General features: G+C 39.5%; 2 protein-coding genes and 1 pseudogene across 2 annotated transcripts; 1 reads left to right on the top strand and 2 right to left on the bottom strand.

Annotated features, from left to right (window-relative positions):
- The window catches only part of LOC117959022, a 1,851-nt pseudogene extending 1,646 nt beyond the window's left edge, over positions 1-205 (bottom strand).
- A 2,286-nt stretch (positions 206-2,491) lies between these two features.
- On the bottom strand, positions 2,492-8,771 carry txnl1 (thioredoxin-like 1). Its single transcript, XM_034895873.1, has 8 exons — positions 8,499-8,771; positions 7,308-7,404; positions 6,806-6,979; positions 6,290-6,412; positions 5,617-5,686; positions 4,516-4,688; positions 2,875-2,979; positions 2,492-2,776 (listed from the first exon to the last, which is right to left on the bottom strand). Exons 1-8 carry the CDS (start codon positions 8,594-8,596, stop codon positions 2,747-2,749), a joined length of 870 nt encoding a protein of 289 aa, XP_034751764.1. The 5' UTR covers positions 8,597-8,771; the 3' UTR covers positions 2,492-2,746.
- Positions 8,772-15,118: 6,347 nt separating this feature from the next.
- Positions 15,119-65,537, top strand: atp8b1 (ATPase phospholipid transporting 8B1). Its single transcript, XM_034895854.1, has 30 exons — positions 15,119-15,274; positions 30,902-31,084; positions 32,702-32,799; positions 37,154-37,267; positions 37,363-37,461; positions 37,966-38,027; positions 39,610-39,682; positions 40,487-40,557; positions 41,100-41,182; positions 42,755-42,913; positions 43,440-43,528; positions 45,841-46,031; positions 48,711-48,795; positions 49,465-49,588; positions 50,339-50,382; positions 51,137-51,293; positions 51,936-52,124; positions 52,651-52,763; positions 52,906-53,070; positions 53,897-54,008; positions 54,957-55,032; positions 56,501-56,633; positions 56,755-56,883; positions 56,995-57,151; positions 57,243-57,466; positions 58,358-58,441; positions 59,019-59,264; positions 60,726-60,864; positions 61,465-61,595; positions 63,973-65,537. The coding sequence occupies exons 2-30, from the start codon at positions 30,919-30,921 to the stop codon at positions 64,204-64,206; spliced, it is 3,747 nt and encodes a 1,248-aa protein (XP_034751745.1). The 5' UTR covers positions 15,119-15,274; positions 30,902-30,918; the 3' UTR covers positions 64,207-65,537.
- The last annotated feature ends 6,552 nt before the right edge of the window (positions 65,538-72,089 follow it).

The following is a 72,089-nucleotide window of genomic DNA, read 5'->3' as shown; positions in this document are numbered from 1 at the left end:
TTTCCTTCTGATCCTCTTCATCCCAGTGGCTTTTAATACAGCCCATACAGTAGTTATGCCCACAGGGAATAGTCGCTGGGTCCTTCAGTAGGTCCAGACAGATCGAACAGCAGAGTTTTTCCGGGTCCATCTGAATTCCTCGCTGCGCCATTTCAACTCTCAGAGACCGCAAATGTCAACTAGCAGCTGATTTTCTTCATACGCAATACTGGTTAGCTCACGTTGGTTACACCCATATGTACACTGGCAGATAGTGATGGGTGGAAATGAACAAACAAATATTTTTGAACGAGTCTTTTACGTATTGTCCACGGCAGGTTAATGCTTCTCAGGTGGTAATTTTTCCGACTTCTGTGTGTTATAGAACTTTGGGTTTAGGTTTACGATGGCTGCTTCAAGCATTTTAGCTGTGTTGTAGAAAACTGACTTGGTTTAAAAGCTTTGATTCATTTCCGTGAATCAATTTAAAAGAACCAATTCTTTGAAAAGAGTCAGTCCGCCCATCACTGCTGGCAGATCAGTGGGGAGTGGAGGGGGCGGGGCGGCAGGAAATGTGGACTGAGGGGATTGGCTGTGTTCGAGGAGTAAGGGCTAGAGATTCATTCCAGGAAGAGGAATGGCAGCGTGTTTATAGCCCCAGTCATGCAGTGATATCAGGAAGGAGACCATGTTCATGCTCTCAGTGATCACAATTCAAACTAATGTGATCCACTCACCCATATCTGATCAACAGTGTAGAACAGTGTAGTAGTTGGTACTGTTACGACATGTTTTGAAATATGTGGATCTTTTTTGAAAGGTTTCAGTTTACAGTCTAGTTGATGACCTATCTTATGAAGTTCTCTAAGAGAGCATTTTTTTCATGACAGCAATATTGATCTTAATTGCCGTCAGAGGAAGCAGCGATGTGCACTCGAGATTGAGACTCCTTTGGGATCCTTCGTGGCCGGATAGGATGTTGTGAGTAAAAGTGATCCAACGACCACATAGAGAAGAAAAAAAACATTCCTTGTTGTGGCCTGCGTATTCCCCTCGAGTACAAATAGCAGTGCAGATCAAGACTAGACGATTTCCTAGGCAGATACTTACTTGGGACTACAATGGGGCAAAGCACAGGCGAAGCACTGCTACGTGGGTGTACAGCTGAAAAACCCCAACTTCCATCAACCTAACGGCGTGAATATTAGCTGGCTATTTTTCCTAAAGAAGACATAGCGAATGGTGATGAACATGGCAGATTTTGTGTCTCGTACTGTACTCACTGTGAATAGGCAAGCCTAAGCTAAACTAGCGGCGGCGCTGCAGGACTAAGACAATGCATTTGCGCTCTATCTGAATCTAGGGGAGACAGTGAATAACCCATATTTCCAAAAACGGTGGCGTGTTCCTTTAAGACTCGTCCTCAAAAGACTTCAGACTAGACGCAGACTCAAGATGCAGGACTCGGATTCTATGATTCAATTGTGCAGTTCATTGGAGATGGCCAAATGAAGCTTCACGAACCAGTGTCTTTATTTTCTGAGTCCACTAGATGGCGCTCTTGGCTTTAAAAGAAAGGCGTAAGGCATTGCATTTCAGTATATTGTCAACAATTGTTGAACAGAGCGCGCCATCTAGTGGGCTCAGAAAATAAAGACACTGGTTCATGAAGCTTCATTCAGCCGCCTTATTTGGACTCAAATTTAATGACTTGAGCCTTAACTTGGACGTTGCGAGTGACTGTTAAGACAATAGATCCGATGAGGTACAGGAGAGTGCTTATTCATAAAGAATGGACAAGGAATTTAAGGAAATGCGGTTTCTCTAATTAGGACCCATATGCACTGTACACCTGGAACATGTAATAACAATAATAAATTATACTGTTTATTGAAATTATAATTTACACTTTTTTGGAAATCACTACACACAATAAATACACAAACACACACTTACATATTCATGCACTGATGAAGAGATGTCAGAGTGAGTGGGTGGGAATGAAGTACACACTGATCAATATGTATTCAATGTTGTATGTATTAACAGGTATACCTGTAGATAGTGTAGGTAACATGTAACATTTAAATGTACTTTCACCTGGTTTAATACAAGGAAAAAACAAAAACGATGTAAAAGTAAATTCATCTGACAGATGGTAAATGTTTAATAATGGGGTTGGATTTCAAATCTTCTCTAAACACCCTGGCCGCACCTTTGTAAGAAATACTTTTTCTTGAAACATCTAGTTTATTATTGATATGGAAGGGATAAACTCAAGGCTGCTGTTCCTAGAACCATGAAAACTTTTCTTTACTTGGTTAGCTAGTTAAAGTAAGCACAGACAAATAAATGTGTTATTTATCTGTTTTACAGAGTGTTGCATTTATTGCCTAGATTACTGAAGCCCATCCTACATCCACACATGATACTGTCCGTATTGCAATACTAAAACTACTGCCAGTGCCACATTCACTGCTACTGCCCCCACAGAAAACAGACACAACGCACATTCCCTTGAAAAAGGATTGTGTTTTATTTACAGTGATTTTCATCAGAATTACAATACAAATGATTTATAGTCTCCACAGACGGAGAGTTCTTGAGAGCTTGAGGAGGTCCGCTGAAGGCTGTGTGTTTTTTGTGTGACACAGCAGAGTGTGGCAGCTTTGGCAGAGGGACAGTCCTTGGATGTATGTGCAGCCTCCTCTTCCTCTTCTTCCTCTTCTTCTTCTTATTCTCCTCATCCTGCCTTTGGTTCACCTGCTCAGTGACTCTCTCCTTTCTTTCCCACAACCTACATGGCAACAGAATAAAATGATCCACCATGTGAGTACAACACACCCAAACATATGCGAACGTGAAGGACTTTAAGGTGCTGTCACTATTCCATACCCTCTTGAAGTCGCTCATGTTGGTGGCCTGCACTGGAGTACCTATGAATGTCAGGTAGTTGATTTTTGTCGTTTCCTCATCTCCTTGGTTTGACTTGACAAACAACTAGTAAGGGGAAGAAAGTTTTTTTTACAAATACCATCAATATACATAGTTTCATTTGAATTTTTAACAAATTTTATATTCAAATACAATGCACATTTTCTATAGGCTCAGTCTGCCTTTTTTAGAACCACTATTCAAGTGCTGGTTCTATAGTGTCAGAATTTTGGATGGTGATCGTGGAAACATTAAATCGGGTCACGTGACAAGGATGGGAAAATTGGCAGAAGAGGCAGCCGAGTAACAGTACTCGGATCCAATGGAAGTCACAATCGGGAGGTTATACTCAGTAAACACTAACCCAGCTGAAGACGGAGTAGGAAGCAAGCAGGCCAGCACGATTCAGGGAAAACTATGAATCACGTTTTTTTTGCTGCTTAGAATTGATATCAAGATTCTCTGCCGCGACTATTTTGACCACGACAAAACAAAACAAATTGGCGGTACCAAACAGATTTTTTTGGCACCTATAACACACTGCGCATCACCACGAGCCTGTAAACGTAGAGGCTTCAGTGAAGAGAAGGGAGAGCATTACAGCGCTTTAAAACCAATTTTATACCTTTATTATGTTTAAAAAACACAGAAGAGAGTAGTAGTGTTTGTGATGCAGTCTGGTCATATAATTAAATAAGAGTCTTATTAAAATCAAACTAACCAAAGTTATTGAAAAATTTAAATCATGAACAGGCTGAACCAAGATTGCTATATTATAATGATTAATCGTGCAGGCCCAGTAGCAAAATCGGCAGAATTCAAAGCAGACTGCAACATGACGCAACTTTCCTAAAGTCAAGTGGCGTGTTATCTGTACACATTTTGATCTATCAGGGTGCATGTCTACGCTGTATACAACCTCATAGCGTAAACATACACGCCACTTTTTAAAGCCACATGGCGTGTCATCGCGAGGCTACAGCTGGGTTTAGGAAAAGAAGAAAGGTACGGTTTAGTTTAGGAAACACGCGGGACACGATTCCTGCTCTCCTGGGTGAAAGTCTTGTGTTTTAACCATCCTCTCTGTGCGGATATTTGCACTTTTATATTACTCTCCACGGTCCAAATTCACAGGCAATCGCAAGGTAATGTAAGTTAATAAGAGGCCAAACAATGTTGATGAACACGCTAATACATACTATACATACTCCAATGACGTAGCAGGCCGGAGCAGGAAAAACTAATGCTTAGCTATTGTAAGCTATTTTACTGAGTTTCCTTTTACCAAAATGCTCTTTTTTTGTGATCAAATTTTTTGAACAATGGCATTTTGTTGATGTTTTTCTTCACGGTGCGAAAGCGCCGCACTTCCGGGTAAAAAAAATACATCGCTTTATCGCCACATAATATTTGCGTTCTCATGTCAAAAACAACAGTTTAAAAAATGATATTGAAGTGCAGATTAATCGCGAGAAAAAAACGCTCCCAGTGTGTAAATGTCTTTACATTAGCCATTGCATTTCTATACATTGAATGAGACATTTTGGCTCGAGCCTAACCACGGCTCGGTTTCAGCAGCTATGCATGTTAACTGGTCCTTACCGTAACACTCTGTACATTCTGAAACTTGACGTAGCGCAGAGGAATCAAACCGTCCTCCTTGTAGTCTTCTTCTGACAACTCCAGAGTCTGAGTGGCTTCACATCGCTCGGCGTCGTCGAAACCCATCGACCGAGGGAGATTAATGAACAGCTTCACCACCTTAGGGGCTTGGGCTGATGCAGCGAAGGAGGGGAAAAGGATTGGGAAAGAAAGGGGGAAGGGAAGGGAAAACGGAGCAAACATTCGTTATCGGGGAACTGAATATTCGCCATACCACCAGATGAGAGATTCAGGTTAATTAAGTTTGTGCTGTCCGTTAAACGCGTTGGTAACGGCGTTAACGCAAACCGATTTTAACAGCGTCCATTTTTTGGGCCTAGCAGACTGTGTCGTTTTTTTTCACATGCTGTCGCAACAACTAGTAACATTAGAAAAAACAGAACAGTCGAGAGATTCGACGCTTATTCGTCATAATACATAATAACAGTGAATTATGGCCTACGACAGAAAAAATAAAGCCATGTCGTTAAATTGATGGTGATTTATTGATGGTCTAGTGGAAAGCGAAGCGGTCTTGTTTGCGGTTATTTTTGCTGAGGAGGGCTCGAATCTAGTGCGACAAGGATCATCCTAATTTCTTTTAAAACACTTATTTTTCTGCGGTAGAATGTTGTAGTAATGTAGTGCTCAGATATTCAGTTCAGTACAATTTATATTGAGGTGCGACATGCAAACGCCAGTAAAATGTTTATGAATAAGTAGCAAATCTGTCAACGTAGGTAGCCGCTGTTAGGTTTACACGGCATCTGGACAGGCTCGGAAACCAGTAGGTGGAAAGACCAGAAGGCACATAACACCGGATACAAAATAACAGGCACGCTGCACACTAGTAGTTTCATTGCTTGCTGAACCGCAATCTCCGCTGAAATGACGGGCAGCTCACGGTGCCCTGTCCCCGGCTAAGAGTCAACTATTCTCGGATAACTGAACCACCAGCTACTGATGGAGCACCATGCGGGGCGGTGCTACGATAGCACTAATTAAGTATAATTAAGAGTTAGTAATAATAACTAATTGCAGAGAAGCATAATACAAACTTACCAAACTCTGAGGATAGTAGCTTCATAGAGAAGAGTTTCACCGGCTGGTTGAAGGCGATAGTTATCAGCAACTAGACAAGATTAAAGAACAGCAACGTATTAGACAAATTACACATTCATTTAATACGTAAACAGAGTACAACCGAGTTGTTGTTTATCTGCCAAAAATGTAATCGTTATAAAATAATATAGCTTCTTCCAGACAGTAGTAACTAAGCCAGTGTTTTCCTTAGGTTTGTCAGAGACTTGGATGCACGTATTGGGCAGGGGGGGTTGGAGGTCCTTCCTCAAGAAAATGTGAAAGGGTGCTACAAATAATAGTGGTACTGCTAGATGACAGAAGTTGAAACAGGCTGGATCCAGTGTTGAGGCGGACCGCTGGGAATATTCTCTGACACAACACAACTTTTTGAGAAATAAAACCTCACATGCAATTGCATACAGAATCTGCGAGGCCTCTGGCTTCTTGAAGACATGTTTTGTGTTGAAAATTGGGGTGATTAAGAGAAATGGCTAACATTCTTCCAACCTGCTTGTTTTTTTTTTTTTGTACAACTTTTTGGTATTAGGAAAAATTACAATCATATGTGAGAAATGCTTGAACTTGACTGAGTTGCTCTTCATTCTCGTGAATGCAAGATCACACAGTTGGGCAGATTGTTGACAGCTTGTACCTGTTCATCACAGTCAGACTCCATGTAGGTGGAGTCTTTGATTAAGCAGTTATCGAAGCCGCAGTCGTCGCTCTCGTTGAGGCATTCGCAGCCGGCTTTGCTGACAAAAGGCATGAGATCCATCTGAAAAAGAAACCAAAGAACTTTATTTTAGAATGACATTCATACATGTCCTTTTGGGGAAACTGGCCGATTCCCATTTTTCCGTGTCACACAAATACTGTACATACTTATTGCCTTGTTCCGATTTAAAACTTTTATTTCTTCTTCTTTTTTTTCATATATTACACATATGATATGTTCTCTTACTTCTTATTCCGCTGATGTAAAAGACATATATCTCAATGCAAAGTGTACGCTGCTTTGCTTCCTGTTTTTAAATTTTTACAGGGCATTTTCAAGAGTAACGACAATAAACTATTTAAAACAAGTTGATGGTCAATTTATAAAAACACACACACACACACACACACACAATCCTTCAGCAGCGAGGAGTCAGTAACATTGTCAACTCACGTATCCCTTTGGAATGTCGGAGTCCTCGCTGTTTCCCGGGTCATTCTCTGTGTGCTGTTTGATTTTCTCCTCCAGACCGGCGGAGTCTGCGCCCTGATACTGATCCACCCGAACCCGGTTCCTGAAGAACAAGAATGTTGGTGTGGCTGAGATGTTGTTGGCTGCCGCTGTTGCCTGAGAAAAAGAGGGAGGGTTTCAAGAATTAAGCATCATCGAAACCTTGTCTAACCCAAACGGCAAATACTGGGCTATTAATATCACTTCAAAACAGGATTGTCATTGGTTTGAATGGGTCCAAAAAAAGACCTGACTATATTTCTGGTCTGACAATGCTAGAATAATCAAAAAGCACAAGATATTAACATGTCAAATATAAATGCCAGACCTGGGGTTACAGTGGAAAGTGGTTTACCAGCCATTGATCTTATTGAATCATTTCTCCAGCTTTGACGGGACTCTGTTGGATGAAAACCATGTGGTAGATGTGGCAGATCAGACTTACCTGACAGACATGCACATCGACTTCAAGGAAAACGACCTGTGGGTACTTGTTACTCAACATGTTGAACGCTGGAGCTATTCTGACACAGGGTCGACACCTGAGGAGACAGAGGAGCGGGTGTTAGGGATCTGCTCTCATCTCTAAAGCAGTGCTGAAACAATTAGTCAATTAATCTTCAAGTCATCTAACATTAAGGAAACTAACAACATTACGTTATCAATGAACTGTTTCAGTGATGTATCATACTTATTTATAAACTGTAGCTGGTCCCAGCTTCTAAAATAAGATGATTTTCTGCTCATCTCCTTTGTACATCATCACCCCAAAACTGGACTATGTAATGGAGACAGACATTGTTTCAAAGTTATCACATACTGTCAAATTACTGACATTTCATGGTACTTAGTGGCTGGCAATCCATTGCAGCTAATATTTACCCCAACGACGTAACATAATACCTAAACGTTTCAGACTTAACACGTCCCAATAGCTAGATTTACTGTTATAACGTGGCATCTCCTCTAGTATTACTCTTAACGTTCCTCATTATTAACACATAGCAGCTAGCCTACATATTAACATATCACGTTACAAGCTACCAGAAATATAAAAATCTGAAAAACCTTACATTTTAGTAGCTGTAAACAGAAAAAAAAAACGGTCTCGTATTTTTTCTAGACATTAGACATTAATTCAATAATGTCATCCGACTTTACAGCCTACAGACTAAATGCAACGTCTTGCGACGTTACTAAGTAACCTAGCGTTAACGTTACAATGAGTGTAGCTAGCTAATCATTTATTATAACTAATGCTAAAAGGACTGGCTTCAAAGGGGAATAAAATAAAAAATAAAACATTTTTTCAAACAAATTTACATTGGTGATAATGTTGCTGTTTCCATCTTAAAACAATATAATCCCTCAGCAGTAAAGTTGATGTAATATTGCAATGTCATTGTAAGCAAGAGAGCTAGTTAGTTAGCTAGCTAACTCCGCTAACGATAGCATGCTAACCTTGGTTTCCTACCAATGAGGATACCGTATAGCCTAGCTATATAAAGCTATGTCAGGTCCACAATACAGTAAAAACGACTAGCTTTGAATTTTTTATAGCCTCGTGTTAATAGGACAAACTAAGGTGCAAAACTCGGCTAGCTGCTCGGCCTGGAAGCCGGTTTGGTAAGCTTACCCAGCCATTGTAAACTTCACCACGGCAAGCCTGGAGCCGGAGGCCGCTAACTCCGGCTGGAAGTCCGGGTCGCTCCCGATCACTTTAACACCGACCATCGTACAGCTTGCGGGTGTGGTGTAAGCTGGTTACCCGGGTGATGTTCAGTAGCACCTAGTAAAATTAAAGTGTTGTGTTTTTAGCTTTCTGCCAGTATATTAGCTAGCTAACTAGCTGCTGTGCATTCTAAGCCACACTACATGTACAGTGAACTGTTTTGGGATGTGGACTCCTGATTGGCCAATAGAGAGCAAAAGGCGGGGTTTTTTCCTTCTTCTTCTGTGATTTTTTGGCAGTTTAGGTTTTTACTGCCCTCCACCGTTCTTATAAGCTACATAACAGGGCGGCCGGCTTCAGCAGAGACCCAACATGGCAGAGACCAGGCGCCATGGATGGTCTTTGGATGCCCCCCTCCCTGAAGCCACTGACCTCCAGTCAGATCCAGCAGGGATAGGTGGGTTAAACAACTAAATCACATAATAAAATACACACAGATCCCCCAAAACACCCCAAGTGTCCTAAGATAACTTCTGTTATGATTTGGCACTATAAATGAAACTGAATTGTAATGACATTGATTGATTGATACATTCTTTTAAAATTATTTGATGAATGCACTTTAATTAATTTTTGCCACTTGCTACTTTCCTGCAAAAATGGCTGCCCCAAAATGGCAGCGTAAACAGTCAAGTCACATGACGTCCCAAGCTCTATAGACTATTGTACAGTTACATAAACATCGTAAGTGGCCCCGAGCTGATGCCCTGTTGCAATGTAGGCTAGGGTTGCGTCCAAAATCGCATAATCCGCTATACATACTCTGCACTATGTATCTTATACTATCTTTTCAGATGCATTAAGCTGTCATTTTCTATGTCACTTAATGACAGCCTGCTTGCCGTTGAAGACACGTAACCATGGTAACACCTTACAGAGCTCCTTGGTTTCTGGCAGTTTGTTATGAACCTTCAGTCATTACTACCGCATTGTATTGTGGGATATTTATGCTGGCGTAGTGTCCAGTAGAATACTGTTCAATTTTAACGGAAATAATATGCAATTAGTTCCATACTAAGATTTCGGACGTAGGCTACTCAAAAATCTCACATCCTCTTTTAGCCTATTAAATAGCAAGTTAAAATGGGATTTTGGACGCAGCCTATGTTAATGATCAACTGACAGGACAAGGGGCCAGGCCGTTGTCTCGCAATGGAGTTCCATTCAAAAGGTCTATGTCCAATGGGTCTCATACATAGGAAGTTAACGAAATGGACCAACAGATCCCGTTGCTCTGGACGGAGACCAGTGAAGTCCATTAGGCTAATTATTGCTAAGGAAAATGCTAGTTAACATTTTTTGTAATTAAACCTAAACAGCTAATGTAAGTCCAAACTGGCTGCGAGCCTACCCAGTACTATACAGTAATTCATCTGTGCGACAGTAAGTTGTGTCGTTATGACACAATCATTATAACATTTTTTGAACTATTAACTGTCTACATTGCCAGTAAAACTGATTCAGATTATTTTATGTATATATTTGTAATTTTTTATATTGTATATTAAAGTTTTAAATCCCATCGAGTTTGCTTCCTCAGAATGTTGGGTAACGTTGTGTAACGTTCTCTAAAGGTTGCAACATTAGGATAACGTTAGGGGAACGTTATCTAAAGGTTGCAGCGTTAGGATAACATTCGGGTAACATTCTCTTAAGCTTGCAATTTTAGGATAATGTTAGGGGAACGTTAATCTAAAGGTTGCAATGTTAGGATAACATTCGGGTAACGTTCTCTAAAGGTTGCAACGTTAAGATAATGTTAGGGGAACGTTCGCTAAGGTTGCAACGTTAAGATAACGCTAGGGGAACGTTCGCTAAAAGTTGCAACGTTAGGAAAACATTAGGGGAACGTTTGCCAAAGGTTGCAACGTTAGGGTAACGTTAGGGGAACGTTTCGAGAACGTTTGATGAAACAGAAACGGGCGTTCCAAGAACGTTAAGAAAACTTTCTGATCGACCAACACACAGCCAAAACACAACCTTCAGGGAACGTTCCTGCAACCAATTTTTTTGCATAAACGTCTACTACAAAGCCATAACGTGAGCTACAAGGTAATGGAGCCTTTTATACTACATTGTTGTGGTTCTTTAGAAATAAACAATGCAAAATTAACAATGCACAAATAGAGTCTATAAAAGCTTCACATGGAAAGTCATTCACTGTCTATGTGGTGCCTAAACAAATGGCAGTCAATGGGATGCTAACGGCGGGTGATGGCTTATTAGCATCAAAATGGCGCCATAGGATCTCCGCTTAGAGAGGAGATGCTTATCCCCTTGGTCTCATACTGTAATTGTCTTCGGTAGGCCTACATGACACATCCAGCCAAGGGTGAAAACATACCCCTATGAAATGGGACACTACTACTTGGTTACGTCACCATGCAGTAATTATGATCCCAAACTTCCAAGATGCCATCTGCAACTGTGTCTGTCAATTGCGTGGGTTTTGACAACAGTGTCACATGCATTTATATATTTTATAGTTATTTTAGGTTCACTTTGGTGGTGGAGAAGCAGATGTTCATATCTGTTGTATTTAGATCTGCTTGCAATACATATATTTATACACACACAGTGTGTTGTACATGTAAATCTGTTTCAGTTACCACCGTTTTGAATGTCATTGATGTTCAGAAAAACATTTCGTTGACAAACATCTGTGTATTTTGCCCAATAAATTAAACATAACAGGCAACAACATTACATAAAATAAGGGTAAGATGGAGAAATGGGATTTGGCCTTAGACTTCACTTTGTTCAATCAATCACATCAATGATATCAATGATAGTGCTAATGTTGCATACCCAAATTATTGTGAACTTTATCGTTACCCACAGGTGAGCCTGAGGAGATGGACCGGGGTGAGGAGCCGTGTTCATCAAAGACCTCTTGTGATGCCCAAACATAGTGGTCAGACCCAGAGATGGAGGACCACACCTATCAGAAATGCCCACCATCACATGCAGATTGAGTCATGCTTCAGTGTCCCTGCATAGATAGAAAAATAGAAAGCCTTTATTGTCATACACAAGTGCGGTACCTATGCAACGAGACTGAAGCAACTCCTTTACAGTGTTGACACGAAATATAAAAATATAAAGTATAGGTAATGCAGAAAAAAATCGCATCACTCTGGAGTCACATTAGGTTCAAAAGAGAGCGACACACACTCGCTTGATGGGCGTTCCTGGGCGTGGTTGCTTGGCGTTTGACATGGTGACGATTCTGTATCGATAGTCGTATCCGCAAGAGGCCTCACAAGTCACTTCAGAGGTATTGTCAAGTCACAAGACCAATGTTTTTTTCGGATTTCTCGATCGGGGTAACAAAAATTTGATGAAATGACAAAATATGTCCGATGTATACAGAAATAGGATGTCCTGAAGCATTTCCGCCATCTTGAAAGATTTTTCTTCGACTGTCCTCACGCTGCCTTCACTCCGATTGGCCGTTGCTTTGTCGCATCGCTCCGCATTTGGATAAAACGGACTTCTTGTCTATTTTAGCCCCGCCCTTCTCGTGGCTCGCTGCCTGTCGCGTCTTCAATGTTTCTTTTTTTTATATATAGTGTGTTGAAAAAAAGAACAAAAACGTAAGAAAAAGTTCAAAACATTGACATAAAGCGTCAACAAAATAGTTGATTTTCAATGTTGACGGGAAGACAACCCAATGCTAGTGTGTTTAAATGTGTGTCTACGGACTTTTCCCTGTGTGTCTACATGCTACTTGTGTTATGTTTTTGTCTCAGGCCATCAACTTTGCTCATTTTATTGCATTTGTGCAGCTTATATAATGTTTTCTTTTAAGGCATCAACCAAGATGAAAATGGGCATGCATGGCTAAACCTCGCACATACTGTACATGTTGGACTCTGTGCTCATGGGAATAAATGTGCATTGTACCGGGGATTGAGGGATGAGTTAAGTTAGTCTTGAGCCACTAAAATCGATGGAGACATCTGGCACGGAGAGGAAGCATTTACACATGTACTGTAACATTACATAACGGGGGGTAAAATTATGAAATTGATTGATTGTGAGGAAAACAGAATTAAACAGGCTGCAGTGCATCTCTTAGCTTTAAGAGGCCCGAAACGGGCTTAACCCTTGTGTTGTCTTCCCGTCAAAATTGAAAATCAACACTTTTTAATCAATGTTTTTTCCCGATTTTACTCTAATTTTACAGCTATTTTTGGAATTTGTGGTCAAAAACCTCATTTTTAAGGAATATATACTGAATGTTTGAGTTAGAAAAGCAGAAATTAGGAATTATTTAGACTAAAAGTAAAGGAATGGATGTTGATGGATAATCACAGACTGGAATATGTCAACTTTGACTCAATACTATTTCAAAAACACTTCACTTTTTCTCTCCAAATGCTATAAAATTGAATAAGACGCCTCAAAATGAATGAAAGTAGAGATTTGTACTTGCCAAAGAGCGTTGTGTGGAATCAATCATGTTATTTTGGGGAATTAAAAAGAAGATTGATATAGGAAAACAGGTGCTTATTAGCCTATGTTTTATTCAATGTTATCATATGTCTTTATCCAAAATGAAATGAAATCAGGCTTTTATTTTGAAATGTATATTCTTTTATATAAATAAAAAAGGCAAAGGTTATCTTTCCATAAGTTTATATGTGGCACACTTCCCTTAACGCTTGTGTTGCCTTCCCGTCAACCATGCAACTTTTTTTACCCTTTTTGATGTTTTTTTTTTTAAATTTTATTCAGATTGTTTTGTCACTTTTTGGATGTTTTTTAATAATGTTTTACTCAATTTATTTAACCATTTTTTGTTGTTTTTCCAATGTTTTTGATGGTATTTTACTCATTATTTTCCAATTTTCTTTTTTTTGTGTCACTTTTTCAGCATTAAAAAAAAACCATTTCAACATTTGTCACTTTCTTTTGTCACGGTTCTGATGTAGAAAGTTTTTGTAAACGGGTCAACTTTGACCCGAGGACAACAGGAAACAAATCTTAAGAACACCTTGATCCACTCATCTGGCCTTATCATTTTTTATGCTTTAATAGTCAAAATTAATTAGTCACAAAAAAAAGATAAATTAGGCCTTAACCTTTTTGTTGTCTTTTTATCAACATGAAAAAATCCCTTGTGTTGTCCCTTTCTCAACGTGTTATTGCTTAAAAAGAAATATTGCTTTTTTTTTTTTCAAGATTTTTAGTGTTTTTTTCCCCCAATGTCTTTGTCCATTTTATTGACATTTTGTCACTTTTTGACATTTTAGCCGTTTTTTCCAACGTTTCTGACACTGACCAGAAGAATCCAGTGTTTTTGGTAGTTTTTGTCAGCTTTTCCAATATTTTTTACTGAAATATTGACATTTTGTTGGCATTTCCAATCTCCAATATTTCTGATGTAAAAAAAAAAAAAAAAAACGGGTCAAATTTGACCTCAGGACAGCAAGAGGGTTAAAAGTTCAGATACTATCATCAGTGTTGCCACATTTAATGATAAGAGTATAAATACAAGCAACAAAATGTAGGATTTCTTTATTTTGGAGGAAATCAAATTTAGTTCTACATCCTTAAATTAGCTCCATATTCAAAATAGTTATAGTTTATGTTTAATGTTCATACTTACGGTTTAAAACAAAGGGGTTACTTATTTTCACATATACTTTTATGTCTAATACAAATGTTCTTCTCAAATGGTTAAAAAGTATAAACTATTAACCCTCATGTTGTCCTCGGGTCTGTTTATGACTCTTTTCCTATATCAATGTTCTTTTTAATTCCCCCAAATAACATGATTGATTCCACACAACGCTCTTTGGCAAGTACAAATCTCTACTTTCATTCATTTTGAGGCGTCTTATTCAATTTTATAGCATTTGAAGAAAAAAATTGAAGTGGTTTTGAAATAGTATTGAGTAAAAGTTGACATATTCCAGTCTGTGGTTATCCATCAACATCCATTCCTTTCATTTTAGTCCAAATAATTCCTAATTTCTGCTTTTCGAACTCAAACATAAGGTAGAATTTCCTATAAATAAGTGTTACCTATGACGAAAACGTCCAAAAAAAGTGACAAACACTGAAAAAAAGCGTCAAAAGTGTTGAAAAATGGGACAAAATCAGAAGACAAAGTTAAACACATTGATGAAAAAGCGTCAGCAAAAGTGAGGATTTTCAATTATGACGGGAAGACAACACAAGGGGAAAAAAGGGGCATTTTTGCAGGCATGCAGGGAGGGAGGGAGGGAAACCCCCTCCCCTCCCCTCCCCTCCATGTTAAGGATCACCTGGTTTTAAAACACAAACACACACCTTTACCTGTAGCACTGCGTCACTGCCCAGAACTCCTCCCGCCCACTTCCCCGTATCCTCCATGAATGCCACGCGTTGTTTTCAACAGGCTGTTTATTGTCGTGCAAGGCGTTGGCGTGTCGGACCGGTCGGGCAGGTCGGTGTGTGTGTGTGTGTGTGTGTGTGTGTGTGTGTGTGTGTGTGTGTGTGTGTGTGTGTGTGTGTGTGTGTGTGTGTGTGTGTGGAGGGGGGGGGAGAAAGGCGGGGAGCCGCCTCCGAGCTCTCTACAAGCCGGAAGAAGAGGAAAACATGGTGCGGTGACCAAACGCCCGGACGCAGACTGAGACCAGCATTCACCTTTTTTTTAATATATTTATAGAAATCTGCAAAGGACACAGTAAGTCCCCTGTAATATATATACATATATGCATATATGAATGTACTTGAGTGTGTTTTGCTTGAAGTTTTAGGATTTAGAGTGTTTCACCTGGGCGGCTGCTGCTCAACACACCTTTCCTCTCCAAGATCAGGTCGCTGTTTGGAGCCTAAAATATAGGTTCTGTGAGGGGAAAATAGGAATTCAAATAGTTTTACATTTTACCCCCTCTGTCTGTCTCGAAATGGGGGTTTCCTTCTATTTCCCAGGCTCCCAGTAACCTGTATTTGTCTGTTAGGCTACTCTAGTTCAATGAGGGTAGATAGCAGCCAATTAAAACACCAGTAGCCCACAGAAAGTTGAACACCTGTTTCAACCCTTGTGTTGTCCTCCTGGGTCAAAACCGGACACACATTTGACATTTTTTGGCATTTTTATCCCTCCTTTCAGACTTTTTTTTCCTTCTTTTTTTTCTCTCAAACCACTAGTTTTCTACTAGTTTTACACTACCTTTTGGAAGGAATTGTCTCTGCTCTTCATTTATATGGACTTTTACTTGATATCTGAGTTAAAAAAGCAGAAACTTTGAATTTCTATGAATTTTGACTTCAAGATCAAAGGAATGAAAGTGATCAGTTGGATTTGCAAAGAGCATTGTAAGGAATCCAATCCATGTTTGGGGGTTATATGGTTAAAAAGAAACCCATATTTCAGATGTAGACATTTTTTAAAGGGGTCAGATTTGACCCGAGGACAACAGGTGGTCAGCATTGTTGTGATAGGATGCAGTAGTTTTTGCTAGGGGTATCTAATAAATTGCCACCTGAGTGTATGGTATTTAGCCCGTGTACATAAAGGAAGGGTTACACAGAAATGGAACTATCTTAATGTTTTTCTCCACACTATTTGTAATGACCCCCTTCAAAAAGTAACTGATTAAGGAAACGCGTCAAGTACCTAAAGTTTCTGTTTAGATACGTGATCTGTTTGCTTGTTATTGAACCGATAGTTCCTGATATAAAAAGTAACACAATTTCAATGATTGTCACTTTTTTGGACGTTTAACACTACGTAACACTAACTTATTAACTTTAGTGTTACAGTTATTTGGAATTTATGGTCAATAAACCTCATTTACGTGAAATTTAACCTAATGTTTGAGTTAAAAAAGCAGAAATTAGGAATTCTTTAGACTAAAATTAAAGGAATGGATGTTGATGGATAATCACATACTGGAATATGTCAACTTTTACTCAATACTATTTCAAAACCACTTCAATTTGTTTTTCAAATGCTATAAAATTGAATAAGACGCCCCAAAATTAATGAAAGTAGAGATTTGCACTTGCCAAGGAACGTTGTGTGGAATCAGTCATGTTATTTTGGGTAGTTAAAAAGAACATTGATATAGGAAAATGGGTCAGATTGACCCGAGAACAACACTAAATGGATAAGATGTACCTCTTTTGTTGTCTAAGTTTTGGTAGGCCTACTGGTATAAGGTATCCGGTAAACTATAGAAAAGGTCACCCAGCCCCACAGTTCCAGAGTTGCTGCCCAAGACTTTACCATGAGGACTATGGGTAACATAAGTTTATGAACACATGCTAAAGTTGACTAAAAAGAGGACTTCAAAAGTCTTTTGGAAATTGGTCTTAATGCCTTAATTAAAAAGATTAGCAACCTTTTAAGGACACCAGTTTTCTTTGTGAATAAAGAATTCATCATAAATGTATAAATGTTCTTACAGGGGGCGTACACACCCCTATGTTAAATTCCCATACCAGTGTTTCCGCTGGTAACCCTCTGCAATTGCGGCCGTCATGGCGGAAAAACAGAAGAAGTCATTGAATGCAACTAACTTCAGTTGGTAGAGTAATAGCGTGTGAGACGGAGCTGCTGGACCTGGGCCTGGGCCAGAGACGTTACCCATGGCCAGAATATCATAGTTCATAAAAACGCAGCGCAGTGACGATACAGACGTTTCCTACACACAACTTGTGTAACTCCCCCGACCCGCCGTTCGACCCGTGCTGGACCCGTTTATTGTTGAAAACAAGTGAAGGATTCTTCTCAGAGATAGATTAAAAAAATACTCTGCAGTCTTTTTCAGATCGCTAATTTTAATTTACATGAGTTGCAGCTGTATGTCTGTACAACTTAAGATGGAAGAATGTAGCATAATATGGATGTGAAAGCAGTTATAAAGCGCCGATGTGACTATAAAATGTGTTTTTTTTGGTTAAAGTCAACAAATAATCGTGATCTCAATATTGATCAAAATAATCGGGCTTATCATTTTGGCCATAATCGTGCCGCCCCACTAATTTCCCTCCAAAACCACTTCAGAAGAGTAACGTCAGTCACAGCGCTTACTTGCTTTGGTGTTTGTAAAATATTAAAGTTTAACAAAGTATGATTCACATTAGAAAAGATCCTTTTTCCTTTTTATCTTCTATGTAGATGCACTCACCTACAAAATCACCGTGGTAGTCGAGAATGATTTATTATTTCCAAATAGAGCTATTTATGTTATTTTTAAAAATTACTTTTTTCTTTTTTCATAAATAAATAATAATAATGAATCCTTTTATTAGTCCCACAAGGGGAAATTTTTATTTACACTCTTTTATTACACACAGTCCTCAACTACACACAGATGCTGAGTACCTATACATGCGCTAAATGGAGAAATGGCAGAGGGATTGGGGGGGGGGGGTTCTGATGGAAAGACGCCCCGAGCAGTTGGGGGTTTGGTGCCTTGCTCAAGTGACCTGGCACCTCTCCAGCTACCAGTCCACCACCATGCTTTGATCCGTATGTGGACCTGAACCAGCAACCCTCCGGTTTGAAAATCCAACTCCCTACGAACTGAGCTACTGCAACCCCTATATTTCACAATATACTGTATATCGCAAGGAAAAAAATTGCAATGTCAGATTTTTCCAATATCATGCATGGCCTAGTCCCAATTGTAGCTGATGTTCTGTTTGAACACAGCGACAGCTTCTCGGTGCATGTCTCACCGGCCTCAACGTTTTCCATAGACGAGCAATGACATTTTTCTTCTGCAGCCGAAGAAGGCTTGAGCCCTTTGATTAGGGAAATGTTCGCCTCCTTATGAAAATGATCGCCCTCGAAACCAGTGACGGAGAATTTGAATCGTGACTTGAGAGGCAAATGGATTTAGGGGTTAGCCGAGGTTATGGCGTCATTGCTTGTTCTGTATGTTTTCCATACATCAGGTTCAAGTACTGGATCTGGTTGTTGGTGAAGCTTTCTGTTGGCCGTTTGTGGCATTTCAAATGTGGATTTCCTTTATTCTTTCTACTTTTAGTTTGTAATTTTACATGTTGTATAAGGATCTCAGGTTCTAATAAGGATCTGTTCTGAAATCGGATCTCAAATGGGCTCAGGCCAGATCTGTGTGGAGCATCCATAAACCCAACCAAGCATCAGTTTTTGTACATGTCCCGGCTCACTGTCAATACATTTAGGACATTTGACACAAAGTTATATATTGCGGGTCCTACATTATGGCTTTTTGATGGCCCTGTCTTGTGAATTGGTCCCTGTGTCAAAACTTAGGGGGCCAATAGGAACCCAATATTTATTTCTGATACGGTACTTTTGCCATTGTTGACTGATTGGAGATACTGGGGCATGCTGCCACATGCAGTGCTAAATGGCTTACGCTCTATAGCACAAGACAGGGTGAGCTTGATTATGGTGTTTTTGGTTTTCACCCTTTTCAAATGAATTGACAAACTAAGGAATGTCTGGATCTATAAATGTAGCTTATGTTGCATGGCTTAAGGTTAAAATGAAGTATTGATTATGTAAAATGGACCCAGTTATCAAACTTGCGATCCATACTACCAATACCCCCCCCCGGGCACCTTTAATCCAGCCACAACCCCTTCTGTCAGAAATGTTTTTCAAATAAGCTCTGTGGCGGTTTTAGCCAACAGTGAACTTACATGTACTGTAAACACAACACACTCTAAGCAAATTAGAAGTCAAATACAATTTGACTGCAAAGGGGCGGGACTTTCTTCGTTGTTGGAGGAGCACCGCGTGATTTCACTTTGTAAATGTAATTTATCAGATCTTCCAAGGTTATACATAAGGACATCCTCATCATCCAGAGAGGAGTTGAACCTCTAACTCCGGCAGTATAGATGCCTTGCTCAGGGACTGTCTGTTTATGGATTCATTGTCTGGACTCAGCTGTTAGTAAGATACAGAGTCATTTTAATTAAGATTTGACACATTGAGCTTTATTAAGCTCCATTAACACAGAGAGCAGTGCTTTAATATTTATTAGTTTACTAGTCAGGATTTGCAACCATTTCTGCTTTTTCCCCCGATAAAGGTGCTCTAAGCGATGTCACATGTGTTTTAGGCTAGAACATTTGTTGTCACATACAGCAAACATCTCCCACTATCTGCTAGCTGCCCGTCCCTTGAACACACTGTAAAAAGAAAAAAACTGGGGGCGGCTGTGGCTCAGTGCTAGAGTGGTTGCTTGCCAATCAGAAGGTTGGTGGTTCGATCCCAACCCTGCAGTCCCATGTCGAAGTGTCCTTGGGCAAGACACTGAACCCCGAGTTGCCTCCAGTGCTTCGCGTTGGAGTGTGAATGTGTGTGAGTGTTTATCTGATGAGCAGGTGGCACCATGTACAGCACCCTCAGCCTCAATTTATGAATGTGTGTGATTGGTGAATGTAACCTGTAGATGTAAAAGCGCTTTGAGTAGTCGTTAAGACTAGAAAAGCGCTATATAAATAAAGCACATTTACATTTACATTTATAAAAAACATCTCACTATCTGCTAGCTGCCTGTCCTAGAACACACTGTAAAAATATCTTCTCACCATCTGCTAGCTGCCTGTCCCCTGAACACACTGTAAAAAACAACTCCTCACTATGTGGTAGCTGCCCGTCCCATGAACACACTGTAAGAAACATGTCCTCACTATCTGCTAGCTGCCGGTCCCCTGAACACACTGTAAAAAACATCTCACTGTCTACTAGCTGCCTCTCCCCTGAACACACTGTAAGAAACATCTCCTCACTATCTGCTAGCTGCCGGTCCCCTGAACACACTGTAAAAAACATCTCCTCACTATCTGCTAGCTGCCGGTCCCCTGAACACACTGTAAAAAAACTTCTCTCTATCTGCTAGCTGCCTGTCCCCTGAACATACTGTAAAAAACCTCTAGTCACTATGTGGTAGCTGCCCGTCCCATGAACACACTGTAAAAAACATCTCCTCACTATCTGCTAGCTGCCTGACCCAAGAACACACTGTAAAAAAAACGCGGTCTCTGTAGACGGTCCAGGGTCTACAAATGGCCACAAAAACAATCTGTGCCCACCTACAGCACGAAGCGTACACAAATAATGTTCCAACGTTCCAGCCAATAACCAACAAGAAGGATTTTGGGGGGATGCGGGACAAGGAGGGAGGGACAAGCTAGGCTTATAAAATACAAGAAGTAACGCTTACAGCACCTTTTAACCGCTTGCAAAATGGGATATTTCTGACTTTTTATAGAATATATTATTAATAAACAGCTGTTTACAGTGAAAAAAATTTAAACTAACTACACTCCACGCCTTTTGTATTTCTCATAACTTAGCACAGCCTCACACGAATGCTTTTTTTACACTTATCTTCACTTATCCAAATATTAAAGATAAGATAATGGCTTAAGGGAAGTTTCAAGAGAGATTACTAGTTTATTATGATGGATAAAGGAGATAAGTGGAAGATTGTTTAGGGTTTACTGCTCTATGTGCAGAGTCACTGTGTTCTCTCTCGGTCTCTCTCTTTGTCCAGCCAATAGAACAGATTGCACAGAAACTACTAGTAGTAGAAGCAGTCCTTCAAAGATTAGTGAGCGTAGCACCTGCTACATCAGCAGAGCAATAACGTAATGCACAGCAAGACTTGGACAGGTGGATTTAATCTTGAAATGTTGGGACTTTAATCTCACTAAATTGTGATTCTTATTCTTTTAAAATATCAGAGCACAGATGGGTTAAGATATATTTGGAATATGCATGAAGTCTTAAACATGAGCAGAAATCATGCTATTGAAACACTATCAGGTTCCAGGGGTTCATAAATAAATAAAAATGAAATAATACACACACACACACACACCATGCCATTCCACTCTGCTGTAGCCCAGACCTCTGTCACATAAGGTACTCATCATGAAAAATATTAAGTAAAATATATTCCTTTTCCTACAATTACCAGCTCTTGCCTGCACAAAGGATCGCTTTAGGAAGGCCAATACATTTGCCAAGGAGGCTTGTTTTCTGTCCCATCCTTCAGTTTTTAAAAAAACTATCCCACAAATTTGAATTTGAAGTGAAGTAAGACCTCTTGTGCTCTTACTACTCACTGCCCAGCTCCTCCCGTCACTACTCATTCATTTCATTCTGATGTCGTTTAATGGCGACAGTTCTATAAGAAGGACATCTTTTTGTTGTGAAGCTCTTTGAGACCACATACAGTGATTTTTTTCCAGAGATGTTTCAGGTGCCGATAGAAATTCTACTGAATGTCTCTCTTTTCAGACTGGATGTCCATCATCTTCCGCTTCCTTTGTGTTGGCATTTTAAACTCTGGTGGATTTCTGAGGACTATGGTTATCTGGTCCTCAGATCTCTGCAGGGTAAATCCAGACAGCTAGCTAGACTATCTGTCCAATCTGAGGACTATGGTTACCTGGTCCTCAGATCTCTGCAGGGTAAATCCAGACAGCTAGCTAGACTATCTGTCTAATCAGGGGTTTCTGTTGCACAACTCAAATAATTTTCTTGTTGTTTCTTATTGTTCTACCAAAACAACTTCCATCCCGAGGCTATTATGCAGAAGCAAAATGAGATTCGTTTAAATGCAAATAAACCAGAGCACGTTTTCTCCCATCCTGGAGGGCTGCATGGACTAGCCAGACCCTCCTCCACAGCGCTGTGGAGGTCTGGCAATGCGAGACTAGCTGGCTGAAAATAATTCTAGCAGACCAGCTCTTCTGACTGTTTTCTCAGCAAATGAAAACTGGGCAATAAAACTGGACTACCTTTTTACACAGTTGCCAATTTATGAAAAATACAAAACCAAGAAATCACTTTTTCTGCTTTTAGTAGTATTCACAGCCTTCGCAATCAAACTCAAAATTGAGCTCAGGTGCATTCTGTTTCCATTGATCATCCTTAAGATGTTTCTACAGTGTAATTGGAGCCCACCTGTGGTAAATTCAGTTGATTGGACTTAATTTGGAAAGGCACATACCTGTCTATATAAGGTCCCACAGTTAACAGTGCATGTCGGATTAAAAAAGCAAGAAGAACTTCGAAGAAGTCGAAGAACTTGTCTGTAGACCTCCGAGACAGGATTGTCTCGAGCCTTAGATCTGGGGAAGGCTACAGAAAAATGTCTGCTGATGATGAGCACCATAGCCGCCATCAGCCGTACATGGAAGAAGTTTGTAACCGCTAGGACTCTTTCTATAGCTGGCTGTCCCCTTTCAACTGAATGATCGGGGGAGAAGGGCTTAAGTTAGGGTAGTGACCAATAACCCAATGGTACCTCTGACAGAGCTCCAGGGTTCCTCTGTGAAGAGAGGACAAACTTCCAGAAGGACGACCATCACTGCAGCACTCCACCAATCAGGCCTGTATGGTAAAGAGGACAGACGGAAGCCGCTCCCTAGTAAAAGACAGATGGCAGCCCACCTGAAGTCTGCCAAAAGGCACCTGAAAGACTCTCAGACCATGAGAAACCAAATTCTCTGGTCTGATGGACAAAGATCGGACTCTTTGGTGTGAATGCCGAGCGTTATGTTTGGAGGACCCCAGGCACCGCTTATCACCTGGCCAATACCAATACCTTTCAGCAGTAGAAACTGGGAGACTAGTCAGGATTGAGGGAAAGATGAATGCAGCCATGTACAGAGACATCCTGGAAGAAAACCTACTCCAGGGTGCTCTTGACCTTAGACTGGGACAACTGTTCATCTTTCCACAGGACAACAACCCTAAGCACACAGCCTAGATATGGAAGCAGTGGCTTCAGGACATCTCTGTGAATGTCCTAGAGCGGCCCAGCCAGAGTCCAGACCTGAATCCCATTGAACATCTCTGGAGGGATCTGAACACGGCTGTACACCGACACTCCCCATCCAACCTGATGGAGCTCGAGAGATTCTTGTAAAGAGGAATGGGCCAAATTGACCAAAGTAGGGCTGCACGATTATGGCCAAAATGATAATCACGATTATTTTGATCAATGTTGTGATCACAATTCATTATCACGATGATTTTTTGTACCAAAACAAATTATATTTTAAATAGATAGCGAAGGATTTAAAAAAACAATTATCTTTGAGAAAGCTCCTTCAGTTGTTGTCAACACCAACTGATTTAAAGAGCTAGGGAGAGAGTGGGAGTGCTACTCACAGAGAGACTGCTGACTCATTATGAATGTTGCGTTTACAGGTAAACTGGTAAACCTTGAGACCTCCATATAACCGTCTGCTACCTGTTGAGTTTTCCTCCCGTTACTCTGTCCTCTGTGACTGTCTACATCTAGAAACTAATCTGCGCGATGTAGGGAACACCTCTGACTGGCACATGATCAGACAGTGGTTTACGGAGCGTTCTATGAAATGACGCATTTAAAACAAATCCCTCGATCGCGCCAATTTGATCGTGGGAAGTCAAATTTGGGCTTGCGATAAAAATTTGATTAATTTTTCAGCCCTAGGCCAAAGATAGGTGTCCCAAGCTTGTTGCTAAATATTCCAAAAGACTCAAGGCTGTTATTGCTGCCAAAGGTGCCACAACAAAGTATGGAGCAAAGGCTGTGAATACTTTTTGCAAGCATAAAATCATATCGTTATGAGGTATTGTGTGTACAATTTTGAGAAAGAACGTATATTTAATCCATTTTGGAATAAGGCTGTAACATAACAAAATGTGGAAAAAGTAAAGCGCTGTGAATACTTTCCGTATGTACAGTAAAGTGTCTTATCTAAGAGGTTAGCTGAGTCTTTGGCTACGTTTAGCAGAACGCTCTCCGAAGGGACGCGTAATAGGAACCCCCTCTCTCCAAAATGACCTGTGATCGCCAATGTCTCCTGTCACAAAAGCCTAAAAAATAGATCCAAGGAGGGAATACAGAAGCCTTGTTTTTCTTTCTCAGACCACTTCAATTACAACATGCTGAAAGATAAGGATTTTTTTTATTGTCCAAGGACACAAAAAATAAACTTTCTACCCCAGCTTTAAATGGCTGTAACTCAGTGGCCATGATGTTTTGTCATTGAACCACTATCCTGTCCCCTAATATAATAAAAATGAAACTAACATCAACAGACTATGATAGAAAAACGTAACTTGAAAAAGTATTTTGGGAAAAAAGTGACCACATATATTTAAAGAGATTGTCTTTACAGGAGCGTTGGAGCTAGAAACTCTGAAATAAACTACAAATCCATACTGGGCTTGCAGTATTTTGTCCGCTCCCCTCCTTAATTTCCCTTTTGAAGCCTCCTACTAACCTCAGTGGTCTGAGTAGGCTGCGCCTCCTCTCAGGTTTCAGTGTCGATACTCAGGTATGCTCTCTTTTGTCCCGCTCCGTGAATCCTCCCCCCCCCCCTCCCCCCCGGCCTTCTCTTTTTTGTTGCCATAGTAACGCCCTGGCACAAAACCAATAGACCCAATCCTGTTTTTTGAGATGGGCAAACCTCGCTGCCCTGCTGCTGCTGACATCTGAGAGCCTGGTTTCTGTGAGACCAGGAAGTGTTGAGACCTCAGGAGGAAATCGCATCAATTGAATGAGGTTTTTGGTTTTGAGGCTCATTGGATATCTCTGGCAGTGTTGCCAAAATGTCTTCATTTATTTCAATACTTGTTAACAGTAACAAGTCATTTTTCTTCTTTTCCCCCCCATTATAGTTCCTCATCTTCTCTTGCCCCATTACATGTCCTCATCTTTTTTAGTTCATTAAAGGTTGCATTTTACTGTTTTTAGCAGTGGCTCTGAGATAGAAAGAATCCAACTCTTACTACATAAAAACTTTATGACTCAAGGTGTTTTTTTTTTTTAGTAAGTCATTTTTGATTCTGGGTTTATTTTGGTTTGACTTAGCAACTATGATGCCACGTTCTGTCCCCTACTATTTACCTGTCTTCCATGCATCTGTTTGCCAGACAGAAAGACACAACATGATTTTTTTTACAGCAACAAATTCTTCCAATCTGCTGGCCTAACATAAGCCTGTTGATCATCGCATTATTTTTTATAAATCTTTTGACATTTTAGTCACTTTTATGGACATTTGTCTTTTTTGACATTTTTTTTTCAATTCTTTTTTTCTCCAAATGCTATAAAATTGACAGAAAACACCCAAATTCAATGAAAGTAGTAAACTGATTAATGATTTACCTTGAGGAACGTTGTTGGGAACCATCTACGTTACTTTTTTGGACATTTGTTTGAAAGAAACCCAAATTTCAGACATAGAAACTGTTTGAAAAAGGGTTCAATTAGACCCGAAGACAACAGGAGGGTTAACAAAAGTTCAGAACGGGAATACAGATTGGGGATTGGGGGTTGGCTCATCACACTCAAACTCTATTTACAGAATCGGGAAAACTAGACAAATTTAGCCGAGTTAAAATTGCCATTGATCAACATCACATCATATCTCAGACTCATTTGACTGAAAGGATTTCTGGACAATCTATCTTTTGTCTCTTCCTTGAATCTTGATAACCAGCCAACATCGGAGCTCATGTGTTTGTTGTTGCAACATAAATCCAATGCTGGCCATCCATCCATGCCCTGTGTTATTTGTAGAGACAGGAAACTTGCAGAAACTAAAGGGGATTAATGGAATCACCCACAGCTTCTCCATCTGGGGCTGCATAGAGCCGTTGAGGAGGGTATGGCGTGTCGTAGGATGTAAACAGAAATGTCAAAGTGACCCCAAACTCCCAGTAGTTGCTCTTGTACAGAGTCTTCTCTCTACCTTGCCCTGACATATCGAGCCAATCCGATGTATGCGTTGACTGATATAACATTTAATTCATGGACAGGATTGAGGCATTGTTTTCAAGCCAGGTCCCTGTAATAAAAAAAATGTCTGTCTGTGTTTCACAATCAAGGAAACCTTTTTATCTTTTAATAGCGTGCATGCATTCAGCGATGGCGTGTACAAAGAGTGTGTAGATGAAAGCAGGCGTGACGCAGGGCTTTAGACGAGGTTGTGTGTTCCTTTGGTGCGGCATGTTGTTTGACGGGATGTTGGTGACAAAACACATACCGTATATCTTCAGATGAAGACAGCGTCCTTTAGGTCATCTTGACTCAAACTGGCTCCTGACAACTAGTGGTCATCTTTAATTGTGGACAAAATCTTCCTCTGGGAAGGAAATTAATCTTTATTTGGTTCCTTTTTTTTTAATACAAAACCTGTCATGTAAAGAAAATTGCATTCTGGCTCAAGAACGGTCAACGAGACCAAAATCTAACGAGTAAAGAACGATGTTGTAATACTTTGAGAGTTTAGCTGTCCTCTTGTTTTAGCTCCTCCTCATTCTTTACCCCCCCTCATCTTTAACAGACTTTGTTTTCCTTCCCCCGTCTCACACAGTCTTCATGTGCAGACCTGTGTAACCAGCCAAAGCTCATTCAGTCAAACACAGTTTCTTTAAATGAGCAGTTACAGGAATGTTCGCCGGGCTGGATTCCTTATTGTTCTGCTCACCTTTTGATTTGAACGTTGGGAAACACTGACTGCACGGCTCAGTAACAGCAGAGGTGGTTAGTTTTTTTCTGACCAAAGGTGAAATTGGGTAAAATGTTTGCCAACCATCACCTTTCTGACACATATCTGGAGTTTGACATTTACATCTATGTTTGAGATTGAGTCTCAACACTTAAGAACTAACCTAAAAGGGTTTGTAGCTTTGCGTGCCAGATCTCTTATGTACTTAAATCCTCGGCCTGATTGGTTGTAGTCTCGTCCACTTATTCTTTGGTCAGATATTTGCTAGTTTCTGCTTTTTGGTAAGACACAATTATAACAGCTATTTGGGTTCATTTCTTGCATAATGAAAAAGGATTTTGTGGATTGTGCATTGCTTTTGTTTTGGTCTAAAAATAGCATTGTGTTGCTGCACTGGTATGTGAGTCCAAATGACATCCGCCCTTCTTACATATTCTCCAGTGCAGGATCTTAATCAAACATATCTGTAATGTGACGTGTTCCTAAAACTGATTAGGGGATGCTCACTGTGAATTTCAGCTTGCGGCGGTTTCTGGCCGTGCTGTCAGTCATGATTAGGCATTCAAATGTGTTGGCATGTGATTATATCAAATGCAAAATCTGGCAGATTGGGGATACAACAGATCCCCAAACCTCGCAGGGAAACACGTTAAACATGAAATGAGATTATAGGAAAAGAAAGGATTCTTATGTGCGCAGTAGAGGAAACTCAGCACGATTTATGGAAAAAATAATCACCATTGTTTTGGTCAGTATTGAAATCCCGATTATTTAACACGATTTCTCATTAACATTTGGATATAATGGATAGAGTCTTTGGATCAGAGTCAAATCTGTTTTACTACTGTGAGGCAGTTCAGCTTTCACAGATATCACACGTAACTTTACAGCTAATGAACATTTCCAGATACATAACACAATATTGCATCACACATCATATAATCATCCACTATGACCACTACTAGCCTACTGTCATTACTCAACATTGTGACAAAAGATGATAAATAATGAATTTACAAGCTACCGAAGGAAAAATCCAGCACATAGATGGAACCTAAGAATAACGTTACGTGACTCATGTTTACTCATTTTACATACAGTTTAACAATAAAACTAAATACTGAGGGAACAATACCATGTTTTTTTTTGTCTCTTATAGGATTGGACTTATCCTTTTACACACACCTTGTTTAAAAGGTCATGTTTTCTAAAAGATTGTGTGATGACTTTGTCATCAAAGCTCTTGACAGTCTGCCATTAGAGGTTCATCCTGCTCTTCCAGTTAGTTATTGTGGTTTCTGCATCACACATGTAGCACGTTTTAACTATGTTTGGGTCAGTCCTTTAATCTGGAGCAGGGGCCAAGTGCATACAACATTCACATTTGTATTTTTCCGTTTATAAATACCAGTTTACGTGTGTAAAATGTCAAACGCATCATTTACATATCTGGCCCCAGGTTTCCTGTTCACACGGACATCTCTGGTGTCAGGTTACTGCTAAGAACATACAGTAAATTAGCTGAATAAAGCGCTTGTAAATACAAGGAACTGTCTCGGAGTAGAAAGGGACAATGACCAGGAAGGTGTGGCCATATTCCTCAAAGTTGCACTGCACTCGTTATTTCTATATTTGTTTAAGGAGTATTGATGACACACCATATCAAGATGGAGGTTAAGTTTTTATGCCTATGAATTTCCTGTAATTTTAAATGTTACAACCTTCTTGAGGCTAACTTGATTTTAACTGATCCATCATTTCCTCATTGATGCACCTATGACTTAATTTCTAACAGCTGACTCATTCCTCATCCTTCTTTCCTGATTCATTGCATCCGCATATCTTGTTCCGTCTGGGCCGTTTTTGTTTTAAAGTGCAAAGTCATATTGTGACATTTTTGAACATGTTGGCCTTGTCGATGTAAAGAATGTCACTGATGTCATAGCGTTTTTTTTTTTTACTTCGGTCTTTCTCACACTTTACGTTAATTTGTCCATATGTCTGCTGACCATAAAAACATGGTTGCACTGTTTGTTTCTTCAGTCCTGGATTTTGGGTATGCCAACTGATACCATAAAACCTCAAGGCCTTAGTTTGCTTCAAATGAAGTAGGTTTTACAAGGTGTCGTTCGACGTTGTTAGAAGGTGAGGGCAGAGTCCGAAAGCCTGCTGTCATTGTATCCTCATGGTCGCGACCCATTTCCTCACTTATCTTTTTTCCAACAACACTGTGTGTTTCTCAGTAGAAAAAAAGACTAGGGCCATCATTTCTGAAACGTGCATACGATCTCAATCAGGAAGAGGTTGGGTGCACGCCGATTCCTACGCAAAGCAAGGCTTTTATCAATTTGAATGTGTGCGTGGGCTCCGATAAAATCTCACATCTGGTCTGACATCATGTACACAAGTTTTTGAGTCAGTGTGGACTTGCGGTGCAGCATGTAACGGGAGGAGAAGAAGTTGTCATCTGTTGATCTGGCTCTTTTAGGAGACAATAAGTCGTTTAAGTGTCGTTAATGGCCACAAGGGAGCGATTTCTTTCTGCCATTGACCGACATATTTCAGGTTGTTTTTCCAGCCACTCTGCTGTCAGGAGACAGGGTCGGGGTGGTGGTCCAGCACAGGGGGGCGGAGGACACGGTCTCCCTCACAGCTTACAGTTGCCTGGCTCTGTGTTATGAAAAATACATGAGTAAAATGAAAGACTATTAAACCTACTTAATACAGTATAGGTACACCTACATGTAGGCCTAAGATATTGCAATATAAGCCTGTGTATTACTATTAGGACTATAGCATACATATGTCAAGGATGTATAAATTAAATAAAATTCAGCTGGAGTCCGGTTTACTACGGCAACACTGTTGACCGCATCAGTGATCTCTTTCCAATCTGCATTCTTCCTACAGCCTAATACAAGTGTTCAGGCTGCCAAATAGTACACACATTACTGCAAATGAACCTGAGGTGACAGGGATTCAATCCCCATCTCTGAAAATAGCCGCTTCTTAGCCGGATTACGTCTAACCATGTCGTAAATGGAAGGGGTTGAGGCCTCAAAACCAAGAATATATTGGGGCGTGATAATTAAATGACCATAGTTTCCAGCCGCTGCATCTATCACTGTACGACCATGATTCTGATTGGTGTGAAACGAACGTTTTCATGAATCACACGTGAAACCTTCACGTAAGATGATTTCTGCGCTCATATCTGTTATGCTAACTAAATTGGGTTGATAAACTAGAAGTACTAGAAGTCCTAGAAGTCTAAATCCATGCTACTGGCTCTGTGAGGCTATACATGGGCACAGTGAGTCTTTGAGCTAAATGCTAAGTAGCATGTTAACATGCTGATGTTTAGCACCATGTTCACCATCTTAGTTTAGCGTGTTAGCATGCTAACATGTGCTAAGTGACACTTAATACAAAGTAGAGCTGACGTCATTACCATTGCAAGTATTAAGGATTTAGTCCAAAATGGAAACATTGAAACGTTGACGTGATAAAATTCCTCAATTTTTACTGTAAACCACAAGTGGCGGGACTGATGGAAAGGTCAGGAGATCTCCAGAGTCATTATGATGCACCCTCTGGGAATTGTGAATGATTGTATCGGATTTTGTGCCAATCAATTGTTGTTGATATTTCAGTCTTGACCAACTGACAGACAAGTATTACCCCTTGAGCCACTGGTAAAATGGCTGAAGTGGGTGTGGTGGGTTGTTTTGGAAAGTTAAAAAACTTTGTTGGATACAGCCCTTCTTCTACCTCTTTATGTGATTGCTTAAAAAATCAGAATACATTTTGTGTTACATTTATTGCTCTCTTCTTTGTCACAGATCCCTGAGTTGACAAGATGAGTCGGCGGAGGGCAGACTCCGATGGTTCCCTGGGGCCTGACGATGAGGTTATGCCATACAGTGATGATGAGACAGATGATGAATTGGCTGAAAGCTCTGAAGGGGAACCAGAGCCACCAGGAGCCGGAGTCCTGCATCCCCCAGCAGATGCTAGACCCAGCGGTGAGTAACTAAAGACACCGATCACTTCATTTCATTTTGAGGGAGATGACTACAGTGATGAAGCATTCAGCTGTCAGTAGGTTTACATGCATAGCAGTGACCGGGTTAAGACCCCGGTTAAATGAATAACTGGGTAATGCCAGTTCTCCCGGTATACATTAGCCGGGAAAAATGAGAGGAGAAATTCTGGTACAGTACGGTGCGCTCTGTCAACACACAACTGGCATTTTTTTTTTTTTATATTTTCATTTACACACTCTTGTCACAGTGTAGGAACGCACTGTGAACTCGCCAGATGACTGATAACGAGAAATCTATTTGATTACTCTTCCCATCTTAATAACTACTATTACTGCCAAAAAATGTTGCGTGTTACTATAATTGAAGCTGTTTTTTTCACATGACCAACTAGATCTCTGAGCCGAGAGGCAAAGACTTATTTTACTGTCCTTCCTTGGTAAAGCGCATACATGCTGACGATTGGCTGAGGTTAAGTAGAATTTTATGGGGAACCAATCAGAGGTGGAGTTGGGCGGTTGTTGGTCGGACCATAGACTGTACATATGAGTTGGACACACAACAAACCACACAACGAGAGACAGGTACGGCGAGCCCAAATGACGGGCAATAAATATCAAAAGTTCCAAAACATCTATTGTGTTGTTTGTATGGATCCACTATATGAATATAATATCTACATACATGGCATTTGATTGGAGGCTAGTCTCACTTTGTCCCGCAGCAACATTAAAATACTTTAGATTTGCGTACATTGTTTCTGTTGATAATGTGTTGTATCAACCTTTATGTTGTCGTCCCATTAACCGTGACCTTCCAGGTCAAAATTGAAAATGAACATTTTTTGGTGCTTTTCTGATGTTTTTGTTGCTTTTCAGATCTATTTGTCAATTTTTCCATGCTTTAGGTGCTTTTTAAAATAAACCTGAGCTGGTTTAACAAAAGGTTTTACACTTATTCTTGGAATTCATGGTCAACAAACCTCATTTATATCAAATTATATATCAGTTTTTAGTTAAAAAGGCAGAAATTTTAATAATTTTGACTAGTACTTAAGATCAGAGGATGTTGAGTAGATCACAGATGGGTATATTTCAAAGTTTAGTCCGGATACTGTTTTGAAACCATTAGTAAAAAAAAGAATTCAAATGCTATAAGATTAAATAAAACATGCAAAAAATTCACTGAAGGTAATCATTAATTTTACCTGAAGAATGTTGTATGGAATTATCCATGTTGCTTTTGGCCAATTTAGTTTAAAGAAATCCATATTTCTGATATATAACACTTCCTCCTATAATAACCAGATTAGTTATAAATAATTGAACACACAGATGTATTTTAAGTTCTGTTAAAGAGGGGGGGGTCATGTTGAATTTTATATCATAATATGCTGTATTTAAGCTAACTGGGAGAAAACAGGTAGTTAAAATTAAAAAAAAGTAAAAATTCAATATTGAGAACCCCCAAATAGCCAAAATGACTTAAACTATAATCAGGCTCCTTCGATTGAAGGATAAAATATTCCACTATTTGGGGTCACCCTTACTTATATGTATGTAAATGAAGTAACCAATTTTTTCATGTTTTCTTTTTCAGAGATGGCGTGGAAGGTGAAAGCCAATGACCGACCTTATCACCACCTGCCAGAATTTCAGAAAAAGGTCTTCCTGTGCATCAAGAAGAGCAGATACTCTGTAAGTCATAACCCAATTACATGGACTGAAGGGGTCTTTATCCTCCTTTGTTGTTGGTCCTGGTAGACCCTGATCCCGAGCACACTGGACAAAGGGTTTTAAACAATCTATTCATCAGGTTGACAATTATTTGAATCCTCCAACCGTCATTGATTTCAGAATCAGAAATACTATACTAAATTCTGTGAAATTCTGTTACAGTTGTATATACGTACATATCAGAGTAGAAATGTAAAAATGTTCTTCCTTTAAAGCCATCATTAGTTTCAGGAAGTTTTCATCACAATCAACTAGGGATGTCACAATGTCAAAAATCTAGTAGTCTTTACCAATACTACCAAAAGTACACCGGATTCAATACCAAAGTCGATATACCACAGTCCATAAAAAAATACTAATTGGCTACTTCAACAGTAATTCCTTTATTTTAACATTACAAAAAGTGGTCAAAAGTTTAACATCATAAAAAACACATAAGCCAAAAGACTTTAACTCCTCTGAGAGTCTCCTCAGTGTAGAACTGAGGAAAAATGACTTTAAACTTATTTTGTTAGGATATTGAAAATATGGCAATAATTATTTTTTTTATTAAGATATTTATCTACATGAAAATATTAAACTCAAACTTGACCTTTGACCCTTATTTAAAAATGCTCTGCGTTTGTATGATTGGGATGATAAGGGGTCATGCAAAGGCAAAACGCATAAACTTCCATTTATCACTCACTTTGTTTCTGATCATCAAATCAGGTCATGATGTTTATGATGGCATCAACATAAAATCTAGTCAGCATGCCACAAATATGCTTAGGATATTATAAATGTAAAATATTGAGAAGTAATAAAAAAATGAGAAGTAATCAATTTGTGTTTGATGGTCACAAAGGTGCTTTTTAACTCTCACATCAACTACTGTATTATACAGGTATTACCCTATTAAATATTGTATAGAATTGTAATTAAACAATACTATTTCTCATCCTGTTTTATAGTATAACTGGTATTCCTAATATTTTGGTCAGTGAGTGTATATACGATAATATTTTCAACAATGTCAATCCAAAGAAATTGCTGTGGGCCTAATACTACACCATTGTGCAATTTTACATAATGTAAACCTAGTCCTGGGCCAGGGGCCATCAGTCACCAGAATACAACCAGCTTCATCATCATCAAGAATGAAGATTCAAACATAAAGATAGCACATGCATATTAAGTAGCCATCGCTGTTCAGAATCCCCATTTTCCAAAATGTAACACTTGTATCCAAACGAATTGTGCTTGAAACTGCAGGGCGGCATAGGCCCACCGAAATCTAATAATCTGGCTCAATTGAATATGACGGCCATCCAATTTTAATGACCTCATATGCATTGTCAAAATCACTTAGATATTGAGCCACTGCAGTGAAATTTTTTAAGATAACAGGAGCTTTTATTAACATCCCAACACACTACCTGAATGCCTTTTTCTATTTTCCGGTTTGTCTCTCCACAACGCTGTCTTCTGGTAAAAGACACGTTGTGAGATCAATAAGTCATAAATGATCTGTCTGTATATCTATGGATTAGCTAACCTGTAATACCATAACTCCAGCGAGGCAAAGAGTAACTTTGTTTTGATGGGCAGAAAACCAAGGCAGAGTACCGCAACTTAATTTTGAGCATTCTGAAGCGCCGTGAAACAGAGACAAAGAACCGTAACTGAAGTTACGGCACTCTGCCTCGGCTTCTCTACGGCTTTTGAAGTTACGGCAAAGACAACACACAATGTTCTCTCCAAAACAATACGTTTGTCCACATGATAAAGCAGATCTTTAATGTTCCAAAAATGACAATTTTTGACCAAAATTGAGTTACAGTCTTCTGGCTTTGCACGGCAAAATAGTGGCGTGTAGCTTTCAAATAATAACTAAAATGAAACTATTTAAAAATGGATAAATGTAAAAATCACAACATTACAAGAAAGACCAACTTTTGCCATTGGACTCTCCTGGTGGACTTCCTCCTCCCAGCTGATACTGGCACAAGAAGAGGGAGGGAGAGAGAGAGAGATATTTAGTTGACTAGTAAGACAGGGCAGGCTGCACTCTTAAACACTCACACTCTGTCTCTGACATGGTGGCAGGCCGAAAAGATTTATTAAAACCATTAACATTTTAATAAGTGTTTTTTTTTTAGCAGCGGCGGCAGGTCTGTCTGAAGTTCCTCAAATTTTATGAGAAACTACAGGGGACTTAAAATCTCCAGCAGGTCTACAAAATAAATTTGACAAGAAATTCATTATAAAGAAACCAAAACCCAAATGACTACATCTATAGACTATTCCAATTTCTATTATATAACAGTTAGTGAGGGCTATAATAGGACTGTATTTTAAACTTCACTGTAGCTGATTCTGGTTTCTAACTTGGCCCCAACTTGATGCTTTATTGAGATCAAGCAACAGTACAAACATGGGCGTTGGTAGCTTTGGTACAGTTGTGTGTGTGTGTGTGTGTGTGTGTGTGTGTGTGTGGTTCTGCAAAGAAAATGGTAACATTGCAAAAGGCTACCATACACAATGCAAAGGAATCATTTATATGTAGCAAATAATAAAAGTACACCCACTATTGATTACATTATCTTAATGCAGTGTAACTACTACATAAGGCCCCTAAAATCCAAACGTGAGCAAGGGCGTTCAGCAATCGCTATTATTGAATCAACAGCCAGCTGCAAATTAGCTAGCAGGTGCAGAACGCAAACAACAACGATCTAAATTTATTTTGAACTAAACTACGTGTACAATGGACATTAGTAAGCATCAACTGACCTACATACTACATGGCTATCATAGGTCTTGAACACTATTTGATCTGATTCCAACAAGGGAGCCTGCTGAAAGGTCATGTTTGATATGCTAAGAGCCGTTTATGCTTTTTTGATGCTATAATGTTTTACTGTACTGTTTTAATTTTAATATGTAGATGAAATGTAAGATAAGGGGGAAGCATGTGAGTCAATGGGTGTTGTACTTGATTTATTGGAGAGCTTTCAATCCCTCAAGAGATGATGGCTTTACTTGGTTTCTGCACATTTTCACGTTACCACTCAACTCTTTTGTTAACTTCCCTACACATGAAAAACAAATAAATAGTTTGTACCTTTTCCTGTAATTTAAAGCTCTAGCTGATTGGTTAATATTTCAGTTAAGCAATACTCCAAAGAAAATGGACCAACTTTCACATCAAAACCTCTGCACTGCAAACATTCTGACTTTCAAAGAGGATAAATTGTTGGACAATAGTAAATTAATTTCATTGATTTGTTTGTAAACCCTGAATCATTTATGATTACTCCTGTGGTTTTACTATTGCATTTACATAAAATTGGAGGATTCATAAGAAACAACCTCATAAAAGAGTGCTTGAAGTCTTATTAGCATGGGTCGAAATGTTGGATCCTAATTATTTCCCATAATACATCTCAGTAAGCTTTTCATTACCCTCCCCGTTAGCTCCCATGTCTTTCAAACTCCAAAACTCAGTTCAACCCTTGTGTTAACTTCCTGTCAAAATTGAAAATCAACCCTTTTGTTGATGCTTTTTATCAATGTTTTTCTTACGTTTTTGTTCTTTTTTTCAACACTTTGGAGGCGTTTTTTAATGTTTTGAACTCTACGTAACACTAACTTATAGGAAATTATACCTATGGTTTGAGTTAGAAACGCAGAAAGTAGGAATTATTTTGACAAAAATTAAAAGTAATGTGTGTTGATGGATAATCACAGACTGGAAAATGTCAACTTTTACTTAACACTTTCTCAAAACCACTTTAATTTTTTTTACAATACGCCCCAAAATGAATGAAAGTAGAGATTTGTACTTACCAAAGAGCATTGGGTGGAATCAATCATGTTATTTTGGAGAGTTAAAAAGAACAGTGATATAGGAAAACGGGTTTTTTTTGCAGAAGCTCCTCCTGAGCCATAACCTGATGCTCCAAATGACTTGTTAGACAGAAACATGATATATCTTGAGAAGCTATCATTGGAAACTGTTTGTAAAAGTGCAGGCACAAAAGAAAAAACTGTCAGGTGATTGGATGAATCATTGAGAGCTGTCACATCCGCCATTGTTGCAAACAGTCGGACACAAATGCATTGCTTGAAGCCTGACACGATGGATTTTTGAACATTTCACCCGCAATTTTGGCCCGATCTCATGGTATGGCGAGAATCCTTTTGCCAGCTGATGTGTAAAATTGGTAGACTTCCCCTTTAAGGGGCCTATCTTCTGTAGTTAAACAGCACAGGACAAAATACCAACTGCTTCTGTGCTAATCAGTGACTGTTATGTGTTTCTCCTGTGCAGGGAAACGCCATCACGACGTACAAGTACAACGTTCTCACCTTCCTCCCCCTGAACCTGTACGAGCAGTTTAAGAGAGTTGCCAACCTCTATTTCCTGGCTCTGCTAATCTTACAGGTACATCAAAAAAATCCTACAGGATGATCCACCTGTCTTCTGACTTACATTGTTACAAGGAACAAGTGGCATCACATGTGTGTTTTTTTTGTCAGATCATTCCAGACATTTCTACTCTGCCCTGGTACACCACGTTGATTCCTCTAGTCGTGGTGCTTGGAGTCACTGCCATCAAAGACCTGGTGGACGATCTGGTAAGACTTCTCCCCTTTGGAAAGGAAGAAACCTTCTTCATCCACATACAAAGTAATACAAAGTGGAAAAAGTACAAATCCAAAATATAAACAATATGTACAATGCCAGATCAGGTATGGATCGGGGAACGGCATGCATCACAAATTATAATGTAAAAGGTTAGCTTAGGTTAATGTCTTCTTTTTCCATTGTGTCCCATGAGTCTGTTAGACAAAGATAAGAGATAACCAGAAGTGGATTATGCAGTGTGTTTGTTTTTTATTGTTAGTAGATTTCTTTCTGAGATTTTTCTAAGTAATCCTTGATTTTTTATTTTTTTTTATAATTTTTTTGGGAGAAACTACTCCAAGCTCAGGTTTTAGCTACTTTTGAGATAACAGCCACTGGAATTTAAGTTATTTCAGTCAGATAAAATTTAGCTTTTTTTAATCAAAAGTATGTACATTATTATTAAGTATTAAAGTATAGTATTATCCAGTTTACTCTGACCTTTTTTTTACCAGGCGCGGCACAGGATGGACAAGGAGATCAACAACAGGAAGTGTGAGGTCCTGCTTGATGGCAGGTCAGCAAAAATTCATGTTACTTTTGCTTTAAGTTATTAAACAAGATATTCACATCTTTTAAAACTGACACCTTTTGTGAGAAATGTCAGTAGCTCGAGTCTTAGGTTGCCAACTTATGATACTCAAGATATTGATACACCACTAAGATTTATCATAACATCCTATAGAAGTGCAATCTTATTAGTTTTGATAAATTCATTATTTCAAACCTCACACTTTCTCAAAATAGCTACACCCATTTTCTAGGCCTGGATGCCAGCCGAATTTAGCCCCACCCACCACATCTGAGGTCGGGAAGGTCGGTCTGCACTTGATCCGTTGTGGGGCGGGCTTTATACAATGATGGACAGATGATCAATAGTTATGTAATCAACTAGGTCACCAAAGAGCTCTTGGGTTGAATTTGGAGAATTGAGGTGTGTAGATTCTGCCATTGCGTCATTATGTTATAGAAGATATTGACAGAGCATCAATTTTAAAATCTTCAACCGGACCGTCTAAGCTCAACTCAAACCAGCTGAAGATGTTACTGCGATTCAGCTGTTCAAGTCTGCCCAAAAGCACGGTAACATTATATGGTTGGGCGAGCTAGAGTGTGACTGAAGTGAGAGAGAGAGCGAGCGCTTAGCGGAGTTAGAAGAAAATCATGAGTCAGAGAAATAAAATGGGATCTCTGATTCATCATGAAAAATATGTCCAGCTACAAAAAAAGTCTAAAAGTTGGAAGTTAGGACAGAATTGCAAAGAGGTTGCTCTGGAAACGATGCGTCGTCTCGTTTTGTCCATAGACTGTGGGTCTCGTCTCATTGGTGTTGAGTTGAGTTCCGCTGCTCTGATTGGTTGTAGGTCTATCCAGGTGAGTGCAGAGGCATTTTCTTTCCTGGTTTGGTTGGAACACGACCCATAATCCCAGCCCAATGGAGCAGTATCAGACCCATATTCTGACTAGAATCTAATTATGACGATGTCAGGCTACCCATTTTCAGCACTCATATTTAGACTATCGCTATACTGCTACTAACACTCAAAGTATATCAGAGTTGGGCAATATATCAATATTGTGATACGAGACCAGATATCGTCTTAGATTTTGGCTATTGTGATAGGGCATAAGTGTTTGTCTCTTCCTGGTTTTAAAGGCTGCATTACAGTAAAGTGATGTCATTTTCTGAACTTACCAGACTGTTGTAACTGTTCTATTATTCGCCTTTATGCCACTTAGTCATTCTATACACATTACTGATGATTATTTATCAAAAATATAGTAAATATTTTTTGAAAGCATCAATAGTCAACTCTACAATGTTGTTGCGGTATCAATATTGAGGCATTTGGTCAAAAATATCGTGATATTTGATTCTTTTGCATGAACTGCATCCTCAGTTATAGGCGCAACCCTCTGGAATTCCCTACCTGCCAGTTGAAAGCAGATTAACCCTTGAACAGGTTTTCCATCTGTCTGTTTGACTGGTTCTTGTGTGTTGTCTGGATGGTTGCGTTTGTTTTTTGTTAGGACTTCCTTGTCCTTGTAAATCATTAAAAAGTGATGAGAACATAATCTGTGATTGATCTCTGCCACAGGTTTCAAGAGACAAAGTGGAGGAACATGCAAGTTGGAGATGTTGTTCGAATGAAGAAGAACGACTTTATTCCAGTAAGAGGATTTAGCCTTTTTGCCATAGTTCTTTTTAATGAACTGGGATAAATAAGTTAAAACGGATTTGTTGCATTTTTATTAAACTGCAAAAAAATGTGTGATTTCCAACATTTGATGTCAGTAAGACACATTCTAAGAGGCATCATCTATGTAGAACCGCAGAGAATGTAACAAATTCAGAGCACATACAAACTAAAAAAATATAGGACCTAAAATGGAACCCTGTGGCACTCACCAAGTAATGTGATGAGACAAAGAGATGAAATCACATATTTTGAACAAGATGATTGCAAAATATAGATTACTGAAGTAAACTGAAAAAATTACTTTTTAGATATATTCCTTTGCAAAAGAAAGAATGTCTGAATCATAATATTGTCCATTAGTTCAAAATGTAGCAGGTTTACAAATGATTAAAAAACTAAACTAAATATAAAAAATATATAGGACCCAAAATTGAACCCTGTGACACTCACCAAGTAACGTGATGAGACAAAGAGATGAAATCCCATATATTTGAACAAAAAGCTCAATTTTAAAAGGTAAATTTTGACACAGTCAAGCAAAGATTCATTAAACCGTTTCTGTAAATGTTTTTTGATGGTTGAAATCAGCTGATTTTACAACAATGCTCTCTATGATTTGAGACAGGGATGGCCAAAGAGGTGGTTATCAGCCAGCACACTTAAAAAAACACAGGGCAGAAATACACCAGAATTTGTATGTGCAGATTTGAGTGGTAAACCCATCTGAATGCTTGATGAGTTCTACATTGTTAATGTGTATCTTTACTCTCTTCAGGCGGACATCCTACTGTTATCCAGCTCCAACCCAAACAGCCTGTGCTATGTAGAAACAGCTGAGCTTGACGGGTAGGTTAACCAAAATAAGATATTTTTATCTTTTATCATAATTCTGTGTTATGACCATTTTAGTTTTGATCTGCAATATATAGGTTGCTACATTCAAATATGAATAATGAAATATATTATGTGTGGAGTGACTGCTGGAGCAGTGTTCTTTGCTCTAAGTTTTTGTTTGATCTGTAGTTTTTTCAAGTCAACACATTACTCACCTATAAGGGGAGAGTAAATGTGTAAAGAACGTTTGCCCGGCTCGCCCATTTGGCCAGTGTATGCATATATTCTGTGATTAAGTGGGAAACGCCTTTAAATCAACAGACCCGCAAGGACTATTTTACAGTAAATGTTCTGTTGCCTTCTGTGTTTTTCTGAAGTGTGTTGTATGCAACTTGCATCAGAGAATGAATTATAAATTATTTTTATAATTATTTTTTATTCTTTCCATTTTAATTGAAATATAAGGAACTTAAATTTGTTAAGTTGTGGTTCTGCTGTCCTCTGGGCTTGGTTTTCAGTCCTTTTTTTGAAGTTTTAGTCTATTTCCTCCGCAGAGAGACCAACCTGAAGTTTAAGCTGGGACTCAGAGTGACTGATGAGAGACTGCAGGGTGAGCGTCAGCTGGCTGAGTTCAATGGTAAGCATGAACCTAAAGCACTACTAATCACGCAGAGCAGAACAGAATGAATATATCAAATGAAAACCTATATATTATTGTAAAAATATAAAAAAAATTCAATTGTAATTTAAAAAACTTCTTTGTACATTTTCATCTGCACCAAAATTAAAAATAGAGTGCCAATGAGTAACTAATAATATTAATAATAATAATAATAAGTTGTTTGCATACTGCAATGTGTACAATATTTTCTTCAATATTTTTTATCACAACATTGGTGTTTCAGTTTTCAGTTGAGGTTTGGTAGTTTTTATTTTGTACTTTTCAAATAAGAAAGAAGTATTGTCCATAACATTGTTTAGAAGTTAAACTTAGTTAAATTTAAGATTACCCCGTTTTACAATTATTTCCACTGTGAAATTAAATAAGTAGGAAAAAGCTAAAAATGTGACTAAAGTTTTGAGGTACAAACCAGTGTAGCTGTAGGAGAACTGAAGGCACTGGGGCAGATGGAAGAGGGTACTTAAGGGAACTTTAACACTAGTCTCGCTTTGCCAGACCCTCCCCCAAACACACTGGACTAGAGTCCACATAGCATTCTGGGATGGGAGTAAAACCTGCTCGGGTTTATTGGAATTTGTTTAAACCAAACGGCTTTTCCGCGGTGCCGCTGCAAAAATAAGCTCGGAAGGAACTTATTTGGGGGGGGACAACGGAGCCATCCTGGAAGTAGAACGTCATGGATGACGTTGTTGTTTGATTTTGATGAGTGAAAGTGTGTCTATGTATTTACTGGACCAAAAGGGTTATGGGGTAGGTTGGTTTAGGGGTTAGGGGGTGGTTAGGGTTAGGGTCTCTGTCTATTTGAATCCGTGCTCCTGCCACTTGCCAGAACACTTTTGTAAAGAGATTTTCAATCTTAAGGAGTATTTTTACCCTGGTTAACCCTTGTGTTGTCTTCCCGTCAAAATTAAAAATCAACAATTTTGTTGATGCTTTTCATCAGTGTTTTTAACTTTTTCTTACGTTTTTGTCTCTTTTTTTCAATGTTTGTGCATGTTTTTTTTTGACGTTTTCAACACTGCGTAAGACTAACTTATTAACTTTAGTTTACAGTTATTTTGGGAATTTATGACCAATAAACCTAATTTATAGGAAATTATACCTTTTCAGAAATTGGGAATTATTACGACTAAAATATAAAGGAATGGAAGTTGATGGATAATCACAGAGTGGAATATGTCAACTTTTACTCAATACTATTTAAAAACCACTTCAATTTGTTTTTCAAATGCTATGAAATTGAATAGGACACTCCAAAATTAATGAAATTAGAGATTTGTATTTGCCAAAGAGCGTTGTGTGGAATCAATCATGGCAATGGGTCAACAGGTTAAATAAAGGTTTGAATGAAAGAGGATATAGACTACTTTAAAACTGATGTCATCTTTGGTCCAAAGCAACATATCTCAATAGTTACTGACGGACTGTCATAGGAGTTAGTGAGCTAATTCATGCTGCCCATGATACAACACGTCTGATTTACAGTAAAATGAAAGCCATTCTCGTGTCCTATGGTTTTTCCCTTAGCTCTAATCGAGTGCGAGGAGCCAAACAACCGCCTGGACAAGTTTGTTGGAACGATGCTGTATGAGGGGAAGCGTTACCCTCTGGACCTGGACAACATGCTGCTCCGCGGCTGCACGATCAGAAACACCGAGGTGTCTCACGGCCTGGTCATCTTCGCAGGTGAGAACTCTCGACATGCACAGCTCAAATTAATTTTTTGATTGCAAAGTAATCACTTTAACCAACTTTAACACAGTTATTTCCCATGACCAAGACTTTTTCAAAGCTATATTAAAGTTGGTCTTTACATATAATATAAAAAGAAGGTTTTTTCTTGCACTAGGTGACACCTGATCTGTATGAAAGAACACTCCACATTAGAGCTTAAACAATTAGTCATTTTAATTTAGGATCAACAGAAAATGAATGGGCAACAATTTTGATAATTGATTGAGTTGTGTTTTCTTTGTCTGGCATGATATAATATTAAATATATCTCTGGGTTTTTAGAGGTCTTATGTGGCATTTTTCATTATATTTTGGACGATTGAGAAATTTAAAATAATTGGAAGTTGCAACCCTAATCAACATAAATTTTTCATAATCAAATCAAATTTGACCGTGATTGTAAAAAAGTTACAAATATTATTGATGATTGATAGCTAACAATGAATGGCATTCACCATTTTGATATATGTTGTCGTAGGAGCCGATACCAAAATCATGAAGAACGGCGGGAAGACGAGATTCAAGAGGACCAAAATTGACGAGCTGATGAACTACATGGTTTACTCGGTAAGTCTGAGACACGTTCGTAACTTTACGCTATCAGAATACATTTTTATTATTGCTGCTCAGATTTATGCAGAGTAAATCAAGTTTCTTCCCGAGTCGATTTAGCAAAAGGCACCGTGGCTTTTCCCGGTGCTTGGTTTATCCACGACTGTGACTGGTTTAAAGACATGACAATGAACCAGATCACGTTGTTCACCCATCCCAGATTACTGTGTGGTAGGGCTGTAACGATAAGCAATATGAAACCAAAATCGCGACATTCAGATCCACAAACCTATGTCACAGAGTGAAAAAGCACAATTGCAACACACCCGCAACACACAACTCCCGGAGTTATCCTTTCCGTCCAGATCAAATGCTACCACATCTTTAATTTACTGCTAGTATTAGTCCTTTTGGTGCCTTTTTACAGTTTTGTCTGATAAATTTAGCTAGCTAACTGTAAAGATGGCTAAAAGGGAAGGGGGGGGCACCGGTGACGCTAAAGGTTTTTATGGTTGTACGTATAATCGACAGCATACCCCCGCAGACCCCTCTAAGTCTACGCCGGACCCTACAGCGTAGCCTGACGTGCACCTCTTGGAAAACTCTAACTACACGTCGCAGCGACGCACGCCGCTCAGCCGTGGCTAGGTAGCGTTGCATTTCCTCCGACTCATTTCCCTGTTCTCTTTCCCCACAAACGACATGATATGAATGAGAGTTAACTTTTCCTGCTACAGATTTGACCTTGGTCAGAAAACTCAGGGGAGACACTTTGTCAATGACTCTAGAGTAGGTACTCGCTCCAAAGCTAATCAATTAGCTTTGAAGACAGGGGTGTGCTAGCTAGCTTGCTAAATTAACAATAGATTAGTTGTCTATCTATACCAGAGGTGCCCAAATTCATTCATAACTAGGGCCAAAAATGTATCTGGATGAAAGGCCACGGGCCAAAACGTAAACGTTGATTTTAGGGGGAAATTAATTATTTTTTTATAGAAAATTAACATAACGCAGCTCTTTAATCTGCATGTATCACCCGTATTACACAACATTTACAGTTATTTATCACTTGCAATAGTGAGCCCTGTCATTTTTTAAAAGTCTTTCAACATTAGGGCTCCGGCCTACTTAGTAAATGTTCTTCTATCAGTGTGCCACTGCCTCGATCGCTCCATCTCGACTGGCGGACTCAACACCAGTGACATTAGCACGGCTCCCAGCGCATGAGGGGGAGTGGGAGCGAGAAGAAATACCATAATCTTTGTAAATTTTCGTAGATTAAATTTTCTTGCATAATTTAAGAGGGAAGTTTACCAGCACTGTGCTTCACATTGCTGTAAAACTCAGATTACGTACTGATTTACTGCACAAAATGAAGTTTCGTTGTCCTTGCAGTAAGGATTTTACAGCACCTTCAAAACAAGAGGAGAATAAGCATGAGCATTTCAAAAGCCATCGAGGGCCAAAACAAAGGGGGAACGGGCCAAACTTGGCCTGCGGGCCCCAAATTGGGCACCCTTGTTCTATACAGTTAACATTACTGATGAACTTGTGGTAGTCCAAAGTTGTGAACAATATCAATATCGTAATCTTATGTTACCCACCAAGAATTAGCAAATGTGTTATAGTAGTATTATAGACCTAGCATTAGCTACTTGTCAATCAGCACCTTTACAGTAGGCACCAAAGAACTTTTCCTATTCGGCCCCTCTAATCGTTGGAAGTGGAATTGTCCATTACTGTGAGCATTACCATTATTCTTATTTTCTCATTTGAGCTAGTTAATGAACCACAGAAACATTTTGGGAATATTATTTTAAGGTACAAAAGAATCTTTGGTCTTTGTTCACTTGATATTGAAATCCATCAATCTATCAGGTCTCTGTTGTATCATTCTTGCAAAGTGACATGTAATCAATGACAAAATGATACCGTGTTGCAGAAAAAAGTTGAATTACGTTTACTGAGTATAACTTCCCAATTGTGATTTCCATTGAATCCGAGTACTGTTAATTCCTCTTCTGCCAATTTTCCCATCTCTTGTCACGTGACCGATTGTTTCCATGATCACCATCCAAAATTCTGATACCATGGAACCAGCACTGGATTAGTGAAAAGTGGCAGACTGAGCCTATAGAATATGTTTATTGAACTTGGATATAAAATGTGTTTAAAATAAAAAAAGTGAAATTAATAATCACTGTGTTGTTTTATTTAACAGAATCACATTATGTTCTATCCTGTCTAATATTTCCTATATTTCAAAGAAGATTGTCTATAGTGTATTGTGTACCTGGTCTAAGTGTGTTTCTGTTCCCCCCCTGTAGATCTTCGTGCTGCTGATCCTGGTGGCGGCAGGTCTGGCCATCGGTCACACCTATTGGTACGAGGATATCGGCTCTAGTGCCTGGTATCTGTTCGATGGCAAAAACCAGAGCTCGTCCTACAGAGGCTTCCTCAGCTTCTGGGGATACATCATCGTCCTCAACACCATGGTGCCCATTTCTCTATATGTCAGGTCAGTAAAACCATACCCACATACTTAGTAGTGGTGGATATCACCAGACGCCCCTAGATATTATCACTCTACTTTTGTCACAATACAATATTATTGCAAAATTCTACAATTTATTGCAATTCATTACTTTCTTCCAACTTCAAATTCTGCCTAAAAGGAAAACCCCAGCTGACTTCCCTAGGAAAAAAAAACTCAACTGCACCAGCTAGTTAGTACACTGAAAAATCTATTGATTTTATCATTTATTCTAGTACCGAAAAGATAAATTCTCATGTGCAATTTATACAACAAAATATGAATACTTTGCACCCGTGTATCAATACAGTTATTCCAAGGAGAATATCGCGATACTATGTTGCATTGATTTCTTTCTTTTGCAACCCTCGTGGTCCGAAATATAAGCAATTACATTTTTCCTGGAAATACTTCTGAAAAAGTGGTGTCGTCTTATATTTGGGGTCTGGACTTTTTTATGTTAATACATCAACAACAACAGATGTTGCCACCAACAAGAAAGAAGTAAAACGCGTGTTGCCCTCCTAAATAAAGCCAGTCACCGGCCCTCACAGCTAGCTAGGGCCAGGGCCTGAGATATACGTTGGTCTCGTCAGTTGGACACAAAAAGTCTTAGAGGCTGGATGTAGAGAATAAGAGACGTCTTCAGCCAATAGTAAAGTCAGCTGGTAAAGTTAGCTATAAACTGTAAAAATGAAATGATCCCTAATCCATCTTATTTTAATGTTAAAAACATTGACAGCCTCAATGAGCGCCCTAAAGCACGGTAAAGTTATATGGTCAAGCGAGATAGAGAGAGACTGAAGAGAGAGAGGACGCGCCCAGTGGGGTTGGAACAAAGCAGGCAATCAGCGAAATAAGACTCATTCATCACTGGAAGTAACTGTAGCAAACATCTCACTATCACTAATGTTATCCACATTCTTATTTAGATGCAATAAATGAGATATCTAGCTACAAAAGAGGAGACCGGAGAGTGTGTGATTAGTATTATGTGACTGAAAAACAGAAGAATGGGACACCCATTAACGCAGTAGTCATTCAGCTTAAGGCCTCGGAAATATTTACCGTTACTTCAAATGTGACAATTTTGAAGTCGTTCTTTTAATGAGAGTTGTCTTATATTCGGATCAATGCAGTATTTAGGTTAATGGGATGTGTAGTGTCAAGGATACTGGGTTTGTGTCTTATGCCCAAAGGTTTGTGTAAAAGTGAGAACTATCTGCTGAATATCTTTCTGCGAGTAAACCGCGCTGTTACTAAATGCTGGCCCTCCTATAACTGGCCTTTCAATAGACGCTTCATGGAAAAGATGACTTATACTACAGAATTCTACTTTGACTACACAATTGAATAAAAACATTTTTATTACAAAATTACAAAAGTAGGGATGTCCCGATCAGCTTTTTTGACTCCCGTTCTATTAAATATAGAATATCTGCCAATAATGAGATCCCGATCCAATACTTGTATTTGCTCAGATAATAGAGCTGCACACCATTTTCTTTTTATTTAAAACAATAACTAAGTAAACAAAGTATCTAAAATATGTCTTGAGCTTAATACATTTAACTTAGAGCAGCAAATTAGTCTTTTCTCTCAACACTAAAATAGTCCTCTTTATGGGATACTTCCCAGCAATCCCCCAACCAAAGACTTACCAGTTTCCCTACTGGACAGCAAAAACTGACAGTCCTTAGTGAAAGTCATTCTAAAATAAAATGAAACTTAGTGACACATCTTGCGCTTAGTAGTCAATCTTTGATTTTCTACTTGTGTTTTTTGATGTCTACTCAAAGTCTGCCAAAACTGCCAAAATCGGTTCCGATTCCGGTATCAGGATCAGGACGTCAGGATTTGTCCTCTAGTTAAATTGACCCGTCTTTTTATACCAATGTTACACAATTGTAATTAACCAAAACAACATGATTGATTCCACATAGCGCTCTTTGGCAAGTACAAATCTCCTACTTTCATTATATTTGGGCTCTCATTCAATTCTGTAGCATTTGAAAAATAATTCAATGGGTTTTGAAATAGTATTGAGTAAACGTTGACATACTTTCCTTTTATTTTAGTCAAAATAATTCCTAATTTCTGCTTTTCTAACTCAAATATTAGGCATAATTTCCTATAAAATAGGTTTATTGACTGTAAATTCCCCAAATAACTGTAAAGGGTTAAGACACGTTTCGCGTACCTACTGTTCTTTCTGAGCTTTTGAATAATGAAGGAAAGATATAATCAACTTGGCTGGGAGACTTTATTGTTCATTTCTCCTGGCAGTTTGGAAAACCTCTATAATGATTTTTCATTGCGCAGCTTTAAACCTACTAATAGAGCTTTTTTTCAGTTAGAAATGTTCTTCAGACAGCAACTTTAGCTGGTTCCAGGTCAGGTTCAACATCACTTTCAGTCTTCTGTCAACCATTTAACATAACCAACTGCACTACAAGCCACTGCAACTGTCTGCAGACTATAGACAGCTCCAGTTACAACAGACTGTAACTTAACTGCCTGTTTAAGTTGGCAGCAGAGAGGCTTCATGGTATAAGTTTCCTTCTTTTACACTTTCACACTATAGTCAAAGAGGAGCTCTACCTCCAAAAAATGTCCAAATCAGACTTGGAAGTGTCATGTCCTGTTTGTGTGCTTTGTGTTCAGTGTGGAGGTGATTCGTCTGGGCCAGAGTAAGTTCATCAACTGGGACCTGCAGATGTATTTCTTACAGAAAGACACACCAGCTAAGGTGAGCTAATATTCCCTGACTTTATTCCAAACGCAGCACACTTCCCACCCTGTCCGAAGAGTTTGACCTTTTTCAGGAAAGAAGAAGAACCAAAGTTCTATTCCCTTTCTAAAATGTTTCAGTCCTGCAGACTTATATAGGGAAATGACAATTTAGAGACATATTCTGACCACATTTGACGAGCTGGGGCTCACCATATTCTGCAGATTTTATATTTTATTTGAATGATTTTAGATATATAGCGACACAAAAACAAGTTTAATGCATATCATTGCTGATATTACAGATGGTCTTTGACATCAGATGCTACGTTTCTTGGTGTAATAAATTACCAAAGTAGGTTTATAGTGATGCACCTTTTCACAGCTAAAGAAAAAAACATTTCAGCACTTTCTTACAAAGAAATTCACTGAAATCCACTGACGAGCTTTTTCTTGACAAATTGAGTTTGCTGTTAATTCAACCCCCCTCAAATAGCTAAAGTTCAGTATTGACTGAATGTCATTTGGTCAAACCGCGCTCAACTTTCTCCCCCCTCTCAACAATATGGAGCCAAACTGCAGCAGCTATAGTGAAAAGTAGGAGAAGTAGGTATCAAATCAGCAGTGCTTGCTTGGCCTGTGCATCGTTTTGTGTTTTTTCGTTAAATCAGTTTTTGCCCCCGTGCAGGCTCGAACCACTACCCTGAACGAGCAGCTCGGCCAGGTCGAGTACATCTTCTCCGACAAGACGGGAACTCTCACACAGAACGTCATGCAGTTCAAGAAGTGCACCATCGCTGGACGCAGCTACGGTACGGACGTGCTTTATTTCTCCCAAGAAATACTGAAAAGTACCAATGTATGACGTTTTAGTGGTTTTGTTACCCCAAAAACGGAGATACATGAGCCAGTGACAACTCCCTCCCTAACCCAGGCAGTTACAGTGACTCAGAGCTATGGAGAATCTGGCCTTTTTTGAAGGAACTCACACTTTCAGGCACCTGAAATAACCTGGGTGGAAAAATGCAACCAGTAGATGTGAAGATAAAGAGAAAAAAAGAGGAGAGACTGACACCTGCTGCCTTGTAATGCACTGACAACTCTTTTATTGATACCACCAACAGCGTACCCGAGTATGCAGTCTATTTAGATTAAATCAATGTTCCACACATGACGCCTAGTTTCTCCAGGAAGTAAAGCTTTGTACTTTTTTGTATGAACCTGTTGACAGCCTTGTTATGAGACCGATGAAAAATGTGCCTTTTAGTGATCCCTTTGGGAAACTGCTGCAGGAAGAAGTGTGATTTATATAAAAGCAGAGACAACATATTCAGCAACTACAAAAGATTGCTTTAAGTGCTTTAAAAAAGAAAAAAGTATTGACTAAAATGCAGTTCCTAACTGGGATTTTATGTAAGGCACGTATTAAAAAGCATGTACAACAAAAAAAAAACATGACTGGACAGTATCCCTCATCTGGTACTCTTTATCTGTCCGTATGTCTATGTGTATTGTAGATGTGCAGTTTAGTCATTCCAAGTTTTTGCTTTCCTTCTCCACAGGAGAACCGACTACAGCTGCGGGACTGGTGCTGGAGCGAGGAAGGGTAAAACTATGTAGACTACATATTTGCACATATAAATATGGTTGTTGAAGAAGACGAGTAGTTCCAAAATTAAGATTATTCACATGTAAAATGTGAGTCAATGTTAGATTCATCAAATGTTTAATTGGTTGGAGAAAATATGTAAAACCGTATTTAATTCTAAACATATGTAATGTGACCCTTACTCTAAAATAAGTTGGTATTCCTCAACAAAGCACGAATATTGATTAAAATATTGATTGCCACAGTGATACAGATACATGATCAGCCATGTTTCACAAATACTGGACTGCCCTTTTGTATTTCATGTGGCACATATACAACATGTACAGAGCATATTTTATATTTATTGTACACACACATCATGTGTTAACCAGGAAAGGGCTTCATATTACAGAGACTGCTTGGAATGAAACAGAACAAATATGAGATTTATTAAGATTTAACTAAGCTTGTTGATTAGATACAGTAACAGCAGTCACAAAATCAGTAGAAGGAACATTTAAAACACATGCACTAGATATAAATGATTAAATAATAATGATAAAATCACAAAGAATAATGTGGATGATCACAATATATGCAAAAATTATATGAATTATAAGTAGCTCTTCTAACGCAAATTTTTGACTGCTAAGCTAAGGAAGAAAATTACCAAAGGGATATTGATTTTTATCAGTTAGCTGCTTAATTCAGAATAACAGCTAATAACTTAGGTTGTTGTCAATACCATTTTCCTGTTTTTTCCCGTTAGCCGGTGGACTGGAGCTGGAACCAGTATGCGGACAGAAGTTTCCAGTTCGTGGATCATTCCCTGGTGGAATGCATCCGATCCGGGAAGGATAAAGACACTAATGAGTTCTTCAAACTGCTGTCTCTCTGTCACACAGTCATGGTGGAGCACAAAGACGGTACATTTTTTTAAAATCCCAGTTTGGGCAACGGGGGTGGGACTTAAGGTGTAAAAATAAAACCACAACCCCAACGTACCCTACAGAGGACTTCTCCTCGAAGCTGCATCAAACAGTATTTTTTAGATATTGTCATTGAATCTAATAACAATTAAAACACACAGGGGACGACCTCTAGCTCCCCCAGTAGAGTGTGCACCCCATGTAGGTTAGAGCACATGGTAGCGGGCCAGGGTTGAATCCGGCCATTTGCTGCATATCATGCCCCCCCCCCCCGTTCTGTCTTTAAGCTACACTATCAATTGAAAGCCATAAAACCCCCCAGTATCTTAAAACACTACACAGACAGACTAAATGCATTGCATTAGACCTAATGTTTTACCTTGTAACCTGTTCTGGCTTGTTGGTAACTTGATGAATTCTGTGCTAAGGTCTGCTCTGCTTGCGTTGTCTTTTGCATTTTAAAAAGCCTTTTTAACATCAAGGCCAGAGGACCACGGATGAAAAATAACCTGGTGGCAAATTCTTGGATTTTTGAACTCCTGTATAGTCATGCGTTTTAGTTTATGCTGCCCCTTTCTTAGATAAACTGTTATGAATTCACACAACCTCCTGATTTATGGGTTTATATGTTTCTCCCAGATGGTCTGGTGTACCAGGCGGCGTCTCCTGATGAGGGCGCCCTGGTGACGGCAGCCAGGAACTTTGGCTATGTGTTCCTGTCTCGAACGCAGGACACAATCACCATCAAAGAGATGGAGGAGGAGAGAACCTACGAGATGTTGGCGCTGCTCGACTTCAACTCCGACCGCAAGCGCATGTCAATCATCTGTACGAGCACAGGCACACGCACATACACTATTGCACATTGCAAACAAGTACTTTCTGTTAAAAATAGCAGAGACCTGCAATCTGCTTAAAACCTGCTAGGTAGCTTGACTCAATGGTAACGTATCAAAGACAAAAAGGGAGCTGCATTCAATGAACATGAGAAAAAAACTGAATTTAAAAGATTGTTCTTGAATAAAAAAAAACGAATAAAATATCAAGTTAGTGGTAAAAAATGAACCCTACAGTACTTTCTTTGTTTATTATCTTCTTCCTCTGTCCCATACTTCTCCAAAACCTATTTTAAAACACTTCAGTGAGCAACACTATTGGATTGGGTGACATGTTTCTTCGTTACATTGAACATGCACTGTAGTTTATTTTGACCCGATGCCACATGCAACTTTGTTTTGGATCTGTTTTATTGGACATGACTCAAAAATTCATAGCCGAGCGCTAAATACTTGCAAAACAATGAGTCTATCTCACCTCTGACCCTCTGTCCTACTGTCTCTTCTCTCGCTTTCAGTGAAGTTTCCTGACGGTCGTATTCGTCTCTACTGTAAAGGAGCCGACACCGTTATCTACGAGCGACTGTCCCCCAACTCCAGACACAAAGACACGACCCAGGCAGCTCTGGATGTGAGTTTGCATGGCTTAGTCCTCATTTGCAATGCTATATTTCACTGCTGTATACAATAGGTCTTTCCACAGCCATATGCATGCATGTAGCTGTTTCTCTTGGTTCTGTGGAAGGAAACATGATCTGTGTCTTGTGCTTCAGATCTTTGCCAACGCGACCCTGCGGACGCTGTGCTTGTGTTACAAAGACATCAGCGCGGAGGAGTACGAAGCCTGGTCCGAGTTACACACAGAAGCCCAGGTGGCCACGTCAGACAGAGACGCTGCCCTCGATCGCGTTTACGAGAGGATCGAAAGCAACCTGATGGTGAGTGGAAAACAACTTCACTTTGGTGTGAAAACAGGAAACCGTAGAAGCGCCCTCCTCCAATCTGGAAATGGCCAACTCACTAAAACAACAAGAATAGCATCTAATGCTGCTGATCGTTTCAACAGATTAGAAAACATAATGGAGAAAGCTCATTTGTTGTGTGTAATGTATTGCCATCCTTGGGTGGAGAAATAATCCCTCCACCTAGTCCTGGGTCTTCCCCGAGGCCTCCTCCCAGGTGGACATTACTGGAACACCTCCCTAGGGAGGCACCCAGGGTGCATCCTTGCCAGATGCCCAAACCACCTCAACTGGCTCCTTTAATGCAAAGGATCTTCGGCTCTTCTCTGAGTTCCTCACGGATGGCTGATCTTCTCACCCTATCTCTACGGGAGACGTCAGCCATCCTCCTGAGGGAATCTTCTTTTTTGGCTCCTTGTACCCTCAATCTGGTTATTTTGGTCAGCACCCAGCCTTTATGACCATAGGTGAGGGTAGGAACGAATATTGACCGGTGGGGTAACGCGAATGCAATGACGCTCCCGCAGCGCGGATTCTCCGGACAATCTCTTGCTTCATTGTCACCTTACTCGAGACCAAGACCCCGAAGTACTTGGGGTAAGGACTTCCCACCCGAATCAGTTTCCTGCTGAGAACCTTGGCCTCAGATTTAGAAGTGTTATGTATGCATTAATTGAATTCTGTTTTAAAGATTCAAAAAGTAAGTGGTGGAGCCCCTTACTCTTCACAGGGCATTTTTAATGAACATCTGTAAAAACAACAAGCCTCAGCCGTATCTAACCATCTGTATCCCTCTGTCCAGTTGATTGGGGCGACAGCCATTGAGGACAAATTGCAGGACGGAGTGCCAGAGACCATCTCCAAACTTGCCAAGGCTGACATCAAGATCTGGGTCCTGACCGGAGACAAGAAAGGTACCATCACTTCTACAGAGACGAGTCATAGTGTTAGGTGTACTGTACTAATATAATGATTATATTCAATCAATGAATGGGATCGGTCTTTTTTTATTCAGGCAACTTTCTTTAATGAACGGAAATACACACGCTAGCAGGCTAATCCAATAAGGGCGTGAAATCAACATCGTGCCCTAAGGCTTATAGCAACATTATGCTAAGAAAGAAAACAAGTCTATGGAGGTATTGGAAATGTTTGCATTGCACAAGTCAGAATCTGGGATCTGCTTCTCCAAATAGTAGAAAACCAATATTACTTTAGCCTGAAAACTGTGCAGAAATACTGGGTTTTAACAGAATACATAGGCATGCAAAAAACAACCTGTGCAGCATTCAGTGTTGATTTAGAATTCCGAAATCTGTGTTTTGAATGAAGCTTTGAACTGTTCGCTACAGCTCAATGATATGCTTTAATTAAAGAAGGATTAAAGAAATCATGATTTTATAACCGTAACATCCTCTGACAAAATCACTTAAAAGTTGCCGTAGGTAGGATTGCAAAGATCCAGGATTTAGCAAAAAATATATTCAACAACTTCTCAGTCCCTCCCTCCTTTCCTCTAAAGACCCATACGGTCTCTTAAGCTCCTCCCCCCACAAGGGAGAGCTGTGCATGAAAGAGTGGGGGGGGAAACCTTTCTGCAGCTTGTGCGTAGGGAAGGGGGAGGGGAGGACGCTGTGAAATGTATGAGCAGTGATAGACACAAAGTTAGACACCCCCCCCTGGCCTTGATTGGTGCATCTGAACAGTGAGCGCTGGATTTTTGCAAATCACTCTACAGGATGTAGGTGGTGCCGGAGAAGCCGGATTTATTTTAAAATGACCTGCTTCATGTAGTTCCACTCAAACATAGTCAGTTTCTGCAAATATGATATATAATTAATGGGTTTTATCTTTCTCCCTAGAAACGGCGGAGAATATTGGATATTCTTGTTCACTTTTGACAGACGACATGACGATCCACTACGGAGAAAACGTCAAGTGAGTTGATTAAAATGTCCGAGCTTTAAGCCTTAAGACCAACTAGTGTTTGTGTTAGAGGCATTATTTCAGTTCCTTTCATATCTGGATTGAAGAAAGAGCAAATTCTTCCTCATGTAAATGAATAGTTCAATGACTAAAAAAAGCTTTGAAACACCTCTTCCTCCCTTACTCTCTGGAATATCCCTCCTGGGATAAGTCAAGGTTTATCTCATCATCTTGCAAAAGAACTCCTTTCCTTAAATGAATAATTAATACTTCTGCATAAAATCTACACCGTGGCTACGTATGGAGGTAGTTGGAGACACAGACCCAACACCCTACGCAAGGTGGAACAACACCCCGCGGTGACGCACGTCGTGTCTTGGCAGCGGTGCATTTCCCCTGACCCATTTCCTGGTTCTCCTTTTCCATAAAAACAATGAGGGTGTTAACTTTTCCTGCTACAGATTCCCCACCATGGTCAGAAAACACAGGGGAGACACTTTGTTTCTCTCACTATGACTCTAGAGTCGCTGCTCGGGAGCTAATCACTATCACTCTCTCACTTCTCCCTCGCTTTACCACACACACGCCAGCCCGACGCACAAGTTGAAACTTCAGGCCAATTGCATAGGCTATTGCGACAGCTCAGTTTGGAGCCTCCAAAGAAGCATGAATCAAGCGTTATCCTATGACTTTAACCTTTTAACCTGTTAACCTATTAAATATCTATTAAAGCAAACCGCTGGTTTTCATTCCTTCTTGTTTACATATAAAAACTGGTATGTTATAAAATAAAAAATATGGGAAAGAATTTCACTCTTTTCTTTAAAGAACATTTTGAGTAGTGTTAAGTCACTTAAATTATTAAAATTGGAAGGATTAATTGTTTTAATTCGTGTATTGGTGTTTGATGCTAATGTTTCCACTCAGTGTGTTCTGACTAACAGTGTGTGTGTTATCTCAGTGAGTGTTTTTCTGAGGGACAGTGTGTGTGTGTGTGTGTCTCAGTGGAGTGTTTGGCTGCACTGAGTGTGTTTTAAGACGTGTGTTAACCCTCATGTTGTTCTTGGGTCAAATTGACCCGATTTTAGATTTTTTTAAATGATGCCACCAGAGTCATCAAAAGCTCCTCAGCAGAGCCCCCTGCAACCCATGTTCATATTCACCACTGGTCAAATTAAACTGCTTCTCTCTTTATTTTTCATGCCAGTCCCTACCTGTTATTTCAATCAAAAGCCACTTCATTTAAGAGTGAAATGAACATGCATATTAGGATGATGTGTTAAGAGTCTTTGCAATTTGACTCAATTGCAATGGTCAATTATAATGCAACGATGCGATGGCTCACGGAGATTGTTGCCAAATCTGATTGGTATAACTGAAAAAGTTTCAAAGAGCTTCATATGTCTCACCTGAACATTAATGATGTAAGTCTGTCCCACTGAGTTGTGTAACGGTTTGTTTGTTGTTCCCGTGTCTCCAGCGAGAAGCTGAAGGTCCGTCAGGCCGAGAGGAGACTTGACCCTGTAACTTTCCGTCGGGGCAAAAAGAAAACTGCCGAGGCTTTCTTCCCTGAGTCGGGCAAAAACGCTCTTGTCATCACGGGAGGATGGCTGGTGAGTTCCGTTTCAAATCATGACAAATTATTCATTTCTTGTATTCTTTTAAAATGTAGTGGAGCTACAGGAAACCTTGTTCAACATGGTGGATTTTCCTGATTTATTTGTATTTTCTCAGAATGAGATTCTGTACGAAAAGAAGAAGAAACGCCGTCGTCTACGTCTGCGTCGTCTGGGAAAGCGAGTTCCTCCTAGCAACCCTCAGGACTGCCAACCGATGGACGACTGGGAGAAGGAGATGAGACAGGTCCAGCTGAATGAATGAAACATTAATAATGAGTATAAAAGAGAGAGATAATTGCATGGACTGTGCAACAATGGTTTACATGATAACAAGCACGGTGGAATGTCTCTACAGATTGACTTTGTGGACATGGCCTGTGAGTGCGAGGCGGTCATCTGCTGTCGCGTCACACCGAAGCAGAAGGGTAACGTGGTGAGTTTGGTGAAGAAGTACAAGAAAGCCGTGACGCTGTCAATCGGCGACGGAGCCAATGACGTCAACATGATCAAGAGTAAGGAGATGAATGAAAGGACAAACTGTCTTCTTCTGCTTGTGTCACATTCCCGTGACTCTAATCCCTCTCCCGTCCTCTGTCCCTCCAGCTGCAGACATCGGTGTTGGTATCAGTGGTCAGGAGGGGATGCAGGCCGTCATGTCCAGCGACTACGCCTTCGCTCAGTTCCGTTACCTGGAGCGCCTCCTGCTGGTGCACGGACGCTGGTCTTACATCCGAATGTGCAAGTTCCTCCGTTACTTTTTCTTCAAGAACTTCGCCTTCACACTGGTCCACTTCTGGTACTCGTTCTTCAATGGATACTCCTCCCAGGTCAGCAACACAGCAGCTTTTGTCTTGGTCAGGTGTATTTGAGGGTGTATTAGGTGCCATCGCCCACGGGGTAGTTAATGCGTCCTCTGGACTGTGGACTACAATTACAAATACACTTATTTTTACGGTCTTTGAAAAGCACTCATTTCTGAGAAAAGAACGTCACAATCCATAAGGTGAAAGACATCTTAATAGTAGATATAGCTCCTGTAGCGGGTTTTGGGCCCATATATGTTCAAATCAATCGTATTTATGGTGTCAAATCATAACAGAAGTTATCTAAGGACACTTTTTTGACCACACTCAGTTTGGATGACTCGTGCAGTCCCAGTCCATCTGAAAAATAGTTTGAGCTAATAATCTTAATTCAAGATCCAATCAACTTCATGAGCTTTCAACTGCATCTCATCTCCATTAGCGGAGTTGTTTGCTCACTTGTCATTGAGTTGGATTACTTCCAAACTCAAATTCTATAAATAAAAACAGGACCATGACTTGGTCAATCTTTTAAATAAATATTACACATTGTTTAAAATATGAATTTAAATAAAGGACCACTACAAATATCAAAAATGTGCCAAGGTAAACCCAATGCGGAATAAATGGGTGATTCCTCCATGTCATATTTACATTGCAATTATTATTACAAAACACTAAGTTTTGTTCACCATGGTTTAATCAGACTGCATATGTCTTTTGAGATGGTCAGTGTGTCAGATTAGGTAATCATAGTGTTCATTCTTGTGTGACCTGGGTGCGAGACATGACACACTACACGTTGGACCCCAAACAACCAATCGGAGCTCGCCGTGCGTCACTACTATGCGGGTGTGATTTGGAAGGTGCCAGGGACGCAAAAGATACTATGAATAGTTGTTTCCCTGTCTGCAGGTCGCCTATGAAGACTGGTTCATCACTCTCTACAATCTCTGTTACAGCAGCTTACCCGTTCTCCTAGTTGGACTACTTGACCAGGTAAAAACAGGGTTGTAGAATCAAAGAATAGTGCAGAAAAGGTACTGGCAGGTATACACTGTAACAAATTGAACGTAAAATTTACAGTAACTTACTGGCAGCAATTGGCCAGTAAGTTACTGTGAATTCTTTTTACAGTAAAGGTACCGTACTTCCATTTCCATTAAACTGAATTAAAGGAGTAAAAATACAGTTTATTATTTAAAGTACTATAGTGGCTAAATTGTGATTTTTGAATTTTTTTTACAGTAATGCTATGACTACTGTGTTTTCAACTGTAATACTTAGACTACTGTGATTTTGAGGTTGTAATGTACAGCATTCCACTGTAAATCATATACAGTAGTGTTACTGTGAAATCTAAAGTAAATCACTGTAAATTTCCTTATTTACAGAGTAGGATTGATTTTGCAAATGGGCAATTTTGGCATAAATCTGTCTTAAAATGTAAAAATTCAATTTTCCGTGAATTGTTGTAACAGTACAAGGTTACAGTTTTACAGGCTGATGTGAAAGTTAATGTATTAGATATGTGTGTAACAAAAACTCATCCTTATTTGTTTGTTCTGCTTCGCAGGATGTTAACGACAAACTGAGCCTGAAATTCCCCAAACTCTACCTACCCGGCCAGCAGGGGTTATTGTTTAACTACAGGAATTTCTTCATCAGCTTGTTCCACGGCATCTTTGTCTCGCTTGTCATCTTCTTCATCCCGTACGGAGCCTTCCTTCAGACCATGGGGCAGGACGGAGAAGCCCCCTCCGACTACCAGTCCTTTGCCATCGTCACCGCCTCGTCGCTCATTTTCACGGTCAACCTGCAGGTCAGTCAGCCCTGTTAAAACTTAGACGATTACAAGCTGGGAACAATAACATTCTGATTTTAATCTGCTTGAATTAAAGCTTGAGTAAGATTTTTTTTTCATGTTCTTGAAAGGACTATCTTGACCGTAATAACTAAATGCAGAATAAATATCAATGTGTGTTCTGAGTGATTAGTTAACCCTTGTGTTGTCTTCATTTTATCCATGAACTTGTCCTTCCTGGTCATAATTGAAAATGAATTTTTTTTGGTGCTTTTCTTACACAATTTCTGACTTGTCACCGTTTTTTGTTTTTTTTAAACCTGAGCTGGTTTAATAACAGGTCTTACATTTATTCTAGGAATTCATGGTCAACAAACCATTTATATCAAAATTGACATACAGTACATTTTTAGTTAAAAAGGCAGAAATTATGAATTACTTTGACTAATGGTTAAGATCAGAGGATGTTGAATGGATCACAGATGGGTAGATGTCAAAGTTTAGTCCGGAGAGTGTTTTGAAAACCTAAAATAAGAAATGCTATGAGATTAAATAAAACACAGAAACATTCATTAAAATTACCCAAAGAATATTGTATGGAATAATCCATGTTATTTGTGGGCAATTTGATTGAAAGAAATCCATATTTCTGAACATTGTTGTCCGCAGGTCAATTTGACCTCAGGACAACAATGTTCTTTTTAATTCCCCAAAATAACATGATTGATTCCACATAACCAGCACCACTATGCTACCGCCTGTCTTTTTGCACATTACATAGACTGTCGACAGTATGCATAATTCCACATTTTTAACACAATTTTCTCTTATTTTCCTCATTGTATATATCTTCTTATTTTTCCTTTTTTATGTTGTTTACTTGAATGTTATTTTTGTCTGTGGACCAAATTTTTTATAAATGTCTTGTCACCGTGGGATAGAGGGAAACGCAATTTCGATTTCTTTGTATGTTTTGACATTAGAAGAAATAGAAAATAAAGCAGACTTTGACTTTGACAATGCTCTTTGGCAAGTACAAATCTCTACTTTTAAAAACTAAAGTGGTTTTGAATTAGTATTGAGTAAAAGTTGACATAATCCAGTCTTGATTAGCCATCAACATCCATTTCTTTTAATTTTAGTCTAAATAATTCCTAATTTCTGCTTTTCTAACTCAAACATTAGGTATAATTTCTTAGTGTTACGTAGTGTTGAAAACCTTAAGAAGTGACAAACATTGGGGGGGAAAAGTGCCAAAAGTGTTGAAAAATAGGACAAAATCATAAGAAAAAGTTAGAAAAATTGATAAAAAGCGTCAACAAAAGTGTTGATTTTCAATTTTGACAGGAAGACAACACAAGGGTTAAAGTTACTCAGGAGAAATTTAAGGGTGAAATTGGATGAAAGTGGTTTTGAAAATGTGCATGTGTTGCATTTATTATGTGAACAGCTGGTTGATCTCTGATCTTGTTTTTGCAGATCTCTCTGGAGACCTCCTACTGGACATTTGTTAACTGCTTTGCGGTTTTGGGCAGCATAGCCATCTACTTTGGCGTCATGTTTGATATCCACAGTGCCGGAATCCACGTCATCTTCCCCTCAGTGTTCACCTTTACTGGTCAGTCACACATTCAGCGCAGTGTGATACAGTATAATCTACTCCAAAACCCTCAGATGAGTTCCTTAAGAAGCTCCAGGGAGTAACTAATGCCAGTGTTGTTTTCTTCAGAAATCGCTGTTCAGGGGAGTGATTCAGCGAAAAGTAAATCGTACCTTATCTCGTCTACTTACGCACATCCTAAAAAGCAAACAACAGATACAGTGTAGCTAACCCGCTAAATTCAAATGGTAGTGATTGCTTACAAGTAGCCTGTAGCTAGACCTTTTGGAATTGAACAGGATGGAGAAACAAGAGAACTGGTAAAGCAAGTGGGTAGTGAGGGGACTTCATGGTGCGTTCATGTGCACCTTGTTAAACTAATGCATTCAGTTGCAACTCGTAAACTCTCTTAATGTGGCTTTGCCGTCGCTGTTCAAAAAGAATTGGATTTGGAGAATCGAGACACCACTAGTACTACTGGGCTGTAGCAAAAGAGGAGTCTTTTTTTGAACTTTTCAAAAATAAACTGCTTTGTGAGGAATGGACGTTAGCATATTTTTACCTAACCGCAACCACCCTCTTCACACTTCTCATAACGTGTATATTTTTTGTTTGTAGGTGCAGCGTCACATGCACTGCGTCAGCCCTACCTGTGGTTAACCATCATCCTGACTGTGGGCATCAGCCTGCTCCCTGTCATCTGCATCCAGTTCCTCCATAAGAGCATCTGGCCCTCAGTAGGGGATAAGGTGAGACCTCTGGGAGTCAAGCTAACAACCTGCTGCTGGGAACAATGTGCATGTGGTTTCTCCAGATTGGACATACCATATGTTTGTATACTTTACACAAGGAATTGGAACAATAATAACCATGTCTAATTTAAAAAAATAGGCGCAAATTGTCATAGTGGGTTTATTCAGGAGCAACAGCAGTCTGTGATGAATTCCCATTAAAGTTGCTAGTTTTTTTTCCTGACCGATCATAAACTCTAACTGACAGCCGGCAACCGTAGACCGTATCTGTAGACTTGTACCGGTCGCTAAGCTAAGAGGTTCCGTATTTTGTCTTAGTAACACGCGGCCACTGTCCTGGAACGTCTTGCCTCCACTCATCCACCTCCTGTCAGCTGTGTGTCCGCCTGGCATATTCTGTTTGTAATGGGGCTGATTTAACCACAAGTCCCCATAGATATAGTTTCATGTGTCACATACAGTGCCTTGCGAAAGTATTCGACCCCCTTGAACTTTTCAAACTTTTGACAAATTTTAGGCTTCAGACATCACCAAGAATCACCAACAAGTGGGACACAATTGTGAAGTGGAACGAAATCTATTGGATATTTTAAACTTTTTTTAGCAAATAAAAAACAAAAAAAAAGTGAAAAGTGGTGCGTGCAAAATTACTCGGCCCCCTTGCGTTAATACTTTGTTGAGCCACCTTTTGCTCGCTTTGAGTATGTCTCAATCAGTTTTGCACATCGAGAGACTGAAATTCTTGCCCATTCTTCCTTGCAAAAGAGCTCGAGCTCAGTGAGGTTGGAGGGAGAGCGTTTGTGGACAGCAGTTTTCAGTTCTTTCCACAGATTCTCGATTGGAGGTCTGAACTTTGACTTGGCCATTCTAACACCTGGATACGTTTATTTGTGAACCATTTCTTTGTAGATTTTACTGTATGTTTGGGATCATTGTCTTGTTGGAAGATAAATCTTCGTCCCAGTTTCAGGTCTTTTGCAGACTCCAACAGGTTTTCATCCAGAATGGTCCTGTATTTGGCTGCATCCATCTTCCCCTCAATTTTAACCATCTTCCCTGTCCCTGCTGAAGAAAAGCAGGCCCAAACCATGATGCTGCCACCACCATGTTTGACAGTGGGGATGGTGGGTTGAGGGTGATGAGCTGTGTTACTTTTACGCCAAACATATCGTTTTGCATTGTGGCCAAAAAGTTCAATTTTGGTTTCATCTGACCAGAGCACCTTCTTCCACATGTTTGGTGTGTCTCCCAGGTGGCTTGTGGCAAACCTTAGATGAGACTTTTTATGGATATCTTTGAGAAATGGCTTTCTTCTTGCCACTCTTCCATGAAGGCCAGATTTGTGCAGTGTACGACTGATTGTTGTCCTATGGACAGACTCCCCCACCTCAGCTGTAGTTCTTTGCAGTTTCAAATTGATCGCTTGCACAGTGCTCCTTGGGACGTTTAAAGCTTGGGAAATCTTTTTGTATCCAAATCCGGCTTTAAACTTCTCCACAACAGTATTACGGACCTGCCCGGTGTGTTCCTTGGTCTTCATGATGCTCTCTGCGCTTTCAACAGAACCCTGAGACTATCACAGAGCAGGTGCATTTATACAGAGACTTGATCACACACAGGTGGATACTATTTATCACCATCAGTCATTTAGGACAACATTGGATCATTCAGAGATCCTCGCTGAACTCCTGGAGTGAGTTTGCTGCACTGAAAGTAAAGGGGCTGAATAATTTTGCACGCACCACTTTTCAGTTCTTTATTTGCTAAAAAAAGTTTAAAATATCCAATAGATTTCGTTCCACTTAACAATTGTGTCCCACTTGTTGGTGATTCTTCACAAAAATAAAAAATTGATATCTTTATGTTTGAAGCCTGAAATGTGTCAAAAGGTTGAAAAGTTCAAGGGGGCCGAATACTTTCGCAAGGCACTGTAGCTCTGTTGTAAGGGACAGGGAAAGGGACAGGGACAGGGACAGGGAAAGGGACAAAAACGTTAAAACATTGATTAAAAGTGTTACTTTTCAATGTTGATAGGTAGACAACACCGGTATTAAGTCACAGTTAAGAAAAATTGTTTAGCCTATTTTTCTTTTATAATGCAAAACATTATAAAGACTTTTTTGTTTAGTTTTTAACTGATGGTAATAATCAGTCATACATTTTATTGTCTGTTAGTTAACATCTGTAATCCACATCTCAGAGGTAGTATACATCCAGCACAAGATTTTGTGCAATATAACAGCATATAAAGTTTTGTGTAAGACAATTTTTATCTACTTGAAAAAAAAGTAATGAAATGTAATTAGCTGAAATACAAGTAACACTGTACGTCCCCTTCTCTAATGTTACTCGCTTATTTCCCACCATGCCCCAGATCCAGAGAAACAGGAAGAAGTACGAGATGGAGCTGTTACAGGAGGAGAAGAAAAAGGCACCAGCCTTCCAGCGTGGTGGGCGTTCCCGCCGCTCCGCCTATGCCTTCTCCCACTCCCGTGGCTACGCCGACCTCATCTCGTCCGGGCGGAGCATTCGGCGGCGACCGGCGGCCCGCGCCGTATTCCAGGAAAGCATTAGCGAGGTTCCCCAGCCAGCAGCCGAAAACATCTGACCGGGAGATGGAGCAAAACCAGCCAGAGGCGGGAAGAGTTCAAGGAGTGCTTGGTTTATCTTTCATTTTTATCTGTGGAGGCGCTGCTGGAATGGTCATCATTGAAAACTGCACAGAAACGACGGCGTCCAAAGAGACCCCTTTCGTTGTGATATTCAAGTCCGTAGGAAGTAAAAGTATAGCGCTCCCAAAGTCACTCCTCTTATAGAAATAAAATGAGCGGCTTTTGCAGAAAGTTAAACGAAGCACTACTGAATGTGTCTTTGCTGCAGTCTGGGACTCACTGCGTTTTATCCTCTGTGAACAAACTCTTGTTAAATGCAAAAGGAAAAAAAAAAGCTCACCGACGAGACAGCCTTGGCTACCGGGGTTTGAGGTCATGCAAGCGTGTGACTGACAATGTTGTTTAACTCAGGATTTTATAAAACTTTTTTATCTCAGTTTTCCAAGTATACCGCTACTGTGGCTGGATATGGAGCTGTAACATTATTTAATAAGATGCGTTTTTTTGACATTCAAAGTTTTAGCCTTATGTCTGTGAGGCACTCGATACGCTAGTTTTTTTTTTACTCAAGTTAAAAAAAAAAATGCATATTCCAGTTAAACTGTCCATTTTCTCCATGAAATCAGATCCCAGCATCTGTAAGGATGCAAATCCAAAAATATTCCTTCACCTTAAAACATTGGGCTAAAGCTAGACATGTCAAAGTATCCTCTTTTAATGTTTTATTACAAATAATGATGGGATGTTACCATGCCAGACTGTGCAAGGTGGTCAGATGTTATAAAGTGTATGTTAATTTAAAATAAGTTGTAAAGAGTGATATTCTCTCCTCTGCTGTATCAAATGTCCCAAGTGTACTTACAGATGGATGTTGGTCTCACCATGTAGTGGGGGATTTCAGCCTTAAACCTTTTTTAAATACCTATTTCAAACCCAAATTCTAACTAATTATTAATTGTTCTGTACCTAATCTTCGTTCCTTTTATTCAACTAAGATGCTGTGAACACACTGTAGGGACTACCAACTTTCAACAGCAATGTTGTCAGAATGTGATTTCAAGTGCATTTGACGTCCTTTTTCCGTATAATTTAGGATAGATGCTAATCAGGGCTAGGCCAAAACTGACACATTCCTGTTCTGACTTTTACTACATCACTTTCAGGCTAGTGTTATAGTGTATGCAGATGATGTCTTTTTAATACTGAATGAATGGATGCGGTAGATTGACTGCTGTTTATTGTACCAGCAACTTTGTTCTCCCTCATCTGATGGTGTTTTATCATGCGGTTGTTAATAAAAGCCTAGGGCACATTTAGCAATCTGAAACGAGTCTTTATTTTATTGTGGTTATTCAAGTTTTTATGTATTAATGTGGTTGTTTTAATTTAACATAAGGTCGTGTTAAAGTACCTGTTGGGAAACAATCCGATTACTACTATTGATGTGGTTTGTATCCTATCATCTCGTAGAACATAGTGACACAAAGCAGGGTTCACTTAACAATGTTTGAAAAGTTTAATGAGACACACAAGTGGATATATACAGTTTCTAACAATCACTCCATTCGCTTAAATGATGTAGGAATAGAAAAGTAGGGTAGGTATAAGGTAGGTAGGGAGGATTGGTTCAAGGTAGCTTCAAGCAGGTATATCTTCAGGAAGGAATACAGTAACAATTTATGATACATACTGTGTATGATACCAATTGAAGCAGATGAGAGAGGCTTAATAGAATGGTATGTAACATATTCACAACACTACCTGCATTTCTGTCCCTTTGATCAAATAATATTTTTGATGTACATAGTGATGTTTTTCCCACAATACTTTACTAATAAATAATAAATACGTGTTTAATGTTATATGAACACAGATGTCCCAACCCAAATGTCTGTGTAAATACATTTGGATATATACAATATCTGTCTATCTATACTGACTAGTGCAATAATGAGTAGGCCTAAAGCAAAGAATCAATACAATGGAGGTTAGCACAATTTCCACACACCTCACTAAATAGATTTTAAAAGAAAATGACTGACTTGCTTGTACAGTGTTACATGTATAAATTGTGCAGCAGCACCTTATCTTTTAAATTTGGAGTCCCACAGCTAGTTCCTGCTGCTGTGTGATGGCTGCAGGTACTCTACTGAAAGGAAAGGAGACTTAGTGCTACAAGGAGTTGTGGGCACCTTGTTCAACGAACAGAATATCAATTCAATTAAATCATCAGTCAGTGATCAGCGTCCACTGCATCATATGTGACTGAAACCTTATGGCGGATCAGAGGCTAAAATTTTATATGGATTATTGACTTCTTGACTGATAAGACTGTGCTGTCAGCAAGGGAGATCCAATGTGTCTATTTCATCTGCAAAACCTACTACAGGTACACCAGAAGGGTGCGTCATGTCCCCTATTTTTGACTTGGCGTTGACTGCTTTGTGGGTCGGCTGCTATAGGGTATCCGCCTTAGCACACGGGCAAGATTGGGTTGTTAGGACAAGATTTACAAGTTGAATATCAGTGCCAAATATGCAGGAACTGGGGTTGGGTGAGTGTCTGCAAGAAAGGACCAGCTTCTAAACTTGTGAGCATGAGAATCCATGTAGAAGCCCCCAAAACTGGCAGAAGGAGCTGCGTTGGTGTGCAGATGGATGTCGTGCGGTGAGCAAGTTTGCTCACCATGACGAGGTTATAACATGCAAGATGATGAAAAGGCAGAGCCAAGAATGAGTTGGGCGTACCTTGAAATGACTTGGGAGGTGGAATTAATGGGCGGGGTGATCATGAAGCCTTCGAGGTCTTCCTTAGTGAGCAGACAATCAACGGACTCTGGCTATTGTATGGATAAGAGATTCCAAGGTAGAAATGGTCTAACACTTGATCAGATTTGCAAAGGGGGGATGTAAGACCGTGCCAAGTAGACAGGAAGGGAGCGCCACAGGGTTTCAACCTGCAAGGTTGAAGTAATTAGGCAACGGAGCAGAGGTGGCGTCCCGGCTGCTGATAGAGCAAACTGCTGCGATAGCTAAAAGTGCATGACGTTGGGGTCGCTGGCATCCCTGTGCCAGAAGCCCTTGTTAGGGCAAGCTGCTACGGTTCATCGAAGTAAGCACAGGGGGGCACTGGCATCCTGGTGCCGGGAGCCTTGGCTAGAGCGAGCTGCTGCTGTTTCTGGAAGTAAGTGTACTGACATCCCGGCAAAGCTACTTGACTCTGGTGTTTGTGTGCTTTCGGTCTGGTGCAGAATGTGAGAGCAAATCAGAGGAGAGGGTTAGGTGGGGGTAACAAGGTTAAGTCCTGCTTTCTCACACTAACTCCAGTAGGCATTTCTAGCATATATATATATATATATATATATTTACACATACATATTTAATCTACTTCTCTGGCCAAGTATCCGGTACATGGGTATAAGAATACCCAAAGAGGCCAGTTTGAGGTGTGGCCCTGCTCCTGAAATTATGCTAGATAGGACAGGATGACTTTCAGCTTGCTGAAAAAACCCTAGGAAGCCATGGAGTGCACCCGGGCAGCCCGTGGAACTGCTTTAACCACTTACCGGACAAAAACAACAAAAAGGGCAAATGGGGTCAACTGGTGCCCTTCCTTGTGAATACCTATAAGTAAAACATGGTTCCAAATGATTTACCAGCCCTTAACTCTGTCTAGCAGTTCAGATAAAACATGTTAGTATTACCAGGCCAAAGACACAAAAACACACTTACTGGGATATAGCTACTCCAGCAACATGTAGTCTGCCTGGTAACCCCTACAGATACCAGAGCAAGTCGAAATCTGTGTAAAACACTTGTACAAAGAACATTTTACATTTAGCAGTTTCCAAGGACTAACGATCCCGGACGAGCCCCCATTTCTTGCCGCCTGGCTCAAGGCCAGCAAGAACAAACATATGTCATCAAAAATGTTTATTTAACACAAAACTTACTTGATATATTAACAAAAACTAACTGGACATAGACTAAATGGTGGGGTGGCACTTTTTGTTGAAAAAGGTCTCATTTTCAAGGTTGTCAAAAACATGGCAGTAGTCATTGATGATTTAATGACGTGTATCTCAATTTAATTATGTATTGTATAAATGAAGAATGTCACAGTAAACTGTGTGTACAGAAAACCAGGATCCAACATTTAAATGTTTCGAGAACAAATGGAAAAAAAGGTTAATTAGGTAAACCATATCGGTGGAGATTTCAACATTAACCTATTCAATCTCAACAAACATTAATTGACGGAAGAGTTTATAGAAACATTGTATAGTTTCAGTCTTTTTCCAAAACCAAACAAAAGATGGCCGACTTTTGGGCAGACCCTTAATCCTTTTGGATTAGAATCTGGATTTCCAGGCTACTTAAATCCTAGAAACGCCCCTGGTGGTCCCACAAGGAATCAAATTGGTAAAGTTCACATAGACTTCAAGAAATAGGCAATAATCCAAAATCTATTAGTTTCTATCAGGTGAGTACAACAATCAAAGCAATACCAAAGCCATTTTGACATGTCACAGTAGGAGAGCAAAGGTGTAACTAAATAGTAAAATATGTGTTGTCTGATGGTTTACTGGACCAATTTAACAGCATCTCTGTTATTTTTATGACCCATGTGCTCCCTGCTTTGACAAGTCAAAATGTCTGCTGTCACAGAGGGAAAATTAGATCAAGGGGGACACCTGGTGGTGAAAATCGACACTAGAAAAAACAAATCCAACCAATCTAAACGGTAAACGGGCCAAAAGTGGAGACAGATATTTGGAAATAGGCCTTTCTTTTACTTCTTCCCTGACTGGCTCATTTACAGTCTTTCAGAGGTTAGAGGACAGAAAGAGGAGACATAAAGTAGGGTGTTGTCCTTTTAAATCGCTCACAGCAGAGTGGAAACAATACCACCACAGAAAGGTTTCAGTCAGTACTGACCCAACGGGGTAACTGCATTTTTCTGGTTTATCATCTGCTCAGAGTCAATGTGGTTGACCTGTGTCATACCAATATTCAAGAACCCCCTTTCTCTGTCCCTGATGTGGTAATAAAACCTAGGAGGATTTGAAGAGTTCAAAGCTAATAATAAATAAATTCACTAATAGCACCAATATTGTCTGTGTTCTTCTACATTAGCAGGTCAAAGTGTACTAAAGTAGAGAGGAATTGTTAGGGTTGTGGGTTTCTGTTGTTACATTTCCTGTTTGTTTTTTTAACTCATACCTGGTTTATTTATTATATATATATCATTTATAAAAATGATATCCTGTTTGTTGGTGTGCCGGCCCATTTTTTATTCCAGATGTACTTTAAAAAGGTTTTGAATGAGTGGAATATGAGACTCAACGTAGTTCAAGTGTTTTTTGTGTTAACACAATTTACGTCAACAGTACTTGCAAATAACTTTAGTCTTGAGAAAATCATGTGGTAGGGCTTAAAAACTCAAGTTGCCATTAAAAAAAACAGTTTTCTTTGTCCATTTCTGCTCCAAGAGCTTTGTTTCTGCTAGCATCGCTTCCTGGTCCTGATTTTTGGAACTTAAAAACCTCTATTTACACATGCAAAAAGGAGAAGTAAAACTTATATAATCCTACCCCTTTATACCATTTCTACCCTGTAAATTAAATTAATTACTCCAAAATAAAAAGTCTACAAGGATAATTGTCACTTGCCGTGTTGTATTATGTGTATTGTCTGCAGGTGTGTGTGTGGTTCTCTGCAGGTGTGTGCTGCTGATGACAGGCCAGCAGCTGAGGCTGATCAGCTGATCAGTGCTTGGCAGCATGGCTTCTGTGGAATCCAGCATAGACTGGGTAAAAAAAGAGTAGTTATAGGTGAATACCTGGGGAGGGTGTCAAGATTTCTTCTTAAATTCTTGCTTTTTACCACTTGTGGCTAGTCTGCATAGTTTAATTTATCAGGTTTTACAGCTTGTTTTCCCCCCATAAATTCTCATTTTGAGTTGCAGGACAGAAGTTACCATCCATGGGTGAGTAAAAATAAAAAACATTATTCATTTATGAATAGAAACAAACTGTTTTGTTGCATGTGCTCATTCAGTCTGTTTGAACAGATAACCCTACAGAGAAGATAACCTTTGCAGATGTTGGAATGTCTATACAAAAAGGTGAATAACATAACATGAATATATATAGCATGCGTTGATGCCTTGTAAGCCTGGTGTGATTATAGCAGCAATATTTCATTTTGTTTTATTTATCTTTTTTTTTTCTTTAAAAAGGTGTAAGGCGCTAAAGGCTACAGCATTTAAACCGCCTACATAGGAAGGGGAAGAAAGGGGTATTCTGGCGAGTTGAAAAGAGTCAAATATGTATGTTGTGTTTAAAAAATAAAATAATGAATAGAATAAATAAAAAAGCTCAGCATGCATATGTGTACAGCTACCACCATCCAAGCGCTGGTGCCCACCAAGGCGTGTCGCGGACTTCCAAACAGCGACCCTCCCAACTAACCCCGGTTCCGTGTGTACACACATGTGGTGTGTCCGTGCTTGTATTCAAGGTGAAATCAGGAAGTCATTTGCACAATCTAGTGAAAGTGTCACAACGTATAATTCAGGGTGATCAAGACCTAGGGGATGGGATCTATTTTTAGAAACTCTTGCAAACTTAAGTTCTCCGCTATCTGTAATCCCAAACACAGCCGTATGTCGCTCTATTGCTGCATTTAAAACCGATCCAGTCTGGAAGTATTACCCTTTGTGCATTCGCTGATTCACCTTTTACCTCACACTACTCAACCATTAAGTATTCCTACACCATTAGAAATTGCACAGCGAGTGACTCAAATATCGCTCTCAATCCTAACTCATGTTAGTCACCCTTTAGCATGACACAATGGGCTAGTTTTTTATTTTTATCAGTGCACAGACTCATGGTTGTAATCTTCTATTTGTTCCATAAATAAACTTCCTATTTGATGCATATTTAATTTAATTTTACCTGATTTTTTGTTTTATTTATTTTTTAATCCAATTTTTCTTTACACATATCTCAGTAAGGAATACCTTTTTTTTGTGAATCCCTATTAGATAGCATTGAATGTAAACTGACAATGTATTTTCTATTTTTTAAACCTATTTTTTCTGCTGAGTTCATTCTGTGTAAATCCTATAAAAAAAAAAAAAAAAGTTAAAATAAGCAGACCTGTAGACTTTGTATGCACATTCTTAGTAAAAGGTACCATTACACAAGAATCTCTTTACCTGTAGAAGGTGCAGGCACATTGTACAAAGTTAGACTTCTGAGCATGGCATATCACAGGGTGTATCTAGTCAACAAAACGACAGACCATTGTAGTGTTGCATACCAGGTTAGGCTTGTACATTTTCAACACTTAAAAGTCTTGTTTTTTGGATATTGCATAAGAAAACGGTGTTGGCCACATGTTTTAATAGTTATTTTGCACTTGGATGTCAGCCTGGTAAATGGCCAAGCAATTAAATAGGAAGTGTTTTACTTGTTGCAGAAAACTGGTAGGTGAATTTCCGAAGCTTTCAACGAAATATCCATGTTTGTCTTCAGTGATGTATATGGCCAGTCAGTGTTCCCCAGGCATAACACTAGGACGTGGCGCTAATGTTGTTGGAGTTTAAAAACTGCAAACCTGAGTGTACTACTGTTTTTAACCGCGCACCCTACAGCAAGCTGCCACTCTGGCTGATGTGCTCACTCATTACGCACCCTCGTAAGGCCATTTTTAGCAAACGTGATACTTCCCCACGTGAAGTTCCCCACGGTGCAGATCTTCCAATGTATTATGACAGCGCTTCCTCGCATCCAAGGTCTAAAAAAACTAGGCTTCTTCTGTCGTAAGTCCGGTCGTTTGATTACTAACTCTGACGCTTGGAGGCTGAGTCC

The sequence above is a fragment of the Etheostoma cragini genome, chromosome 16 (genome assembly GCF_013103735.1).
Source record: "Etheostoma cragini isolate CJK2018 chromosome 16, CSU_Ecrag_1.0, whole genome shotgun sequence".
In the NCBI taxonomy this organism is placed as follows: Eukaryota; Metazoa; Chordata; class Actinopteri; order Perciformes; family Percidae; genus Etheostoma; species Etheostoma cragini.
Note: the sequence above shows the minus strand (reverse complement) of the source record. Positions and strands in the feature narration are given on the sequence as shown.

Bases quoted from the DNA above. Each gene is read 5' to 3' on its own strand.
- txnl1 (XM_034895873.1), bottom strand. From the start codon at position 8,596: ATGGTCGGTGTTAAAGTGATCGGGAGCGACCCGGACTTCCAGCCGGAG. The intron at 4,689-5,616 runs GTAAGTTTGTAT...TCGCTGCATCAG, and splicing joins GCTACTATCCTCAGAGTTTG to CCCAAGCCCCTAAGGTGGTG. The intron at 2,777-2,874 runs GTATGGAATAGT...GTTGCCATGTAG, and splicing joins ACATGAGCGACTTCAAGAGG to GTTGTGGGAAAGAAAGGAGA.
- atp8b1 (XM_034895854.1), top strand. From the start codon at position 30,919: ATGAGTCGGCGGAGGGCAGACTCCGATGGTTCCCTGGGGCCTGACGAT. The intron at 38,028-39,609 runs GTCAGCAAAAAT...TCTCTGCCACAG, and splicing joins GAGGTCCTGCTTGATGGCAG to GTTTCAAGAGACAAAGTGGA. The intron at 46,032-48,710 runs GTCAGTAAAACC...CTTTGTGTTCAG, and splicing joins CCCATTTCTCTATATGTCAG to TGTGGAGGTGATTCGTCTGG.